The 70,580-nt window shown below is 31.6% G+C and overlaps 1 protein-coding gene across 1 annotated transcript; it reads right to left on the reverse strand.

Moving 5' to 3' along the window:
- Positions 1–388: 388 nt before the first annotated feature.
- Positions 389–45,350, reverse strand: LOC132741943 (dynein axonemal heavy chain 5-like; the record flags this gene model as incomplete). The annotated part of the gene is made up of 17 exons (XM_060730216.1): positions 44,471–45,350; positions 22,889–23,023; positions 22,241–22,337; positions 21,019–21,078; positions 16,570–16,733; positions 15,646–15,853; positions 14,991–15,154; positions 14,192–14,368; positions 13,664–13,777; positions 13,219–13,326; positions 12,564–12,873; positions 12,084–12,220; positions 10,127–10,250; positions 9,677–9,868; positions 8,944–9,048; positions 7,906–8,017; positions 389–395 (listed from the first exon to the last, which is right to left on the reverse strand). Coding segments are annotated over exons 1-17 (2,511 nt in total), but the record flags the coding sequence as incomplete, so codon positions are not given.
- Between the last annotated feature and the right edge of the window lie 25,230 nt (positions 45,351–70,580).

Genomic DNA, 70,580 nt, shown 5'->3' on the forward strand with positions numbered 1-70,580 from the left:
TACAATTCGATATATGTATGGCCCCCCTATCAACGCTTGACAGTATCAAACCTATAAGCCTCAAGATAGTCCCCTGTATTAGCCTAGTAACAGATCTAAATTAAATATGATGTCTTAATCTTATTTCAATCGTAAATAACTATACTCAACAAATTTTGCAATCCAAAAATAAATTTTCCAAAGGAGCGTGGGCCTCAGTGTTAATGTACTTGCCTCTCAACGAAAGATCATGATTAAGCCCTAACTTCGGCGTCATTGACATGTTTTCTTCATATAGACACTTAACATTAGCTGTCCAGGAAGCGACTTTGAGAGAATGCAAAAATTCAGTTTGCAAGAACTCTTTGCAATCAAGACTTAAACAATTTATGTTTAAACCAAAACTTACCTGTTTCCTAAAAATCAAAACAAGTGTTATGAATCAAAACTGAATAAGGAATATCTATCCGTTATTACATGCCCCTAACCTAACATGAATTTTTTGAATGCAGCCAAAACAACACTATGAAAATGCCTTATCAGTCAGAGTATTTCATGTAAACAGATCAAGTACCCAGACGTAACTATCTAATCAAACTCCTTCTTTAATTTCAGTGGTGAGTGCTTTGTGGTTAATTTATCAATCTTTTTCAATAATGTTCATGCAATGGATCTACTAGCTTGGACATCAATGCTTCAATGCACATTGACTTCGTAATACCTTATGGAGACAAAAAGCAAGAAAAGAAGTTTTTTGAACGCATTTTTACCCTCATTTCAAGCATCGGTCATTCTCATTTATATGCTATCCAGTGTATAAATAAGTACTAATTAAAACAATCTGAAAACAGCATTAATTTTTTTAAAATTTAGAACAATTAGGCTAAATGTATTTTTTTATGGTTGAACAACAATATAAAAAATTTCATTAATTATCAAAATTTTCAAACTTGGTACAACTTTTTTAAGACAAAGTCATCATTCTTTTATAAAATTTCAGTAAAACCCCAGAACTTATCCACAGCAAAACATTTTCACACAGTAGAATTGTCCCCCCTGATGTAGTTTTTAGGGTCATACCTACCAAAAAATAAAAAATGCTTGTAAATTAAAAGGGGGGAATTTCCCATCATATCAATGAAAACTGATAAAAACCCTTTTTTAATTTTTAAATTTTATTTTACTAAGTTTACTTTTTTAAAGATATAAAGAAATTTGAAAGTGACATTACAAGTCTGTTTATCCGTTTACTTCATTTCATTATTTAAAAATAACTGCAACTTCAGTCAAGGGAAAAAAACTATCATAAAACCCATAAAAAACTATATATACCTCAATATCCTTTTTTTAAAACTCAAAGCAATGGGTTTGAAAATATTCCCTCAGAGTAAAATTTAAATCATTTTCTAGTCAAAACACATGCCCTTGACCCTCCATCCGGGTTCCAAGCTAGGCTTCATGGCTTTGTTGGTCATCAGTTCAAAAAAAGGGGAACCACTCATTAAAGCGTCAATTTTTTCTTTAATCTTCAAACGGCGGCCAATTCTTTTTCAGACGCTCGTGGAAGGTTTTACGGCATCTATTGAAAATATGTAGCTATTGTTATAATGTATTCTAGTATCCTTATTATGGAAAAAACCCTGCCATTTCAATATTACAATATTGATTTAAAGAAAACAGACAAGAAATGCTCAACACAAGTAAAAATTGAAAAAATATTTCCCAGAAATCTCCTGCCAAAAAATTTCAAATACTGAAAATTTTAGTTTTTCAAGAATGCCCTAAAAGCAGAAAACCCAAATCCCTTCAAATAAACTGCCAATATCCTTTTTTTTTTTTTTCAAAAAAGGTAATTAACTTAAAAATTTCCATAGTAATCAATCTAGAAGAGTTCAGAAAAATAGAGAAATATGCACATAATTTTATGTCACATTTTGAAGAATTTTTGACAAATTTCGTGTCAAATCAAAAACATTTTCTTTCTGCCCCTCAAACAAACATGCTACCATTAAAAAAACTTAACTTACTTATTCTGGAACTCAATGAGGTTCATTGGATTTTTTCAATTTAATTCGCCCAGAGAATGTCATAGAACCATGCACCGTTATCTATACAGCATTGTAACCCATACAACTTCTGTAACAAATTAACTCCTTCTTGAGTCTTGAGCAGTTCCTGGTTAATCTGTGACCGGAAGACCTGAAAAAAAGTTCTTAACCTCCGGTGACGGTGAAAATTTTCTTATAAGGATGTCAAATTATTCTGACAGATGACCAAGTAGGCGGTCAGATGCTTCACGGTGAACCCTGGTACCAGTTGGAGTCCGCCTATTACAATAATGATACAAAATAAATGAATAATAAATGGAAAATCAATGAATTTTAATCAATTTTAATGAAAATAACTGATGACTTAAATATTTGTGGTGAGGGAAAAAAACAAACAATAAAACCCCAAACATATTTAATGGTAATATTACATTGTACTATTAGTAGACAAACTTGCAATAATGCACCGCCTCAAGTCTTAAATTAAAAAACAGGAACAAAGAGCATTAAAATTTTTTTGAAAAAAAAAAGCATTTAATTTATAAATTGTTATCATGTAAAATAGTCATACAGGACTGGGCTTGTCTATATCTTTAGTACAGTATTATAAAGTTGGCTGTGAAATTTTAAATCACTATTTTGAACAATAATAAATATCTTCAAAAGTATATAAAATGAACACTGGACTTCAAAGAAAAAACATGTTTCCATTTATTTCAAAGTAAGCTGATAAAAACATGGGAATCTTACATTTAAATCATCATAGAAGTTGTCACAATCCACAAGAATGTTTTCAAACATTTTAAAATAAGTCCCTTTTGAACTCTGGTTGTACATCATACAGATGTGACTGCACCTCAGCTGCCGTACGTTCAATCGTTTTGTCCCAGGAATAATCGCGAGTGGTCGTATCAGCTACGGTATCAACAATCGCTCAGTCTCTCCTCTTTGGCCACAGGTAAATCATGTTTGATCAACATGGAAATGACTCGCTGTAATGTGAAATGCTATGCAAATGATATAAAAACATCATTCAAGGGTGCAATTACAAATACAAGCAACTTACAGAAAAAGTATACTGTATTTTATTTCTAACATTTTCATTTACATCTTCAAAAAATGCAAACTATACAAAACTGTGAAATAAATTCAAAATTGGCATTAAACACTACAGATCAATTTCAAAACTTTTTAACATAACAATTACCCTTTATATTTAATCATACTTTACAGCTGACCCCCATGATTTGTCTTTTGCTACTGAAATATGGTTGAAATTCTATGAAATAAGTAACTTGCAGGAAGACATAAGAGAAAATATACAAAAAAGTTTACATGTGAGTCATAAGTTCAAGCCTATCTCATCCATCAACTAAAAACTGTTTTTTTTTATACAAACACCAGATTTGATTTCCTATCACTTTAATATAATTGAAGCCCGCGTAAAAACGACAAAACCAACATAATGGGTTTGCGACCAGCAGGATCCAACCAGCCTGCGCATCGCATCAGCGGTTTCAGATCCATTGCTGCTCGCTTACAAACCCTATTTAAAATAGAAAAAACTGATAGCGAACAGCATGGATTCCTGATCAGACTGCGCCAAACCCATTATCGTTGGTTTTGTCATGACCGCCATATATTGCTATCATGTCAATTCAAAAACGTACCTCAATAGGTCCAATGCTCATATCAATTCTGATCTCTTGCTCTCTACTCCTTCAAACCCGGCCATCGGCAATCTGAATATCACCCAATCCTTGATAGGTCTACCCAGACCTGTTGAGCTCTTCAATGAACGTAAATATCTCCTCCATTTCGTACGGGAACTTGGTTTTACATGCCTTCCCATAATGCATTTTTCCATGCTTTGCTCGAACATTAAAGCAAACTTCACTTCTCTGTATAAGAATGAAATGTATGCATGGTTAAAGATTTAAATATATTTATAAATTAATGTAAATATACCTGTATATTGAAATAAAATCTATAAATAACTTTGTAATACAATTTTGCTGAAGAAATAAGGAAAAATGCTCTACAGTGAAGTAAGGTTAAAATTGTAACTGAGAGAAAAATAAGGTATAAACCACAAAATTAAGGTAAAATAAAACATATGACCATACCTGTAAAGAGAGCAATAGGGCCAACATCTAAATTCAGGCTGGCTGTTAATAAGACCTCAAGTTCCTCGTAGTATTTTTCTTAGACTCAACTCGGTCAGTTTTGCGCGATTATCCTTCAAGAAAGCCTCTAGATCTTCTTCCTTTCTTCCCCCAATACAGTGATAATCAGCAAAACTTTCCAAGGGCACTTGTCACCTCCTGATTAAACAAATAATTTTAATTAATTATCAAATATATTATACATCAATTAAAAAAAAAGTACCTAATGTATCATATTTCTAGAAAAAAGTAAAACTGGAATCAATAATTGACATTTTTCTTAAAAATAATGGTTTAGAAACATAAAGTATTAACATCTGTTCCCAAATCTCCGTTAATAAATTTTAAAAAAATAAGTAATCTGAAATTTTCAAATTTCAAATTTGGTGTAAAATTAAAAAAAAGGGCAAATGCATTTTCTCTGCGTGGACGCCAATTTGTTTAACAATTAAAAAAAATGTACATAAAAATAGACTACAAAACTTCTGCCATGTTAAAATGCTAATCAGGTCCCTCGGTTATAAGAAATTTAAACTTTTTGAACCCATGCAAAACAATTTTTTGTACAAAGATTTTGTTTAATACAATTTTGCAGATTCAAAAGATCTTATTTAAAAAGTTACAAGTTAATTAAATACATGTAAATTCCCTCCTTTAAAAAAGCCAGGCTGATTAACTTTCAAAAACTTTCAAGAAAAACTTTTAACTTTATAAAGTTGACCTAAGAGAAGTAATACGCTTTTTGATATTATTGGTTTTTTATACCTTTATATCAAAAAACATTTAAGGGGCCCTAAAACCCCCTAAAAAAATATTGGGCTAAACCTGGCTTTATACTTTTTTAACAATTAAATTAAAAACCTGAAAACTTTAATGGGTTAAATAAAAAAATTAAATTTAGGAATCAAAACCCTTCTTTTGGAGTTAATAGTTTGGTGGGACAGAAGAAAACGACCCCTTGGGCAAAACTTTTTTTTTCTCTAAATACATTTTTAAAGGGTAATTTTTAACCTTGTATTTTAGGGTAAACTGGTTCCTGGGCTTTCCCTAAATTCCCCCGGGGTCTTTTCTTCTCCCCCAGGGGAAAACCCTCAAATCCCTGCAACACAAACCAAAAACATTTCATCCGCCCTATCGGGTGCCCTTTTCACAAAATAAATTTCCGAGTGTGTAGCGCCCCACGTTGCTTTCCCTTTGGGTTCCAACGGGGGAAAAATTTCCCTTTGCTTTTACTACAATGGGGTGGGCGGGCCCTAAAAATTCCCCAAAAAATTAAAAAAACCTTTTTTTTTAATTTTCAAAATTCATTTTTTTGTGGGCTTTACTCTTAAACCAAACCCCACATAAAAAGTTAAAATTATTATAAAAGGGGCCTTTCCCTTTAAATAAACATTTTTCCAAAAAACCCGGGGAAATAAAAAAAAATGAAACTTTTGGAAAAATTTTTAAAACATATACCCTTTAAAATAAAAAAAGGGAAACCCAAAATAAAAAAGGGGCCTTAAATTATGCAAACAACCCCCATTTTTAGTTTTGGGTTTGTTTTTTCTTTTACCCCTTTTCCCAACAGTTTTTCCAAGGTTCAATTTTTTTAGAAGCTCATTCACGACGGGTAGCTTTTCCTAACCATTGTCCCTGCGGAGAGTTTACACCGAATAAACGCCTACTAGACTTACCCTTCCCCCCCGTGCTAAACTACCAAAAGCATCCCCAGGGAAATCGAACCCATGCCAAAGAAGGTAAAACTGGGATTAGAAAGTATAATTTTGAACTCTAAACCTCTTCCACCCAAACGGAGGCTACACCACGCTTAGCCGTACCACCATAATTCGAAGAGTTATCACCAGAAACCCACAATAACTTATTTTATACACAGTTTTAGAAGGTTTTGATTAAATGTTACCAAAGTTAGTGGCCAATTTGTCCAATAGCAACGGATGTTAATTTATTTGAACTATATAAAATTATAGTATATTAATTAAACCTTATGTAACAGCTTGTGTTGTAACTTCATGCAAAAAAAAGACCCAGGATTCAATTGTTATGTTTTGGATTAAAAGCCAATGGGGCGAACGTCTTGAAAAAGAATGGATCGGTTTATCTCTTTTTTGCATCTTCCGCTACCAAAAACCACCTGAAATTCACACTGCAAAAAATTAAAAAAGAAACACCAATTTTTTATTTTTAAATTTTTAGCAGTTGAACTTATTTCATGTATAAAGTTCAATTCATCTTTTCAAATTCTTTTCTGTGATAAGCCTAGTCCAGGACAGATTTTTTTATTTTTGTTATCTTAAATTTACAAAAATACTAAAACCAAAAAAATTGAAATCAATGTTGGGTTCAATAATATTAAAATATTTTTTTAATCCTTTACAAAAAGCTATAATTTTTATTTAAAAAATATTACTAATAACTTAGCAAGGAAAAACACAATTTTCTTTTGAATTCTCCTCATAAACAGGGATAAAAAAACATACCTTTATCAAGACATTTGAAAAAAAAGCCGGTCAAAAAATGACAAAACCAAACCATTAAAGCGGTTGGCAAAACCTGCAAATGGATCCAGACCAAGCCCTCGCCATAAAGACGGCCGCCGCAGGTCTGATCAGAATCCCATGCTGTTTTCGCAATCACCTTTCTATACCTGTTATATTAGAGTTGGTAAGCGAACTCAATGGAAATCCGGGATCAGACTGTGCCGGCATTGGCGCAGGCTGGTTTCTGGATTCCAAATGTGGTCGGCTAAAACGCCGCACTATGTTGGGGTTTGTCGCGTGACAATCGGCCATTTATTTTATTTCTGAATATACTATTTGTGTAACTAAATTAATAGTAGCCCAGTAATGGTTTATTCCTACAAATTCTTTTTTTTTTATCTTTCAATGGATTAACAAGAAAATATTCTAGGTGCCTTAAATAGGCCTAAAAAAAAAGGGGCAAAAATTAAAGCTTAAACTGTACTAAATAGCCAATTCAAACTGGATTCCTATTAAATGATTTATATTATTTCAAAAAAATTTAATGATATTTCAGAAAACTAACCAATATAATTAACCCCATTGAGCGGAAAATGTTGATTTGTTTCGAAGCCTCGGGGGTGTTCATCATTGGACCTTGATTAAAGAGCCTCAAGGTTCGGTGGTTTTGAAAATGACTTCAAATCTTTTGCGGCTTTGCCTCCGTTTTCTTCTTTTGGTTCACGTTTGCGTTTAAAGCAGCCAAGTTTGGCCTTTGAAAGAGACAGGTCCAGTAGGAGCGTTGGCTAAACGGCAACGGCCACCAGAATCCACTTTGGGGTACCTTTCTCCTCTTCCATCATCTTAATTTAAATAGAATAACAAAAAATTAAAAATAAACGAATGCTTACTATGTCTCTAAATTTATTCTTGTCAAAAAAAAATGATAAAGGGTAAGCATTAAAAAAACTAAAAAGTTAAAAAATTCTGAAAAAAATAGAATACAAGATAGAAATATGCTTTATTTACTGGTATCTTTTGTAATAAAATCACTTGGGAAAATATTGAAATAACTTAAAAAAAAAACAACCTTAGCATAAACCCTTTTGAAATCAAAGCCAATAAGAACAAAATACTCGTTAACTGCAAGGCAAAAAAAAAAATAAAAAAAAAATCTTTAAAATGTTATACAAGGTTTCATATAAATTTTTCCCTTTAAGAATTTAATACCTAAGTGGAAAAATAATACATTACCATTCTTTTTTCTCATCATCAACAATTTCCTCTTCATTTACCTCTAGGTGAAGCAAACATGTCGATTCAACACTCAGTTGCAAGGCATCTTGAACAACCCCTGACTCTTTGTCTGAAGGGATCGTTGCACCTTTTGCGCAAAATTTCCTGCGTACGTTCTCAAAAGGAAAAATCTTCTACCGGGCCATGGCTCACTCCTGCGGTAGGCTTGCACAAGAGTCGTTTCCCGGCCATTTCCTGTAAGACTGCATCCCAATAACGGGAAGTTCAGGTCAGCTCATTAAAGCCCTGGATCATGGAGCAGCTCTAGTTCTTCTAGACAGCTGTAAACATCCTGGATTGGACCTTCAATGTTCAGTGGGATTCCAGGATAATTTGGTGAGGCCAGGTTCAATGGTATCATCTACACGGTTGATATGTCTGGTCCCATGAGCTCCTCAAAAGGCAGTTGGAAAAATCTTTTTCCTCCACTCTCTTGTTCTCTTGAAGCATCAAATCTACAAACATTTCAATTTCCCCAAAAATATAAAATAACAGAAGCATGGATTCAAAGGTCTCTTTACATTTAAAGACAATACACCTATTTGCAATAGTGTCTGTTTTAGTAATGGTATTGTACAAAATTGATTTACTTGAAACTTGATAGAAAACAAAAAATGTCAAAAATGTTAATTTACCAGAATATAGTTATTTTAATTTTTAAACCATTAAATAACCTTTGAAAAAAACTACCTTCAAAGTTTGTAAAAAACTTATAAAAAAAAATCTTTTCTACTTAAAACTGTTAACCTCGATAGAAATATTTACATACAGATATACATGTAAACAAGTCCAAAGTTAAAAAGAAATTTAATATTTAGCATTAGCTTTTATAAAACTAGCAAGTATAATTATAACATGTAGCCCATGTTATAAACCTACAGCAAGTTAGGGCATTGTAAAATTGTCCTGTTATATTCTCCTTGTTTAGTCCTCATTAGTTTTGGCAAACTGGTGGAATCTCCCCAAACCAAGTCTAGCCATGCACTCGGTCTCTACCGATCATTGTGAGGATCTGAGGGTCAAAGTTCACAATACAGTTCATTAGTCTCTGGTGCTTTCCACGAGCAGAGATGCCGACAACCCCGACTTTGCTGCTTCCACCTAAAATAATAATAAAACCCCCTTAACCTTCAACCTCATTAATTGTGTAAACAACTAACCTTGCTTTTTAATTTTGAAAACCAGTTTCTTATTATGCTGAAATGCGTTTAATATCAAAATGGGTTAAACAAGAAACACTGCATGTGGTGTTAACGTTCATCCTCGTTAAAATAACCACTTTGACAAAAATTCCAAGTTAAAAAAAATGGGCCATAATGCCAAAAAAAATATTAGCTTTCAGAAAATTGGTGCCCCTAAGTCTTACAACTGCCTTTATGTCATGTGTTTCCACCAATCTCATATTGATACCTTCTAATACTGTTAGAGTAAATGGGCCACAATAAAGTTTTTGCTAGGATGACAATAATGACGAGAAAGCCAGAGCAATGATGATGGCTCAAATTTCTCTTTCAAACAGATAAGTTAAAAAATTTAGAAGTTCAAATGCGCTGTCAGACCAAAACACTGAATAAAACTGTGACTTAAATGTAATGGCTAAGCAGCAAAAAACAACTTTTCATCACCAATAGGTGTTCAGTTTTTTGTGCAGGAACTACCTGTTATTGTATAAATAATTACAAACACAGTTATGAAATACTTATTATAAATAATACGGACCTGCCTCAACCAAGTCCTCTAATAATTAGAGGACCTTCAAACTCGAGGAAGAAACCTTGGCAATTGTTGAAAAAACTTTGATAATTCTTCTTAGACTTCTGGTTGAGTTCTCTAGGAGCGACGGTTGTTTGTTGGAATATTTCCATGGTTTTTTCCTGGATACGTCGGAACAAGGCTGGCGAGAGACCAGGATATCTTAAACCTGTAAAATTCAACCACCAAAAAATTTTTTTTCTTGAAAAAATACTGTTTTTAATAAAAAAAAGTTTTAAAAACTCTCTGGAAACAAATGATCCCTCGGACAGGCTATTAAATCAACAACAAAAATTACCAAGAGAATCGGTTTGGGTTGAGTCTTACATGAGGGATACAGTTTTTCTTCCTTTGAAAGGATTATTTACCCCGGGTTGACTGCCAAAGGGGTAAAATTAGAATTTAATCTTAAGAAGTTTTAAATTACCTGCAATGGGAGGTAAAATCTTCTGGGCTACCTGGAGGCTCGTCTTTGTTCTTTGGTATTTTGGACAATCCCTCTCAATATCTTTACCATACCCTGTGAGCGAAGAATTCTCCTGATATTTCTCCTGTGTATTGGTTTAGGTTAGGGAGCTTCAGGGTTTCTCAAAATTTCAATGCAACAGAAATTTATGGCACGCGTTCCGGATTTCTCAAATTCCTTGTCCCTATAAACTTCACAGTGTTGGTTCCGTGTATGGAAAAAAAAACAAATTCTTTATAGAATAAAAAATCCCAAAACTTTACTGTTTGGGCTGAAAAATGAAAGTAGTTACATTTTAAACCAATTTTTCGAAAAAATAACAAAAATTTTTTCCTTTTACATGAAAACAGACATTAGATTAATATGGGTTTTTCTTCATTAAATAAAACACAATTGAAAAGATGTAAAATTTTGGTTGCAAACATCTCCCCAAATCAAGCCCCTTATTTTCTTTGAAATTTAAAACCACACACTTCTATATTAATGTGTTAAAAATGAAGCAACAAAGAGCGCCGTTAAAGACAGCGCGCTCATGTCGACTTTTTTAGTCTTTCCCCTAATAAACAAAAACACATTGACAAGTTAAGGGGGCAAATAATTCAAAAAAAAAAATCTTTGACAGAATAGCCCCCCTTCTCGCTGACATGTTTGGGAATCAATGATTGTAAAACAAGTATTCCAACTTTCAAATTAATATCTCAAAAACAGTTCAGTCAAAAAGTGGACCCTGGTACTAAAAACTTAACCAAGATTCTAAAGTCGATAAAAGGCCTTTAATTTTTAAAAAAATCCTTGACAGAGTTACCTTTCTCTTGCGTACAGATTGGGGGTAAATGATGTGAAATAGCATTAAAAGTTTCAAAGCAATATCTCAAAGGGTTAAGGCAAATAAGTGGATTTACCCATATTCAATGTATTTTCTAAGTCAAAAAAGGGCATAAATTCTGTCAAAAACCTTGACAGAGTTATGTCCTCTTGTCTGTTGATGAAAGGTCGTGATGGTAAACAAGTATGGTCAGTTTCAAAAGCAATACCTCCAATGGTTTTGAAAATAAAGTGAGGTGGTACAAAAAACTTAACCAAGATTCTAAGTCGATAAAAGGCCTTAATTTTTAAAACAAATCCTTGACAGAGTTACCTTCTCTTGCGTACAGATGGGGGTAATGATGGGAAATAGCATTAAAAGTTTCAAAGCAATATCTCAAAGGGTTAAGGCAATAAGTGGATTTTACCCATAATCAATGTATTTTCTAAGTCAAAAAGGGGCATAATTCTGTCAAAAACCTTGACAGAGTTATGTCCTCTTGTCTGTTGATGAAGGTCGTGATGGTAAACAAGTATGGTCAGTTTCAAAGCAATACCTCCAATGGTTTTGAAATAAAGTGAGGTGGTACAAAAAACTTAACCAAGCTCAATACACTTTCAAAAAAAAAGTCAAAAAGGGCCATAATTCTGTCAAAAACCTTGACAGAGTATGTACTCTTGTCTGTAGATGGAGGTTATGATGGTGAACAAGTATGGTAAGTTTCAAAGCCATACTTGTAATACTTCTGAAATAAAGTGGGGTGGTACGAAAAACTTAACCAAGGTGTGACGCCAACGCTAACGCCGACGCCGACGCCGGGGCGAGTAGGATAGCTCCCCTTTTCATAGAAAAGTCGAGCTAAAAATCAATGCATATCCATGACATATCCTCGGATTTCGTTTAGATCTTCCATATAACTACCTGCATAAACTTTAAAACATTATACATGTAATTTCAATTATATTATGGTTACAATTGTCATTGAATTAAATTTCAGCTCATTACTTATAACTCATTACTTATAACTATAAACATATCACTTCCATGACTTATAACCAGCTTTATCTATTTCTTATTTATTTATTATTTAGCATCAATGTTGACAAAACTTACATGCAGTTCTTTGATCTGTCTCTGGAAATCATCGTAATCCCCAGCAAACTCTTGTTTCCTCTGGTCCAGGAAATCATACGGCTTTTTACGTATTTGTGTCTGAATCACGCTGAACCTGTTGGCCATTACCTCCAAACCTACAAGTACAAGACAATAAACCTTTGATATCTGGATTGTAGACTTTGATTAAGAATATGAAATAATCCATATTGTCTAGAGTTTTACTTGAATTTCAGACAAGAATTGTTGTTGTAACGAAATGGAGGTTTATATGGCCATTTTGTTGATGTTGAAAAGTAAAACAATGTATTAATACTTAGATTTATACCAGATTTGTTTATTCTTACAAAGATGTGTACAGAATTAATTTCAGAATCCAATACATTTTAGGTGAGGCAACTTTTAAAGAAGAAAAAAAGCAAGTCACCAATCTTGTAGCATAAGAGGTATTACAAAACAAGCAAACCACACTGAACATACCTTCAATTTTGGACTCCGACAATGTCGCGTAGACAGAGAACATGTCAAAGATGGCAATGATATTCTTCAGCCTCTTTGTGAAAGTGTCAAACTTTCCGAAAATGTACATCTCGGAAAACTCAAATGGTCTCTCATTGGGCATTTTCTCCAGCTTTTCTTTTGTCTTGTGGAAGCATCGTTGATACTCCTCGTTAAGGCGAATACAGTCATTGAGCTTCTTGATGACCTCGCCCGGAGGTTGAGACCAGACTGTCTCACACCCTCCGTTTGTGATGTAAGCCTTGCTGGCGGTGATCATCTGATTTGTGATCTGTACAAAACAAAGGACATTAAAATTTCTTTACAAATATACAATGGTAGAAAAATAATAAAACTTGTTCTCTCCCTTTAATCAGTGTTTACAATTTTCTTGTTTACTTTTAACTAATTTTCCAGATTGTTATATTCTGAGGTACAAAAGTTTATTTCAAGCACACAGACACAAGCCTTTCAAACATTTTTTTAGAAATATTTGTTGCATCATATTTCCTGTTGCTAAACTTCATCAGATAATGTACAGAAGCACTAAAATTCTGATATCTTTCCTTACTTATACCAAGAGAAATGGTTTTTTTTGTTTTTTTTACTGGTTAAAAACAATAGAATAATAACTAACCTTGACAAAGAGTGAGGTCATTCTCTCAGAGGTATTGTAATACCTGGAGATACTGTGGATCATTCTGATGGCATTGATCAGACCAGGGATACCTTCCAACATTCCAACCTGTAGATAACAACAAACATTGTCATAAAGTTATACACTTCGTTTTCTTATTTCTCTAAACTAAGCTGCATTTTTCTGAAGATGTGAGGAAATTTTCCAAACATTTTATGAGGACAATTTGGCAAAATGGGCATAAATTTAAGTTTACATATAGCTAGTGAACAACTAGTTTCAATTCATTATCAGAAATAAAGCCAGTAAGAAATTATATATAATTTTGGTTCCCTCCCTTGTTCTTCGTATTAATAAACATGCATATACTTAGATATCTTTACTTTTGTCCACAGATTGTTTTATAAACTGATTTTTATAACGTTCTAGATTCAGGATTACTTACAGGATCGCTGTTGTAGAGAGGGTCACAGAATTTCTCCAAGGTGTAGAGAAATTTCACGTTGTCCTTGGCCTCGTTAGCCGTGTCAGTAATACGTCGATCAAGCTCCTGCCATGTCTAAACAACAACAAAAAAAAAAACAAAAAAATCAGAATTTCAATATTTTCGTTTCAAAATTTGTGTATGACATTGTTAAGAAAGTTTATAATTTAAGTAAATTGTTAGGTTTATTTTTATTCATTTATTTTTGCTTGTGTAATGAACATTTATAAGCCTAATCTATACACTGCTGGTAAGATGGCAGTTTTCCTGTTCTTACAATGGAAATATCTAAATAATTCACTTTCTGAAATATTTAACTTGACATTATTGATACAACAATGGCATGTCACTGTATTTCCTGACCAGAATAATAGAATTATATGTTCTTTTAAATGAGTGGGAATTGATATCAAAAGAAATACAAGTATTTGGATCCATCATGTTCTTTTAAATCTGCATTTAAAATACTGTTTCAAAATTTCTCTTCACCTTAATGAGCTTGGACTTGGCAGCATGTAGGACACCAAGGACAGCCTTGACCTCTGACCCTTTGATCTGGTCAAGCAGATAGTTGAACTTTGACATCCTTTTCTTCCAATGGTCAAGTTCTGCTCTTGGTCCAATGTCGTCTGCTTCTTTCCTCATCTGCTCACTCTCGGCCAACACCTGGAAATGGTATTGTTATATATTACACTGTTATTCACTGGACGTTGGATCATGAGGATAAATATTATTGACTTAAATATTAATTCTTATATTACAAGAATTATATTCAATGCATCTAGCCAACCAGTCAAAATGAAACAATATTACACAAAATATTTTCAGTCATATCAGCTTTACCAAGATATTATTGCCATTTCTAGTTCTTTATTTGATATGTACAAAAGAAACTTTTAAACAAAGTCCACAAGAAGAACAATAAGAGTTTATAAAGTGAAAATGGCTAATCTAAGTAAATGTAACATCTTCAGTCAAACAGAAAATTATATTTCTATGCAGTCAAATTTTTTAATGCAAGGAGGGACATTATATAACCTATGAAACTGAAATAAAGCAATGTCAGCCTGAAAATACATGTATAGTTTGACTAGATTATACTGTTGACTGTTCTACTTTCTATATTTGTGTATTTTGTATATTAAAAACATTTGTGTATCTCATATAGAAGCATTTGCATATTTTATATATAAATCAAACATAACAGTGATTATACGATTCCATTTTTAGTCTATATCAAAAGTCTATTCTACAAATTCAGCATGAGAAATGTTAACAAAACACCTACCTGTTCAATCTGTTTGATCCAGACACACATGCACGCCTCAATACCTTCCAGGGCCTCGGAGCTGTTGGCAATGGCCTGGTAGTCTGCTGGGCTTTGAACTTTCGATAGCTCATAGGTCTCACATGGCTTTAGTTCAACCTTCTCATTCAAGCTTTCTTGAGCACCTAAATAATGTTCAATTTAGAGATGTGATAATTCATGCATTACAGGTCTTTTCATTTCAGGTAAATAAAATCAGTTTTTGTCTGTTCATTAGAGTTAAGAATATTGACAATTGCAAATAATAAGACTACAAACATAACTATGTCTGTCCAATACAGTTCAAAATCACCATATACTTGTCCATTTTGGTCTGCAATTAAATTAACAATAACCTTATAATGTGTTTCTGTAAACAATGCACACAATATCAGAGTAAGAGTCAAATAAGTTTTCTGTCTATTTGAAACAATAGCTGTAATGTCTTTCTGATTTAATCATATTTCATTGCTAATATATACATGTATATGTTAATATACACAGAAAAACCAGGTTTTCAAAATAATAGTGAAAGGGTTGGGCCTTCATGTAAGTTCTTTCTGTAATGTCTGTCCTATGTTTGGGCATATGATAATAAACATTTAACAAACAACACAAGATTTGCTACAATACCTACCAACAAGTACAGAGACAAAAGAGTCTAGCATATTGAGGAAGTCAACCCTGGTTTGAGTGGAGCCTTTTGACTCAAGGGCGCCCCATCCTTTGTCAAGGTTCTTCAGGGCAGGGATGAATATGCTGGAGAAGAGATGTTCGACAGCGTGTAGGAGTCCCGCACCATTACGTCCGTGTCCATTGGTATCAAGAATAGTAAAGTTGATATCCTAGAAAATAAATCATAAAATCAATCGAGCATTTACATTTATTCATTTTTCTTTTTTTCAATAAATGACATTGAAAAAAAGACCTATGAACACCCACGCAAATTTTATGACAAGTACTGTATGTTTTAAATCAAGGATAAAGAATAAATTGAATAAATTGCAATCATGTCTAGACATTGTATGGATTTGATAACAAGAGATGTCTGAAGAGCAGCACACTCCACTTTCCAAAGTGCTGGATAGTAAATCGCAAATTTCAAATAAAAAATAATTTTTGATGCAAAAACAAACCACAATATTTGATGCAATGACAGACTCAAAGTTTCTCGGTAAATGACACAGTGACCTTGACTTTTGACCCAAATTGTATTGCATGTAGAACTTATCAAAGTGCATATGCATACACAGTTTCAAGTTTCCAGGTCAATGCACTTTCATTTAATGATCAATTTTATGTTTTGCTATTACAAGTATCAGTGACCTTGATCTTTGACCTTTCATCCTAAAAAAAAAATCAGAGTGACAAATAGAACTCACCAGGGTGCAACTGCATATTTTTTTACGGTGAATAAAATGGCATAGAATGTCAGGTTTATACAAGATTATGATGGAATGCTGATCCAGAACAAAAACCTTAATATATATACATATGTATTGCAAAATACAATTAACTGTCAATAAAAACAAGGAAATAATGATGATCATGTATCACATACCTTCACCATGTTTTGTTCTGTGATCACAGAAGACGGCTCCCCAGTCTTGATGAACAGCAGGCCGGTGCCTTTTAAGGGGACATCATTACCATTGGCTACAAACACTTTGGGCTTGAGCTGACGTGGTGTTTTCTGAGCTGGTGGACCTGTTTTTAGATGTTCCACTGAAAACAAACAAAACAACAAAAATTTAAGGAAAAAATCAACTAATTTTGCACCTGAATCAAGAAAAAGGATATCTCTTCCCTTCCAACCTAAACAAAACAACAATCATACAATCAGAAATAAAACTATATAAATATTACTATATATGTCCATTAACAAAGGATTATGGATACAGAGTACTGTTTTGCCTTTTGGTACCTTGCTTTAACTTAAAATATCATAACATTAGTCATATTTCTGAAACAAACATTTTTTTTAACTCTTTTTTTCTGTCTTCTTTCAAAAAAACCTTTTTTTCCTGGGAGGGAGAAAGGGAAATGCAATTTGACTAATTATAACTGACAAGACAAACTTTTTATACATGTATTCATTGTGAGGCAAGATCAGACACCGATGCCAGTCCATATATTCCTTCAATAGGTCAACTTGATGACTTTTTTTCATTAAAGGAAATGATACAGGTGTTGCTGATTTCAACTTGAATATATTTTAAGTTCATATATTAATAATAAAATATCCAGTAGATTACCAATCTGTGTGACCTTACTAATCCAGGAATTCTTTTAAGATTAACTTCTTGCAAGACATATATAGAAATGACCTGTCAATCTGCGTTCTTGAAAAAAAAAAAACTTAATACCACTGATATAAATAATCATTACCTTAAAATATTAAATCTTTCCTGGATTAATTCAAAATAACACAGATTAATATGTACTTAATATTAAATAAATTACACAGAAAAATATAACAGTATTATGAAACCTTAATGTGACAAAGTCAAAAGTAAGTACTAGTGAGGAATAGTGCCAATAACAGGTCAAGGAAATATTATATCATTATCAGATTACTGGAATAAATTGCAATTATACACACTTCATTCAATGTAATAATACACAAAATAAATAATCAACTGCATTTAGCTGGGTTTTAAGTTGCACAGACAGGACAATACTTTATTTTCTAAAATTTTCTTCAATATCTAGCATTTTTCAAAATGCTTACGCAGATAAATCAACCTGCAATGCATAATTTAACTTTCTTGAAAAAAAACTATACGAACCCTACTCAAATTGCCTGCTATAGGTTACTATTTAAAAAAATTTGTTGCTCAGCTTTTAGGTCCTCTTAAAATTTCAGCTGTAAATGTCAAACAAGATAATCAATGCATTACTTAATATTTGAGCTGTGTCATGACAAAACCAACATAGTGTGTTTGCGACCAGCATGGATCCAGACCAGCCTGCGCATCCGTGCAGTCTGATCAGGATCCATGCTGTTCGCTTACAAACCCTATAACAAGTAGAAAAACTGATAGCGAACAGCATGGATTCTGATCAGACTGCGCGGATGAGCAGGCTTGTTTGGATCCATGCTGGTCGCAAACCCATTATGTTGGTTTTGTCGTGACGCAGCTCATTTATAAAATGGTGTAAGTCAGACCAATGACCCCATACAGGCTTGGCTGGAACCATACACTTTTTCAAGAATGAAACATGCATTAATGAGAGACAAATAGTTGAAAAAAAAGAAAAACAAGACATATTATATGGGAATTATATAATAAATGAAAGCCAGAAAGATCTTGTCATTGGTTACTGACGCAAAACAATCAATACATTTACATTCTGTTTATATTTATTTATTTTTTACACATTCAATGGCTTTTCAAGACATGTTTTTCTGAGTAAACCAGAAAAAAACCCATTCTTTAAGGATCTAATTTAGGTATGTACTACATTCTTTGAAGTAACTTGTTACATAGCATCAGACAACCTATATGACAATACTGAATATGGCAATGCACTTCCTGTTTATCATGTTACCAGCAGCTTAATTAAAGTTTGAAATCTTAAATATCACTCTCTAAAACATCTATAACATCATTGTAAAACACAGCCGTAAAGTCTGAAAATACTTGATGTAAAACTGTGTGAAGCATAAAAAACTTTATTAACAGTTGCACCGTTCAATTTAAGATTGACTTCCTTATAGAAGCAATTTGATATCTTGCTGAAAATGTTTGATTCAAGTAATGTTTAAGGACATACATTACAAAGGGGTTAAAATTCCTTGGTACAATGTAAGTAATACCAATGTAGTACATGTAGTTGGTTGGGATCTCTGTAGGGGATATAGAATATTTATATATTACTATAATCATGAAAATATTTTGCTAACTTAAGCTTGCTTCAGCCATAATTTTATAATGTTTGGATGGGCACAATTGGTTTGGTTCCAACAACAGTAATTCTGGTAAGATGCTGTATGACCAAAGCATTATTTCTGCCATGAACAATCCAAGAAAATTACTAAATAAATCAGCATTTAGAATAACGCTAATTCAAAATACTATTAAAAGACATTCATTTAGAAAATATCATTTTTTGACAATTACAAGAATTATCTCTTATGACCAATGGCAAAATTTAAAACTGTGAGGGTACCTTTTTAATGAATAACTTATCTTAATACAATAAAAAAGACAAAGTTCTCATATTTCTCATTTTCCCTATCAAAACTTGCAAAAGTTCTCTTATTAAAACCAAAAGATATTCATATAAACTAAGAGGAACATGATTGTGATAATAACATACGGTACATATACAGTAAGAAATCTTGTCACCTCAGTAATTCTTGACTACATATATAACATGAACAAAATAAGAAAGAACTGTAAAAGTCTATAATATTATAACTACTATTACAAGACATCAGAAGCCCTAAAGAAAGATCTAAACATAACTATAAACAGTATAACATCACTTTCTAAAGAATCTTTATAAAGTCATTTTCTAAAGAAATCTAACTATTTAAGAAATGAGTACATTTATATGGGTTTTAATGCACAATATAATATCAAAGATGGTTAATATTGCTGAAGCCCTCAACTTTGCTATTAGGTTACTTCTTACTAGTCTATACAACTGTATTTCTTTATTCTTAAACTTTCCAATCTGAATAATTTACAGATTTCCAGTCTGAATACATTAAAGTTATTCCTGATGATATGAATGGACTGGTTCAGACTGATCTTAAAACTACAACTAACCTCATGATATTTTAATTTACCTGAAGATGATAAAATGAACTTAATCATTCTTACAACTTTATCAACTACAAATCTAAATATGCTTACTGAAAATGATTAGAAGTAACACAAAACAATGAGGCCAAAAAAATGTCTGTGCCTATATTTCCAACTTATCCTGAATTTTAGCTTCAACCCTGGACTAAATACATGCAAGTGAATAATTATGCAATCTATTGAAAAAGTATGAACTTTTTGCCTATTTTTTGTCTAAATATCTGTAACTCTGAGCTGCCTGCTGACTGACAGTATCACATTCTACCCATTCAACCAGTGCAGACCAAGATCAGCCAGCATATACATGTAATCTAATCATGGTCTGCACTGGTCACTATTCAGTCAGCACATATTTTGAAATTTTCTGTAGAAATGGTGAATAGTTTTGTCCAGATTGAAAGATGGGCAATTCCAACTAAGAACTTAGCAAGACAAGGGTTGAATTCAATGACCTTACTAAATGGAAAACACCCCTTAGGAAATCTAAAACAGACATTTTTTTCAAGGCAGAGATATTTGATTTGAACTGATACTAGTATACAGACTGATTATATCTGAAATAAATATTGTAGTCAAAGTGCAGATGCTGTAAAATATAAAATGAAATCAGGTTAGTGGGGGATATATACATGCACAATAAAAATGGGGAATGTTTTCAGCATGGTATATTGACATATTGTATTTAAATTCATCTTTTTGATCAGTCACTGCATCTTCTGCTGAAGATACTGTTAGACCATACAAAGGCATACATCAGTCTAATGATAAATGCTTGGCCTGTGACTCTCCCAAGTCTGGGCACTTCTTTGGCATTCTTTACGGAACTTGCCACATACACAATAAAAAATGGCAATATTGCACTAACCGGAGACACATTATAACTATCTTAAATTTCAATCTTTAGATGTAGTAAACGTAAAGAGAAGTTTAAAATTACTGCTAAAGTGTGATTAGTATGAATTTATGGAAGTTAAATATAATGCAGTTGACAAAATTTAATATTGAATATTTTTCAAGGGTTATAACTCAAATATTAGATATTTTTCAAGGGGAATAACTCCAATATCTAGATATTTTTCAAGGGGTATAACTCAAATATTTGATATTTTTCAAGGGGAATAACTCTTATAATCAATATACCATGTTAAAGTATGTTAGTAACAGTGATGTAACAATGATAGACAATGAAAGCATACATGGGTTACTTTTCTTGCGCTCGTCTTTCTCCGAGGGATGGTGTAAACGAAATCCCACTGCTGAAAACATACAATGGGTTACACAAAACACATATATAAACACATATGTTGTCAACATATAATATGAACATATAACACAAACACACAGAAAATAAAAATTTCAAAATCCCAGCCTCCCGTCTATTCTCCAAGTTTTTCAGTAATTCAAAACAATTAGAATTGATTGCAATCATGTCTGTCTTTATGTCTTGTTTCAGCAAACCTAATTCGCTATGATGAAACTATTTATTGTCAGTTAAATGTTTCCAATATTTATGTATGTCTTTGTATGATACATTCTCCTAAATATGGTCAAATTTATATATATTAAAAAAACCTCTTTTGTAAATGAAACTGTTGTTTTCCTTGACAAAAAGAGGGGTCAAGGAGATATAGGGTCTTTAAATAAAGCTTAATGTAGAGTAGGCAGGAGACAAATTATAGCCTTATTAGGCAGGTTGTGTAACCAAGGTCCTCCTTAAGTTGCAGTTTTGTGTGTAGAGCTATTAAATCATACATATATTTATATGGCAAATTGCCTTTCCGTTCTTAACTACTTAACATGAAAAGAGTTTTTCACACAGAATAATATGCCACAAGTTGAAAGGTTTAATATATTCACTTAAAGCATGATGAAACAAAAGTCAGTTTGTTGAAGTTAACTTCACTTAGTTAAAGTTAACGAATATCTGAAAGTTAGTTTTCTTGCGTACTATTCTAGCTAGCTTGGAAGTTTCAAAATAGAGTAAATGGGCAAAAATATCTAAATATTGCTATCAATGGAGAGAAAATAAAAACCAAAACATTTTGGTGTGTGCTCCCACCACCAATGTGCATTTGATCTTTCTAGATCATTACATATCCTTACATCACTAAAATTTTTTAATTTTTTGTCATTTCAACAAAAATACATGGTACATTAAACCTATCTTAAGAACATAGAAAAATAAAAATCACATTTCAAGGAAGCCCTTTACTCCTATCCTTATGATATTAAATCTAATAATGTATCTATATACATGTATTTTCACAAAATATAACAAAAAGTTTCAAAAAAAGTAACACATTTTCTCCACCAACAGACATTGATGTAAAAGCACATGTTCTACTTCTATGTGGTCTGGCACTCCTATTTCATAAAATCAAATATTCTGCAATCTCCATGACAACAAGAGATACATACCATGAGGTTCCTTGTCTTCTGGTTCCTGGTAGTAAAACATAAGCTGGTTGGTTCCTGGTTTACCTTTTGGGTCAAGGAACAAATCCATGGTCTCAATCTGAAATTTAATTATATATTGTGGTTTATTACTAATTACCTTCAGGGCATCATTTACTAACATCAATCCTGTTACCTGGTCTGCTCCAGATCTTGTTTTGGTCTGGCTTTTAGTCACACTGACATTGGCAACTTAACAGCTTTACTGGGAAATGAAGATCTGAGACACAAGCTGGCCCCAGGGTAGCTAGCTGGATAGCTTCCTTACATTAAAGAAAGCAACTTGAGTCCCTCTTGGGATTCAAACCCACAGGGACTGAGGGTTGAGGTCCCACAGGGACTGAGGGATGAGGGACAAGTTAGCAACCTTAACAACTCTTCTAATGACGCCCCTCCTGAATGTGCAGTATAGAAATGGTTCCAAGTAATTTTTACAATGACTTACACTAACTCAACAGATGATTTCTCAAGCCTGTATGACAAAAATGATGCAATTCTTAATTTTTATCAAGTAGAAAATCAACTTAAGTATTTCATTATATATCAATTAGTAAAAAACTTTAATTTACATTATAAATCATGATGCAATATCAATTAAGTCTTTAGTTATACCTGAGTGCCTTCAAGAATACAATCTTCCACCTCAGAGAGTTCCAAGCCGAGACTGTCGGCAACAGTTTGGAGGATGTAAATATGACGTTCATCGAGATGTTGCCGTTTTGCTTCTCTCTCCTCCTTCAACTTTTGCTGTAAAATAAAAATGAAAACTGTTAAAAGCAATGTCAATCAGTGATACCTTTATTATGGCCTCTTCCATTGTCTTCATGTAAGCCACTGTTACAATAAAACAAATTTTCCTATTCTTTTTTTCTCATAAAAATAATTATCATTAAACTTTCATACAGTATTACAATTTACAATTGTGTTATTTTTCCTTCATCTGTAACTCTTTTGAAAGCATTAAAAAAATGCAGCAGGACTTCATATCTAGAACCTGTAATGAAATGGTTGTTTCTAGGGAATTATAATATCTGTCATATTTTGCGGTTCGGATCGGAATATCCGTCCCGAGTTGACCCGCCCATGGGCGGGTGACCGAGGGACGGATATTCCGATCTGAACCGCAAACATATGTCAGATATTTTTTCTTGCATATTCTACCATTTTCCATTATATTTTAAATTCTTTATCTTTATTTTCAATGAAAATTTATATCATTACAACCGTAACTACTTTCATTCAACAGCGTATGAATTACAAAATCATTCATAACGGTAAAATGACGTCATCTTTATCGTGCCATTGTACAGCACGCGACTCATCTGGAACCCCCCATGCCAGATGAAATTTCCGGCATGGGTAAAACTAACGGAAACGCCAGTCTGATATGCAAGAAACCCATTTCCTTCATATTGCTCACAAATTTAGAAATTTATACGGGGATTGGTAGCCATGTGGCTAGTGTCTGCCTCTCTACTCTCAGATAGTGAATTTGAGCCCTGCTGGGGTCAAAGGGCATCTTTCCACTTACGGCACCAGTTTTTGTTAGTTTTTGGGATGCAGATACAAGAGTGGTACAAGCTAAATCTTCACAATCACACTATACAATTTTTTTTTTTAAACTAAAGTAAATGTAAAAATTTCATAAACTGAGTAAGCAGCAGCCCATATCCTGTAAAACATTGTATATGTGTATCAATCAGAGGGTGTATGTATCATATTCTGGAGGTAAAATACTAATCTCAACTTGTTTGCATCCCAAAACAAGCTTCAAATGAACAAGTTGCAAGACTGGACTAGTTTCAGCTTCCTGGGATCACCTGAACATATCAATGACAAGTTCGGACTCAATATCTCTTTCTTGACCATTCAAATATCTAAACACATTCTTGGAATAATAAAACACATTTCACTTGAAACTAATTGTTGCTTAATTATAAGATACAGTTAAAAACAGTTATAATGAACTTCAATTCAACTAAATTGTATGGCAAACTTACAGTAAAATACTCAAATACATCAGATCAATATATATTCTGCCATCAGTATTGTAATAAAACTTTTTTTTTTTCACACATCAGCACAGATCTTTTAAAAAGGTTTGCATGATTGTACTTTGGGTAAGAATAGAAATAAAGAAAGACCATTTTATATTATATTAATGTCATACTCTTGTATTCACATAGCCTTTTCGTCACAGTTGTTACATTGTTACAATCTTATTAATTGTTTGGATGAGAAAATTTGGTTAAGTGTAAACAAACAGTAACTATTTTCACCATATAACTTCATTTTTTTCTGAAATCTTTTATAAAAATATCAAATACAGAAGGGGGAAAAAAGTTGATTATTTCCTTTCATATTGTAAGGGAGAATTGAACAGTTTTAAACAGACAATATTTTGTATACTTTCCATTCATAGGTTCTATCAATATTTATAGGTTAAGTTTGACCAAGGTATTATTTAGTTAAACCTCCCCCTTAGCAACTGTAAATAATGAGAGATCTACAATGTTTGATCAAGAACACAAACTTTGTTTAGTTTCTTTCCCTGTACTTGATAAATCAATTTTCAAATTTCATTGCATTATTGGATAGAATCAATATGGGGAATTTTCTTTCCATAGTCATATCAAAAATTATACTTTTACTATCCTATGGCTTAAGATAAATTTTTAACAATTTTAAAAATGGGTCATTCAAGTACAAATAATCCAAAAATGATAAGATTTCTATTAACTTTGTCACTTACCATTCCGTTCCTTAAATAAATCTTTTGTAGGGGAGCAGGGGTATAAGGTACAGCAGTAATAATTCATATTTTTGCAGGGGGGAAGGTGCAGAGACAAAAAAATCATATCTACTAAAAAGTTACTAAGTTATCTACCATTTAGCTACCAATTTCATTAAAATATGTTGTTTTTCTTTTAAAAACTGAGATCAAATTTAAATTCAAAGCTGCCTTAACAATAATCATTTAAATGACTTGAAATGTGACATTCCTTAACCTTCTATTGTTAGAAAGTAGGAACACTGTATAAATATAGTGTAAATGTATATATATATCAAACTTGAAACTCAATCCAGAATAACTAAAAAAGTATTGAACATGAATAAATCATTGCATTTCTTTCACATTACAAAGGTGTATTGATCGCGCTTTAATGTGTATAGGGTAATTTTCTTTTTGTCATGGATCATGCAAACTCACTCAGTGTTAATGTAAACTGTAGTGATAGAAATCGGATGAAATTTGTCCCAATCGATCATCGGTTCAATCGGTTGGGACATAATCGATAACTTTTCGAATAAAGTCGCGTTAAAAAGAAATAGGGAAGTAACAATCCTTCCCAAGGCACTTGATTATATTCAGTAACTTGAACTTCATTTAGCACTTTTCAACACATTTTTAACCTTATATAGTCATAATTTTACGAAATAGATTTTATTTTCAATAGATGTCAAATAATAACATTCGCATCACATTATATTACTATTGTTTACATCAGGTACTGATCCTGTTCAACTCTAAATTGTCTCTGAGATGATATTTTTGCAATCGGCGAGGTGTTCCTAAAAGAAAATTACCGTCAGAATTAATTCCCTTTGATACTTAAAATATTTTCGACGAAGTCGCTGAACACATTTTTGTGAATCGATTATTGTCGCTTTACATAACAGTAACTGATAATCGGCGACTTGCGACAATCGGAACAACACTAGTAAACTGTAGGCAATATCCAAGGTAGTTAAATGTCACAAAGCACATAAATCTTGAGTAATAATTTGAACAATTAAATAAACAAAAACATATTTTGTTATTTATACAAACAGAAACATATTTTAGACTTTGATTACTACAATTAAATAAACAAAACCTATAGTTGAGCCAATGAATCAGAATTTTAAGATTTCACAATTAATTTAAAAGCAATGCTTTAACACAACTGAAATCATTTATTTCTCTGGGTCATGACTCATTTTCATCCAAAAAATATTTTTAATAACTAGCTATTCAATGATTCAAAAAATAAAATTCCAGCCAAAATATATAGACTCTGACCCATAATTTTCATCTTCTCTTATTCTGATTAATCACAAATTTTCTTTCCAAAAGAATCTTACATAAGCTTTGATATGATACCCAAACCAACATACTTCACTGTTCAATTTAGCAATAAGAAACAATCACCAAACTGTTATAGCTAAAAACCCTTACCTTACTTAATATTCTTGCCTTAACAACTGAAGGATCAACAAATGATGTCTGACTGGCACTACGAAAATCACTCATGTTTTTCTTAGGCCAAAAGAATATACTTCAATCAATCTAATAATAAAATCTCAAACATCTGCATAATTATCGAGATTCAAAGATTATTATCCACCCATGTAACATGAGGTATGAAATTATCTAAGTTCAAAACCCAACACTTAAGTCCAAATAAATTTCCGCTTATTCTTATATTGTAAACTATCAAAATATTTTGTCTAAAACATCCCTCGCACACGGAATGTTTCTGTATACGGAGATTAACAATGCGGGTCGCAGCTTCAGTAATTTTGACCATTTACGACAAATGAACTGGCCAGTAGCGATCACACTAATTTATAGTGCCAACATCATGAATAATAGAACAAAGAACAAATTTACCACTCGTTTCTTAAGACGTTAATAAATAATTCCGGATCAATCGTTCATATTGTAATAATAGTTCTTGTTTAAACATCACCACGCTAAATACATTCAATAGACTTGCTGGACAAAACCATTGGCTAATTCTAAGGGAAAATTTCAAAATAATGAACAGACAGAATAACAAACAGTTCTGAAAAAAAACTTGACACATCAAAATGGGTCATATTAAATCAGCCGCGCCATGACAAAACCAACATAATGTGTTTGCTACCAGCATGGATCCTGATCAGACTGCGCGGATGCTCAGGCTGGTCTGGATCCATGCTGGTCGCGAGCCCATTATGTTGGTTTTGTCATGGCGCGGCTCAAATGTTTTAACAACAAATGATTCAATATCATTTTACATTTATTTTTCTGAAGACTATGAAGAAACTGGTAATCAATTTTAATTTATTGTAGATTAAAAACTGCTTATTTGTATTTTAGTCATAATGCTTAAGTTACATAACAAACTTATGAAGTGAAGAAATCACACAAAGGAAATTGTAATAGTTACATAACTACATAATAATCAAATAATTCTAAAGCTAGTTCATGATCTTACAAAATGCCTAAATATAAATTGCCTTATATAAAAGGAAGACTAATTATCAAGGTAAAAACATAAGTATTGTGTTAAATAATGCCATCTAATAATTGTCACAATTTTTCTATATAATTACTCAATTAAGGACCTGCCTTACTATTCAAATTGTATCAAGAGTTTTATTCACTTAAAAATTTAGATACTTAAAAATTTAGATTTCAAGTCACTAAATCACTGTTTATAACACTCCTATATTTTATTTCTTTCCATATTTATATGTTTTTATTAAATGTTATTATGAAACCTGGAGAAGGGAGAAAATCAACTGCTGAAAAACATTTTTTTTTCTTAAAATAAAAAAAAAATTTAGAAAAATATAACCAATTTAAAAAACGTATTCTTACCATCTGAGCCTCCCGATTTATTTTAACATTAGCTGCAGTTGTCGCTGCCATTATTTTTCTTTACTTCGCAAGAAATAAAATCCACAAAATAAGAAATCTCACAATTAAATTAACAAAAACAAAAAACAAAATTCACGAAGCGAATGTCACAATGACAGTCATTGTTACGTAACGCACAGACTGTATCAAAATCAATTGTATAACTAGATTCAACGATCAAATAAAAATTGATCTAACTTTTTTTTTTAATCAAACGTTCACAGTTGATCAAAAATCACTTCTCTCCTGAACAATGCTTAATTGAAAATCATCGTCATTTAACGAGATATCAAGCAAAAATGTAACGACATTGTCTAGTCTAGAATGGTTACAGGACAATAGATACAACATGTATAATATATATCTAGTACCGTTACATGTAAATATCTATAGGTGAAAACTGCCTATTTAGCGTGCCCAATCATATAAAGTAAATAAAGATTAGCTCCAATGATCAACTTTTTTTCTATAACCCTTCAAATATTGCATTGACAGGCCTGAAAAGTAAAAATATATTACTGAACAATGTTTTTCTATATAAGTTTTCAATTTATTGTGCCTATAAATTTAACAGCTTTCATAAAAAGACCGGTGTGTATGGAGTTTTTTTTCATTGCAAAGTAATAAAAGGGTTGTTGATAAATAATCAGGATAAAGAGAAAAAGAATTATTGCGTTTAAAATGTTGTTTTAATTACCCATAAAATATATAGCTTCGTTCAAACCAACAAACAATTTATTATAATTTAAAAACAGTCACTTCATACATTTATTTGGAATAATTTCACTATGGTCATTTACTTTATAAAATTAAACTTGTTAAATTTTCAAGAATTTATATATGAATTAGTTTCAATCAATTTTCATTCATATATAGAAACTTTAAAACTTTATAAACAAACTTGAAAACAAGTTAACAATAGAGGTTTTAAGAATGTTTAAAAAGCACTAAAAAGGCATAATAAATCTTCTTGTCCATATAATATTACAGTGAAATACAGTCAAATATGTAAAAAAGGCCACCACAAAGTTAATACCACAAAGTGAGAAGTAGTTGTAAGACCTTGTCTAATGAGTTATTTGAAAGTACTGTAAAACCTGTGTAAAATGTCTGCCTCCTAATGAAAAACATATCTTCTTTTATTTCCTTTTTCAAATTCTACAATGCAACAAATTATTTCAATACAACAAAGATTTGCCCTGTAAAACATGCAGTTTGACTGTATTTTTTATTGATAAACAATAATTCTTCACAGAGACTTTTAAAGCGTTACTTTATTAGACTAGAAACTACCCCATCCTAACCCCCTTCCCCCATCCACCCAGTGGATGAAATGTGTCCCATTAAGCTGTCAAAGTTGCATTATATAACATGCAATGAACAGTTCATTAACATATCTTATCAATTAATGAAGCTTCAATAAAGTGTAAGTACATGTCAATAATAATTCCACTTTAAAGAAACAATTAAGGGAGAACATTTGGTAATTACAATTAATTGATTTTGCTGTTTTCATTAATAAAAAACAGTAATTATGTTACTACAATGTCAACCAATCTAAGACCAAATCTTTGTATAGCAAGATAAAAATGGCTGAATTACAATCTGTGGACAAAAAATCTATGTAAACAATCTACAGTTTCACGATAATTGGCCTCTGTATTATCAGTACTATAAACAATGACATCAATATATCAATACAATGCTATCATCCTTACTTCCTTTAATATTACATTGACCTAAATACACCAATTAAAAACACATGTAAACCATTTCCAGGAGTCTTTTATATATATGGGGGTGGTTAGTAAAAATTGCAGATAATATCTTGGAAGGATTTTTTGCAGTTTAAAATGCTGAATTAAAGATAGTATCTCATAAGCAAGCAATACCATATGTCTTTATAATCAGAAAATAGATATCAAAATAACGCTGAGAAAAAACTTAATAAAAATGAAGAATTAATACTTAAAAATAATTTCTAAACTTTTTTAAAGTTACTTTGTCAAATACAGAAGTTAGGAATCCCTAAAGAACGACAAATTACCACAAAATTGAAATAGTTGCAGGTTTGGTCCATGATTTCTTGGGACATCCCTCATATTAAGCATAAAATAGGCATGTCCTTCATTTCTGCCACTTAAAAACCTCAAAGGAATTAACAAATTACATGGTATATTGCATTACATCACAAAGTTTGTTTTTTCTGTTAAATCTAAGATTAACGATTCAATTTGAGCATTCAAATTGTGCACTGAACAATAAACTTCCAATAAACTTCAGATGTCAATCATTAAGTAATTAAATTCATAGTGCACTCTGTGTTGACAAAATAAATAAAAAATCTAAATCTAAATATAAAATTAATTGTAATAGAATCTTAATAACATTGAAAACAGATTAAAATCACAGTCTACATATGCACTGAATTAGTCAAAACATTCGGATAAAAATCTATTTATAAACAATAATAGTAATTGGTTTAAACAATAACTAAGTCTTATAATTAAACAGTCTATGACAACTTCTATTGTTTAAGATAGATACATTTTATTTGGTGCGGTATTTTGGTATTTTTCCCACAGTTTGACTACCGCCGTATTGATAGCTCTTAATTAATTGTAATTTGATATATATAACATTTTTGTCTCAGGAGTCGTAAAAACATGCACTTAAATAGGTCACGGTACTTCTACAAGTAAACAAAGAAATTATCATACATTGTTCGCGTCAATAGCAAGAGCATGAGATCAGTATACCACGAGGGGTCGCTGGTTCGATTCTTACACAACATGAAATTTCTCCATGACAATAATTGATCACGGACATTGAATTTTAACGGTCATTTGTCTCTAATCGCCGATTCAGAAATAATGTGGGATAAGCAGACGGTCACTTGTGATGAATTTAAATAATTACTGGTAAGTTATCCAGAAAAGCCATTTAGCTGGATTGGCCATAGTGATATGACCAAAACATATGAGCCGCGTCACAACAAAACCAATAGTGCGTTTTTGACCAGCATTGATCCAGGCCAGCCTGCGCATCCGCGCAGTCTGATCAGGATCCATGCTGTTCGCTATCGGCTGAGTTTCTCTACTTGTTATAAGGTCCATAAGCGAACAGCATGGATCCTGATCAGACTGCACGGATGCGCAGGCTGGTCTGGATCCATGCTGGTCGCAAACCCATTATGTTGGTTTTGCCGTGACGCGGCTCAATTATAAAAAATGGGGTAAAGCTATAATATCAAACAATCAAAAGTTATAAAACTTTAGAAATCAAATCGTTCTTCATAACTTAAAGCATATAATTTCTTGTATTATGAATCACAAAAATACATACTCAATACAAACATTTACATCTCCTTACCATTAAAGTGAATTTCAACAATCTCACATTTTAAACACCAAACAAAAATTATCAAAGAAATAATTTTTTTAGTTGATTACAATTTTTTTATCAATTTTATCCAATTAAAGTCCAGTATAAAAACATCTTTTTTATAAGATTATTCTATTCCAATGACAATCACCAAATGGCAACTCAGAGTCTAACACAAAAATTTCAAATAAGTAGCTAACTTACAAAATGCTGAACTGCTCTCAGTTTATGCATACCGTAGGTGCGAACATGATATGGCATTAAACTGGTATACCGCGAGACTCTGGCTGGATTATCTTCCATTATATCTTTACGATGCAAGAAAATTCCGAGAGAAAACCGTCTCATATGTCCACTACATGCAACAATCTATTCTATTCATGTCATTCAATTATTTCTTAACATGCAATTTCATTTAAAAAATCCAACTTCAATTACAATTTTTTTTGGTTTCATCAAAGTAAATTTTTTAACAGAGTGAAAAAAGAAAACCACCATTGGTGAATCTTCGATAAAATAAATGAACGATACACAAAAAATTCCACGCAAGGACACAAGATGCTGTATCATTACAATCCTCACGTGGGAAGATTTATTGTTAACATCATAACAATTAAGACAAGTATATTTTTAGCCCTCGAGATTGACAGACTCGTCAGATAAGCAAGATGGGAGGCCTCTTTCACCCTCCTACAGTCACTTAGCCCTCGTAAACATTTATTGCTGAGCAAATTTATTCAATTAAAAATGACATGTTTATAACATTTCTATAAATTGTGACAATTATTTAGTAATAAATTACCCATGTGATCAATTAAAGACAATCGAAGATTGGCCATTTCAATTTTATTGAAAGTTCAACCAAGGCGAGATTACAACAATAATCAAGGCATTGTACATGTACATCTTATTGGTTTCTTCCATATAAACTATAAAAAAACTTCTTCTCATTTATCAATAGTATTCTGTCATGGTCATGCACTGTATCATTGAGACAAATATTTTCCAATTATTGTGATGGAGCAGCAATAACTGTAGCACTTTTTCATTCATTATTGCTTTGCACATTGCATTTTGTTTGTGTTATTACTATACCTAATATTACTAAATTCATCTTTGTCTATTCTGTCAATTTCTGGTATGACATTTTGATGGTCAAAACCTTGGTTTTATTATAAGTTGGGAAGTTCCTAGTCATCATGGGTAATTGTCCCATACAACAAAATATGAAAATACCATAATTATAAATATGGTCTGGAATCTGATGCCTGGGCTGTAGGTAGACCTACAGACTAATGGATATGGAAGGAAAAGTTTCAAACGTATCAAGCTGATGCCTGGGCCTGTAAATACAGACCATAGAATAAACATTATAGTGTCATGAACATGGGAGGAACAAAATGATTATTCAATCTGATAGAATAAACATTATAGTATCATAAACATGGAAGGAGCAAACTAATTATTCAATTTATGATGTTTTTTCAAATGTTGTTTTTTTTGTGAAGAAACTTTGATTTTCATATACAATTCACCATTATAAGGCCTATTCATATGTAACTTCGTCACAGACTAGTGAACTAAAAAAAATTCTCACCAATTTTTTTATTCAGTTTATTAAAATGAGATTCTAAACAATTAACTAATTCAGAAACTACTGCAAGTAACTTTATCATTGCAAGTAAATTTAACATTGCAAGTAACATTAACATTTTTTATTGCTTGATAATTAAATGCGCAAATTTAAGTTCAGCTGATTGTAATCAAACTTTGCCTGTTCACTCACTAAATGAAATTAGTCATGAATTGTGTGCAGACACACCAATAGATAGCAAAATATCATAATTAGCCTACAAGAAGACTATTTTTGGGCATATAAAAGTATTGGTGCTGGAGACATAACACCTTTCCTTTATCATTTGAAGCCTTTCTGTTCTCTTTAAGCTTTGTCCTTCAAATCATATTATTTCATACCATAAGTTCCAGAGAACACGAAATTGTACAGAAGTGCCTTATAGTCAGATAAAGTCAAAAGTATAGTTTAAAAAAATCACATTTACAATCACATATGAATATCGGCGGAATATCAATATATTCAGGTATAAACTGACGAGATGCAATGTAACAAAAAACAACTTACAATCAATGAGAGAACTCCTTGTTGCTTCACCTGTACCCGAACCTTCTTTAAAGCTTTTTTAAACAATAAATTCTTCGACATTTCTGTTTTCTTTAAATAATTTCACAGTAAAATACTTCAAAATTTAAGTCCCATACACAGTTTCCAGGCAACATTTACTATAACAGTTCCATCAAAAGTCAAAACAAACTCTCATTAGAGTGTTTCGTTACCATCACAAATCCAGATACAACTCATTTTCCACCATTAAAGCTATTGTCCCCGGAACAAATTGCCTTAGAATCGTTCAACCCAGCATTTTGTATCAAATGTCATTTTCTATGATGTAAAACTGCATTGTTATCTCTGGTCCGGAAACGTTTCAATGACTTTATTGATCACATTTGCATTTTCTGATTTATTTCCGTTCCTTTTTTACATTTTTCTTTTGATTTTGAAAAAAAAAATCACTTAAGTAACAAAAGATCTAGTGTACTTGTTTATTTACTTCAAAACGAAATATCTTTGGCTTTTTGGCTGTTAATATTTGAATAGTTGTAATAGGGAAGTGGGTTCTTTTAGATCTTGTTGACAAGAATAAAAGAAGAAATGTTGGTAAATAAACCCATCCATTTATAATCTGTATAAAGAATCATTTGTCAGAGAGGATATTTCAATACATTGTCTTGCAGCATGTCAAACTGTAAATCAATGATTAGTATAATAACTTAATTCAAATAAAGAAAGGATTGAAAGTTAATAAAATTAAAATCTGGAATGTGCATGCTAAAAATGTCTCTGATCATAAATCAGCTGCCCACTTGTTTACAGCATGCAGCCAGGCCTGAAGTTACATGCGCGTCCACCAGAGCTAATTTCAGCTTGATTCTAATGTTTCTATATTGAAATCCTCAACAAATATTTACAATTAGTTTATACAAATTTATTTTACTGCGATTGTGTTGGAAGCTATAAGCTTATTGAAACACTCTGGAATCTGTTCCCGGAACTAACTAGTACTTAGCAATTAATGTAAAGTTTCTTTCCCATGGAAACAATGGCTTGCCCCCAACAGGGTTTAAACCCATGCAGTTAGCAATCCTTTAGATTAATAGTATATGTTAATCACTTGGCCACGCTGCCACTGCATAACAATTAATTACATATTCAAAGTAAAGAAAGTAGATTGTACATTTATTGTTAAATAAGAATTATAAAAGCTTAAAGCACAATAAAATCAACAATTCTATGACCCTTCTACAATATGTAAGTAGATTAAACCCCTTTAAGGAGTTTCCACTCTTCATCCTAATATCCTACCTCCCTGATTAACTTTACTACACACATTGTCCCTTTTAAAGAAACATTATTATTTTAATCTATTCCAAACTTAGTAAATAAGTCACAACTTCATTTTATGTTTGTACTTTTTACTGTACTTTTCACTTTTCTAAATTTTTATTTTAGGTTATATTTACACAAAATACAAATATGTATATTTTTTTGTGACAAAATCAATTTATCAAGACAAATTTTTAACATACTGATGTATATTTTTACAGTATATTCACACTGTTTGTCTCCAAATTTACACTTTCACTACAAATTTAAAGCCTCCATAATATCAACCCCTTTCAAATAACTATACAAATTTTCACTGCAAATATTCCTAAAATTGTTTTTCAATTATAAAACTTGCTGGTAATTTAGCTTAAAAAGGCGTAAAATTTCCCTGATTATTGTTATTTATTCATTAGACCAATTATGATTAAAAAAGTGACTGATATTTTATGATATCATATTCAATACATGTGAGAAACATTACCTTTTGGTAACAATATCGAAAGGTGTTTACTATAAATTATTTCTCATCTCTTTGATTTTCTATCAGTGGATCCTGATCAAATTTCATATGATGTATTACATGGACAAACTTCATCTAGAATATCTTTCACTCAATTATTCATAATTCTTGCTAAATCCGTCTGATTTATTTGAAATTTTTAGAAATGGGAAAATAAATTAAACATGTTTTTTCACCGAATGAATGTCAATATTGTATAGATTCTATTCATACTAGTTAAATAATTAAGACAGTTATTTAACTGCAACTGAATGTGAAATATTAAAAAGAATAAAAAAAAAATATTTAGTACAATCCTTCGGATATCTATTTTAAAGTTTATGTTTATAATTTATGAAGCATATTGTTTTATATTTCTGTTGGTACTTGCTCTGTTTGTTTATATTGTTACTAAAGAGCTTCAGTCTCTGCAATTTAGCTGCCATTACTTGTCATCATTTGCAATGGAAGTGTGTAAATCTGCCATTATTGCCATCAATTGCAATGGCAGTGTGTAAATCTGCCATCAATTGCCATCATTTGCAAAAGATGAATGTAAATCTGCCACCAATTGCCATCATTTGCAAATTAAGGCAGAGTGAAAATCTGCCACCAATTGCCATCATTCATCATTTGCATGGCAAACAGTGGAGTATGGGAACACGCTTATATTATTTGAATCGGTGCCTGGCGCGCAAGAACAAGGCATATGGGAGGGTACTTGTACAGATAGTGGAAAACAATGGAGTGGAGTTTAATTCAATAAACCTTGATATAAAGCACAAGAAAATTTGTCAGCCTTGACATTGGTTGATGCTTACCTGTACACCCTCTATAGCCGCTGCAGTTCTGATAACTGGGTTTCTCTTTAACTGCAATTCATGTGCACTAGCTTTCCTCGCAACCTTTTTCCACTTGGCTGACATGATTCAACCTCTTCTACAATCTTTTCATTAAATCTCTCAAAAATAATTCCTTTGTAAAAGTGTCCATAAATCCAGATATAGTTAATTCATGTTTATTTCTAACATAACTTCATAAACCTATCCAAGAGAAAAACAAAAAAAGATTTCTCCACTGTTTCACTTCATCTTTCCATTGTAATATTAAGAACCGCTCTCCCAGTGGCAGGATGAAATATTCATGTCAAAAGCATTGCAAGTACATGTTAGTATCACATATACAGATGTGTCAATAACAAAAAACTTATCGTCTTAACACACAAAACATTGTTATAATGTTATATAAAAAAATCTCAAAATCTTAACTACAATCAAAGGGTTTAATATGGTAAATTAATAATCTCTGGATACTAATAATACAGCAGTACTAATCTTTGGATAATCTCCTACCAGTATTTTGCATGTTAACATACTAAATGTTTTATACATGGGGATTAACCCAGTACCTTACCTTATATAGCCATTAACAATATACAGATATTGTATTTTTGGCAGAGATTGATGGAACTTTTAGCTTATATGAATTTATTTTAATTAATTGTGTTGGAAGCTATAAGCTTTAATTTAAACTCTCCGTTCCCGGGAACCAACCAGTACTGAGCAATGAGCATAAAGCATTGTTATGAGTGAAAAGTTTCTTGCTCACAGAAACAACAACTAGCCCTGATGGGATTTGAACCCCTGCTGCCAATTGTTAACCACTCTGCTACGCCACCACTCATTAAAGTTTTAATTTGTAACATAAAATATCTTTACTTGTACTCAAAGTTCAAGAAATTTTATTTTTAAAAAGCTGACTAATCAAATTTACAAAAAAAGATTTTCTACGTCTCATTTACTTTGATCATTTATCAGTCCCCATCAATTTTTTATTGTGAATTCATCTAAATAATGATATATATATCATACATATAAACATTACAAGTTTACTTATATATATTAACACAAATACTGATAATGATAAAGTAGAAAAAATAAGTTTGGAATTAATTCAAATAAAAATCAGACTAGGCATTGAATTATAACAGTTTATCATACATATTTTGTTACCAAGTCCAGTCCAGTCCATTACTTAACATCAACTTGTTTTCTTGTACAGTATGTTAAATGAAATATAAAAAAACTTTTTCCTTAGTTTCCACAAAAAAATCTTCTTTTTTTTCCAAATATGAATTTTATCTTTTCTGAAAAAAAAACTTTCCTTAGCTAATCCTATACATACTGGTAGGATAACACAAATTTCATTTTTTAAATTTTAGGAAATGATATCACCAAGTACAAAAGGACCAATGTAATGCAAATGAAAACACATATTAACTTCATTCAGTATGTGTACATCCCAATGTTTTCTATACAAATCTGAAAAATGAAATTTGAGACATGTTTAATTAAAACTCCTTTACCTATTGTTTGCTTTTAGTATAATTCTATTCAAAAAATTGGGTGTTTTTTTTAATGTGTTTTAGGTGTCTGTGCGAATCAATAATTTCAATGTACCAATGTGCACGCTTGTTCCCCCAGGATTGACTTTAAGCTTTAAAACTTGCACTTTTATTACATAAACACCATTAATATTCTGTAAGAATAATAAAAGAGGTCTTCCTGATACCTTACAATAATCATATTTCTCAAAAGAAATATTTAAGTTTAATCATCATATTCCTATTTACTCTTTAAAAGGTTTAGGAAGGGAGATAATTTTCAAGAAATTCAAGAGTTATCCTACATGTACCATCAAGGAAACATACATTGTATGACACAGAAGAACAGCAATTGTTAGTGGAATAATTTTCATAAATAAAATTCATATGATGAGTATTTGACAGTGTTCTAAAATTTGAATTAGTGGTTGCCTAGCTTTTTTCTACATATCAGTCAAAATCCAATGAAAATTGCCAGAGTTAAGATCCCAAAGATGTGTGAAATTCCAAGTAAATATCTGAAGAGGTTTCTGAGCTTTCATGAGACAAGCAACACCTTTTAATCAACAGTTAGTTATGACTGAAACAATAACATGGTGCTTTCAGGATAATCCCACAAATCTCCATAAAATAATAGTCTCGCTCAAAGGGAGATAAAATATTCATGTTAGAGTTATGGCACTTGATTCCCTAACTTCAATTCAAGATTGGGAGTTCTTCCATGAATTAGGGAGTTATATCTTAGTAATAAGTTATAATTTAATAGCATTAATACATGTACATGCATTTAAAGTGAATAAAGAAACAGAGCAAAGTTACCAAGAAACATGCAAAAGCCTTTTTGTTCTTTGAATACTATGCATCCTTATAGCTTTAGGAAAAATAATCAGAAATTATACCATCACAGCCCTTTCATATAAAAGTTGCTTTTATTAAGTAAAATTGAATCTAAATTAAAAATGATACATTTTAGTATTAACCAATCCTAATCCTTATAAAAGGAAATGAAGCAAATTATATGATACCAGGTTTTTTTTAAAATAAAAATAATAATAATAATGATAATAATAATAATAATAATAATAATAATAATAAAAAAAAAAAAATAATAATAATAAAAATACAAAAAAAATCAAGATTTTTGTAAAAATTACTAGAATATACCTGCAATGCTTTTGATTTGATTTAACATGAAAAATACAATCAAATTCCTTTGAAAATGAACAAAAACAGAATTTACTTTTTCCAAATGCAAAAAAAGTTGTAAAAACACTTGCTGTGAAGTTTATAATCCTTTACAAAATCTTAACAACAGTCAAATTTTCCCTTAAAAGCCTCTATAAACAGCAGCTTAAGTGAATATTTCTACAGCAGACACTGTTGTTATACTTGGTTAGAAACAAGTAAGTGAAAGAAAGCGATTTAAAAATCACTTTAATGACTATGCTATAATAGTATACAGAATGATAGAGAGAGAGGCCCTTACATCTAATGCATCTTCTTATCTGAATGTATACAAAATTATCAACTCTTTTATTGCCCTCTAGCCTTAACAGCACACAATTCATGTCCCCGAATCGAATTTGCAGCTGTCTATACATGTATATAGTTTAACCATAATTAATTTAAGGATCTTCTAAAATCAAACTACTAAATCAACCCTAATCTGCCACCAGTATAGAGCCAGACCAACCTGTACCTCAGTACAGTCTGAAAAGGCTCATTACTGTTGGTAGCTCAATTTTTGTATTTTGACTGGATATAGCAAACAGTGCAGACCATGATCAGATGGCACAGATGTCATGGCTGATTTTCATCTTGGTCTGCTGTGGCATAGGTAACATATGTTGGCACCAGCAAGGTAGAATTATTATTGCCACAACACCTGTAAATGTCTTTCATCACCCAAAAGAAGTGGACAAATATCACACTTCATGGCATATTTCACAGAGCCAATGTTTGTGAAAACCAAATTACATAAAGACAAGGAGGCAAAAGCTTTCTCGTTCTCTACAAACAGAAATAACTATCTTCTTAAAAGATCACAATCAAAAAGTCAGTAAGATCTTGTGATTCAAACAAATAAGCAGAACCCAAAATAGCATTTATGGCTTATTCTGTGTTTCAAAAAAGCTCTGCTGTAGTTCAATAAATGTCAACAAAGAGCAGGTTATCTAATGTGTAAAAAATAAGAACTAGACTAGAGACTCTTCAAAAACTCTGTAACCCATAAGACCAACACTTAAACCGCCTCCGTGTTCGAGGGGTTATAGTCAATGACTTCTAATCCAGTTACCTCTCTGGCGTGGGTTCGATCTCTGGGAGATGCTTTGGTAGTTTAGTACTGGTGTATCTCTCAAGGAACAATGGTTAGGAAACTACCCGCCTATATGACTGAAATACTGTTGGGAAAATGCGTTAAATGAAACAAACGGACAAACAAAACTAGCACTTAAGCTTGAAGGTGTACAATTAAGTGAATTTAGTATAGCCTGGAAGAACCTCATGGGTAAGTAATTGGTACTACTAAAAACATAAAAAATTAGCATATTCCATTAAGCTGTTTGCATTGCTTTCATTAACATATCATCCCTTTAGACGAAACAGATATCAAGTTCTTAAATGTAAACATAATTATACTTAATACTGCCCTTTACTGTAAGAGCGAATTTGATTTTCATTTACAAGTAATCCTTAAGAATATTGATTTATAAAATTTATCTCTTTGAGAAGTATAAAATATTTGTCTTAACACCATGAAATATTGCTGCAGTATAAATTTTAAACTTGAGCACTCAAGGAAATTAAAAGTATGTAAGAATGATATAGCGTATACAAACTCTTATGTAGCATAGATACACAGTAACTTGAAATATATTATACTTCAAAATAGCTGGGCAATGGTTTTGCTATACGGAAATGTAAAACTTCACACAGACTGATAAGGACATTACAGAACAAACAAGAAATTTTTTATTTTGCAACAACTTATGCCTTTAGATTTGGAAATTTTAGCATGGTTACTGTCAACTGTTTATTATTTAGGAGAGAAGATGAGTATTTAAATAAGTGGCAGGATAGCTCAGTTGGTCGAGCATAGGAACATTATTCCTCAATGGGTCCTGGAATCAAGTCCCGGTCAGGCTGTACATTTTTCTCACCTTCTGACATTATTATAATATTATTATGATAATTTAACAAAACTATTAAAAGCAATTTTTGTAAAGGACTGCCTGATGATCATTGCAGCACTTTTTCATCAAAATCTCCTAAGTGGTTGAGGAAGAGATGTTGCCTAGAAAAAATTTGCTATTTAAAGTACAGGCAGACATCGTGTTTGTGATTGGAACAATTTGATCAAAATTTTTTGAGGACCACCTAGGGACCATTCCTGTATAGTTTCTTTAAAATCTACAAAGTGATTTATTCAGAGGAGATATGGTTTCAAGCTATCTCTGATGACCATCTTGTCCTACAGACTGGAACCTTTTGAGCATTTTTTGTAACTGACCACCTAAGGATCATTCCTGTACAGTTACATCACTATAGATTAAGCAACTGAGGAGAATATGTCATTTAAAGCTTATTTTTACTTTTAGCTCTGGAGGTCATCTTGTTTAACAGACGAGAACAATTTGAGCAACACTATAAAGCGAGACACAGGCAAAATTTTCATTTCTTAGTTTTGATTTTTTCATTCATTATTCTGTAAATGCCCTCAAAATGAATATATTAGACAGTCAAAGGAACAAAACTTTTCACCATATAAAGAATAAAATGGTGGTTTCCTAACTTGATCCGCGTGGGTCAGGTTAGAGCGCTAGGTTTTCACAATAGTTGTCAAAGTGAACTCTGGAAACGTTAAAGAACATGTCAAATGAATGACTTAGACTTGTTTCAATCATACAATATCCACAAAATCTGTTATTATAACTTCAAGGGTTTGTTCAAGTCACGTGACTTGTTTTAAAACTATTTGGTGATTCTATTCGGGTCTAAATTTTGTTCAACCTATATAGATATATTTACGCCTCAAACCCAAAATATATAGAATTTAAACAGAAATCATGCTGAAACTTCAAGAAATGTCATTTTAGCGTGATTGGAGTACATAATATCATTTTAATATTTTTGTCATTATTTTGCCTGAATATCCCTTTAAGAGGAGTTCCTGATTACCTTTGTTGCAAAGTTTCATCAAAATCTACAGAATGTTTGAGCAGAAGATGTTGTTTAAAGGTTTTACTATTATAAGATCTGGCAGCCATTATGTTAGGTACACAGGAACCATTTGGGCAATTTTTATAGAGTACCAACAAATATCATTCCTGTAGGGCCAAGACTTTAGGGAGATGTTGTGTAAGTGAAAATGTTACTGATAGACGACAGACACAGACAATAGCTCACCTTGAGCAGATTGTGCTCTGGTGAGCTAAAAAAAAATGAATCTATTCCTCGGCAACATTCTTTAAAATTAAAAAAAAGTTCACAGTATTTTCATCAGTTCTAACCTGTAAGTTAAATACAGGTAATAGTCAGCGTACCATTGTTTTTTTTGGGGTGAACTTGACACATGGAGCAGTTTAACTACATGTATAATTATACTGACAAGATCTCCTTAGCTCTCCGATAAACTGTGTAATGAAAGTTATATTTGAAAAATAAATACCTTAATTTTTTTTTAAATCAAGATTTTATGTCAGTCAGTAGGATATACATAAATATAGAAAATGAATTAAATTAGTTAAAGAGAAATTGAGAAGTCTGTCATTTAAATAAATTCAATATTATCTAATTGAAAATTGAAATTTAAGACTTTATTCCTTTATTGCTAAGGGTCATAACACAGTACTGATATCAACCAATGTTTAAAAACTTTCTTTAAAGATATACCATGATTTCTCAACCTGAGAATGTTTAAACAAGATTTTGTTTATCACAAACAAATGTCCCAAGTCAAGGTAATAAATGACATACCAGACTTTTTATATAAATTCAAATAGTTGTACTGTCGATAATGTGTATTGAATTTCACCTTTTACTACTTATCTATCTAAAGTTTATGGGTTTTTCAATATTTCAAAGAACAGTCTTGGTTCGATAATAGCTAACAGCAATACACCTGGTTACTATTAGCAACATGTAAATAAACAAAGGAGAAAGTAGAAGAGTACAAAGGGAAAGTAACTCAAATAAATTAAATCAACTTCAATCTTGCTAACAAAAGTGGTCTTTCTTTGTGAATGAGAAAAGTCACTGTCATAGGTTATCATGTGTTACATTATATGTGTTACAGTTTGATTTTAATCTGCATATACAGCAAGGGTGTTAAACATACATCAACATAATTGTTAATATTTTTCTTTGTATTTCAATTGCCCATATCTGCTGTACCTCTGAACTGTTGCTGTAATTTTCAAAGCAATGAATGGAATTGGAGCTGAGTTGCCCTGTTTCCGATGTGACCTCTGCTCATTTACATGACTAATGTAGACCACCAATACATGGAACCTTTTAAGGTTCTTGCCTTAATGTCAATTAGTATTGACAGTAGTGAAGCGTGGTATTGATAGTCATGTGGAAACCCACCTTTCCTTCTTATTATACTTCCACATTCAAAAACTATGAAAACATGTCCAATTATTTTATCTATATTGACAACATTTTTCACATTTATTAATATGTTACCAGAATGATACGTGTCAGATTGTAAAATGTGTACAGTAAGATATCAAACCATGTAACTAGAAATGAGTGAAACGTGTCCATAGAACACAGATGCCCCCATATTTCACTGCTTTCTCAGTCTTCAGACAGACAGCTAGACAGACAGACAGAGCAAATCTATAAGTGGTGGCATAAAAATGTAATAAATAGCAGTAAATCAAAGATGGAAGTGTAATGAATAATCAAAACTATGCCCCGGTTTTTCTTTTCATTACTTTTAAAAACAAAATAATTTATATACAGACATTACTGAAAAGCGGTCTATGCCTATTTTTATGTGGCATTTACATTAAACATTGGAGTGACAATCAAGAAAGTTTTCCACAAACTTCATTGGCTTTCTGCATCTATTAAAGATAGCATTGATTTACTTGTATAACTAAACAACAAGTTCTTCATCATAACATTATCTATTATAAATCTTTTGTACAAGACAATATTTGTAAACAATATAAACTTGCTAAACAATTTCAAAATTCAGTCTCATATGAATTGTTCCTCTATATGGTCTAAGCCAATTATTAGGCATATGAAGTACACTGTACATTGTATATTACAGATACTAAATATGATTGATAAATAATGTTATCTCAAATTAAATTTGCTTGTAAATTGATTGATTTCATTGAAGATACAAAATGTCAGCATGATATACTTGTATATCAGGAAATTAATCAATGACTGCATTCAATAATTTTGTTACAATTAATTTTCTTTCTCCATTGAAATTCATTAATTTGCAATGCATAATATATGTTAGGAAGAAGGAATATAATTCTATACTATCTGCACAAGTTATATTATAGTCTGATCAAAAAAGTTCAAAGTTTTCAATAAAACGTAAATTATAACTTCAGAATAATGATTTACGTAATAACAAAGTAGCCATTGAGATATATAACCTATGTTCAACTGTGTTACCGTATGTACAATACAAAGATATATTTGAATGTGTTTCCACCCAGAGATTTTACACTGGTGTCTTACTACCCAGAATAAGTAACATCATGGAGATGTCAAGGTGAAAGATCACATAAAAAAATATTAAGTTTACAGAGATCAGATCTTACCTTGTCTTTTATCAATTTTTCTGGAGCCGACATAAAACTTGTTTTACGTCCCATTATACTATATGTGCTAACTTTACGATTAGAATCACTGGGCCGTCTTTGAGTTCCGTCACGTTCTCCACTGACACGCCTTAGACCCACCTCTGTACTAACTTTCCGTACTGGACCTTGACCTTCCTGACTCACTCTCCTCATAGGTCCAGACTCACTTATAGTAGCGAGGTGACCACCATGGTCAGAAATGTTTGGCGGCTGCAAGGCAGCGCTTATTTTACGCTTTGGTTTCTCCTGACTCATCTTAAACTATTGTTGTTTTTGCATCTATAACTACTATTTTTTTGGTTCTTGTTTTTTATCCGAAACTATTGTTATATTATTCCTTCACTTTGTCATCTAAACTAATATCACATCATCTCAAATGATTGTGTTTATTTTCTTCTAAGTCTGTTATTGTTATTATCTTTAATTCATATTACACCTTTGATATTCTGTTTTCCCATTTTTAGTTTTTTCAGTTTTTTCAACAAAATCATCCCATGTACTGGTAAATATGGTGTACTTTTAATTCAAGTTAAAGATTTGGACACTGCATATACTTATGTTACCTCACACACAATTCTTATCGCCTGATAATTTTTCTACCTTAATCAAACCTATGTTACATGATTGTATTCCCACCTAAAACTTTTTCCCTATTATTTGTCTGAAACTATTGTTACATAAATCTCATATCATTGTTGTTTAAATCTGAAACATACATTTTATCATTTTTCAAACATTGGTTATTTCCAATATACAACCACTTGCGTCTGTTTAGAATTCATTAAATTAATTTTATTAAATCCTACCAGTACATTCACACTTTAAATTCATTGTGTTACTAACTCACTACCGTAGAAAATCGGGAGAAAAACACCTTTTATGGCACTGACATTAGATAACCCCCTGATAAATTATTCAAATATTAAATGCTCCTGGATTTATTCAGGTCTGATTCTGATTTATAGTCCAAATCTCTTGATCTTAAAGTCTGTGATAAAACAAAATTCTTACAAATGCAGTATTGTAAGTAACAAAACATTCAAAATTGATATAATATGAACTTGTTTAAGATATTTTAAGTTACTTCAAGAACAAGGTACTTGAAAAAGTGAAACCACTCTACTCTACTCTTACCTCCCTTTTTTTTCTAAATTTGATATATATTCAATGCTTTAAAAAATAAATAAAAAACAGAGTCCTCTTATAAAAAGCCCTAAATATTACAAAACATAAAAAAGCCATAAACACCCAAATAACTGTGTAAAGCCATATATTAAATGCTAAAAAAATCTATCAAAGACAATGTATGAGCAAACATCTGCAATATATCCAACCTGTCCTTCCTCCTACTGAATGAATATAAAAATTTAAAACAAACAAAAACAATTCCAACTAATTAAAATTAGTAACAAATTACATATTTTGAAATAAATTAATTGTTTAAATATTTCACAAACTTTATCCAAATATAATAATTTAGCAAAATATACAAAATTACGTTTTTTTTTTGTTTTTTTTTAAAGGCACACAATTTTTAGCAATGTGTCTAACTTATCTTATGTTAGAATCCAAACTGAAGATTGTCAAAAATATGTCACAGAGAAAATTCCAAACTGACACTGATTTTTGCTTAATGTCAAAATACATTCATTGAACCTGTATGCTTTAACTTTGTCTTAAAGATGGAAATATTTCTGTAACTTGGATAGTTTTTAATAACTAAAGACTTTGAAATGACATTAATCTTTAGTTGACAAGACCAAAGAATGGTAACGAATGAAATTTTACATATCTTAGAACACAAGATTTCTCTGATTATTCCATTATACATACATACAAGTCACCTAAAATATTTTCCCCACAAGAAATAATCACAATCAATTATAAAATGCCGAAAAAAAACATCATCGAAACATTTCTCCTTTTTTTTTAACATAAAACGCTTATTTCGTTTAACCGGAATCACATTTACATTAAATGATTTGATAAAAGCTTGCAAATGGCCGAAAAAATCAGATTTTCTAGCTTAAACATGTACTTTTGCAGATGTTTGACCCTGATTGTTAAGTAGGATGCCTTCTTTAAAATAGAAATCCATCAAAGATTAAGAAAAATCGAAATTTCTTATCAGCTAAGAAAAGTTGATCATCAAGGAAAAGTAAATCAGTATACAAAGTGTCAATGGAAATTAGTGAATAGCTTAAAATGATACAGAGATGGCCGGTAAACAAGCCAAGAGATTGTGGCATTTAACTCGGAGATTGTAGCATTTGGCCCGTTATAGTAAACACATTCCAGTTAAACGAAGTCTCTAATCTCAAAACTACGCACAGTTCCATTCACCGTTATTTCTCTTCGAAGACCAAACAATGAATTGTGGATTTAACAGAACAATGCTGTATCTTGGTTGGACTAAAAGAGCTAGATATGACAATTTTGTGTATGAAATGTTCAACAACTTATTTTGATCTTTTAGTTAAAACTAGGTAGAATTTGCTTCCAAAAGGCCTTCACCTTAATGACAACTAAAAATACACATAATTATCCAAACGATGAATGCTTGTAAGATAGAGTTGGCACACTTATATCGCCCAACGGAATCTCTGACGCAAATTGCAGCATTTACTTAATGATGTCACATGCCATGTTGTAATCAGCAAGATATTCACCTAATCTATTGAATAAATCGAAAAATATTGTGTTACCAATATTTTTTTATTCGTAGATCACGTACAGAATTATAATTAGACTCTTCAGACTAATAATTGATAAGATGTATTTTCAATAATTTTTAGTGACCAAATAAAATCATGGTGTGACACTTTTTCTATATTTTTCCTTCACTTTGCGTGGAAATATCAAAATTCCTTATCAAAATGTTCAATTAACAAAGGAGAGTCTTTGTCATTCAGTAACTTTTCTGTAAATAATTTAAAATGACCAATACTTTCACTTTTCTCCTTGAAAATTAAAAAAAAATAATTACCATAAAAAAAGAAAACTTTTAAAATAATAGTTTTACTCCACTATTTTAACGATTAAATTTTTGTTACTTTTTATATCTGACACTATCAAAATATTCCACTATCATCTTTGTATATTCCAAACTGCACAACAATATGTTTTACAGGGATTTTATATTGAAATCTGATTAAAAAAAAAATCATTAAAAATTCATTCACCAGCTGTAAAATCAATGGCATGGAAAATAAAAACTGCATCTTACAAGAGGGATTACACTGTAATTCTTTCATGTTTAAAAAAAGTATTAAACAAATTATCAAAAAGATATATTTTAATCACATTTTAATGCTTTTGTCGTATTTCTTACATTCAGATGCGTCAGCACATATCATCTGTATCATATTGAACCATTTGAGGTGAAAATTTCAAATCTGAGGGAGAAAGCAAGACATTCAAATTTCAAAGAAAGTATTAAAATTTATGTTTAACTCAATGTCATTCAGCATATTTAAAAGCCTTTAAACACTTCCAAATTTTTATCACTTTCTCATCAATCCAGCCAAAAAAATACATGACCAAATCCAAGAAGAATCTGTACATAAAGAAATTTAAAAGTAAAGCTTCTTAGGAAGCAATGACTGTCTAATGTTATTCACACACTAACAACAATGGCTGACTGTTTTTGTATTCAAGTTTAAAGTCAAGATGGCAGACGTTCCGTAATGTTGTTCACATGACCAGTAAGCAGCACAAGGTAAGTTGACATGGAGGTATGACCTACGCCACTGCCAATTTCTCACTATAGCCTAGGACAATAACATAATATTCTTTCTAAAACCTAATGTTTGGGACAGTCATTGAAGAGACTCTTTTTTCTCTTCCACAATGACACCTTCAATGCAGTAACGGGTTATTTGCTTATTTAATTTAACAGGAGTTAACCCGCTACTGCACTAAGGTGAACAATATCTTATTTTCTCCACTAATATTCATTTTAAAGGTAAGGTTTTTTTTAAATTTTTATTACTACTGTAGAGTTTTCAATCATACCCATACCACTCTAGAGGTCCTAATTATAGCAGATATCCAATTTTACAAGTGCCGAAAGTCTTACCGTAAAATTCCTAATAAACACCCCTCTCCTTATAAAGGCCCCCCCAGGCCTTTTGATAAGAAAAACAATCTACTCATCAGTGCTGAACTCATGAGTAAATCTATAATTTCAATCAAATCATTCAGAATCCATTTAATTTTATAGTATGAACTTTAAAATCTTAACACTTTTTAATGTTATTACCAACACTTGCTAACACTAAATGTATTTACAATGATTTTTGGATTTAGGAAAAACTGTGATGTAATAATAGCCCCCGTTTTGGAAAATGTTTAGCCCCCAGGGGCGTTTAATAGGAATTTACGGTAAATTTAGATAAGACAGTATCAACACAATGAATTTTCATAGTAAGCTGGATAGCTTCCATTTCATAGCTTCCAGTCATATGAAATAATAAAATAATACTGAATTCCACCAACAAGTTATAAGAAAACAAGTGACATTAAGTCAGCAACATAAATCACTGAGCCAGCCAACCATCCACTTAGCACTAGAAACTTATGTTAACTTTACAGCTTAAGCCGGTGCTAGGGGATGTGAAGGATGTTGCACTTTTTCATTGTCCCTCATGTACAAACTCAATCAAACTAAGTCAATTATCATGTACATGTAATTTCGTTGTGAATAATGCTTCAGAGGGATCACACTTTCTCCAGATTTAAGCCACCATTGAGACACTGGGACAACAGTAAATGCATTTCAAGTTTAAAGGGTATAATAATATCTTACAAAATGAAATAAATCTATCAACACCAAAATTATATTGTTTCCAAGATCTTATGGTCGATTCTCAGAAGACTTTTCTCTGTTATTTAACACACATGAATATTATATGTAAAAAGTATCAGATGTTCCAGATGCTATTTAACTATTTTTTTTTTGCAGCAGATATATAGCTTTGTAGACTTTAAGTCATTTTTTAGGGCATGTTCACTAATACCCCTTCATACTACAATGTATTGAAAAGTCATTCACTCTACATTTACACCTAGAGCTCAAGGAAATGACAGTACCCTGGGACCTTGTGATCTTGAAGCACATGTCCTGCCACTGGACAAATGCTGTCTGGTAGGTATCATAAAATATCATTTGTCTATCCTATAGTATTAAGACAAGTGTATAATTATAGCTGACAAAATATTAATATTGACATATCAAGAACACTTGATGAACAAGCATCCCTATTGAAACACTTGACTAGTAAACCTCAGGCTAAGAAACTAACAGTCCAATTTCCAAGAATGTATTCTTGGAACTTATTGTAGTGCCATGCATGTATTGCACATTACAGTCTTAGAGCTCAAAACTGTGTAAAATACAATAAAATGCACAAAGAAAGTTGACAATATCCAAAACTGCACTTTTTCATGTATGCTGGCACCAATATGACACACAATCATCTATGAATCAGTAGCCATAACTTTCCTTTTAAAAGGAAAATTTTGTGTTAAAAAAAAAGAATAACAAAACCCCCCACAAAACATGTATACAATTTCATTAAGTTCCACATCTCCAGTACACAATATTTTATGAGATACACAGAAGAAAAAAACTATAAAACAAATTTTCATTGCCACCTATAAAAAAAATCGTAAAATAACATTGAGTAAAAGATTAAAGGTATTTTTTATAGAAACATCTTACCAGTACTCTTTTATCAGGTAAAGCAAAGACGCTTTGTCGTCGCTTATACTGCATTTTCTTGTCTTCCTCAGAAGCCATCTTTATTCACTGATTTCCAATGTCCGAGTTAACAATATTACAGCATTGATTCTTGCCTTTTACACAACTTCATTAATGGACATAATCCAGGCATTAACCACCAGGGGTAACAATTAAAATCAGGTAGTAAAACACCGGAATCTCAGGTAACTAACACTAAAACTCAAATCACTAGTGTTGTTGTGCCAAGCAATAAATCCCCTAGAGATGAAACGTATTTATGCAAATGAGACATCCATGAGGATTTCACAGCCTGCTTGATAAGTATAATGAGAGAACTGAGCTGTCAAAAAAATACTTCATAAATATTCCGTAACGCTGAATTCATATAAAAAAATTCGATCTTTAAAATACGAGAGCTCATTAGCAGGCCATTTTCAGCATTTTCAGAATTAATTTGGTAACAATTATTTTTTTGTGCGACTAAAAAAAATATCTATTGAAAGATAATGAGTAATCGGATGCGGGAATGTTTGAGAAACAGTCGTGGAATATTGAAAGCCGACGGTACTTGATTGATCATCAATAAATGTTCAATGATAAATTTATTCAGTAATGTTTGTATACCGTATATGCTTCTGTCTTTTCAATTCTGACGGGGAAAAAACGCTAACACTGTATTGATGGGAATAACTTTTTTTTTAATTTAAAGCCAAAAATCAATCATTCAATATCACTCTAAAGTGATGTTCAAATCAACCATACCTTCGTGACATTCAATAAATATGTAAATTAGGGTCTTTGAATTGCAAAACCGTATGTGAACAAAATTGCAGTACAAGGTGTATAGGAAACAGTCAGATATAAACCAAACCTCTCCTTACATGTTAAAGGATTTATAATGCAATAAAAAGTAAAATGGTTCAATATGAGAATGGCCAAATACTGACTTTGAAATCAATTTCTGTTTTCTTTGATGTCTTTATCAGAAGCTTTAGCAAAAAAGGGGACTGAAGAATTTGATTGTTTACCTTTGAAGAAACTTAACAGCCTAACTTAAATCCATACACTTCTTCTGTGTGAATTGGAACTAACTTTAGACCTCTCTGAACAAGAATAAACATTTTAATTACTTTTGTTCATTTATTGAGATTTTTATGAAATAAATGTATCACAGAAAAGACAAACTTAAGCATTCTGAGAAGCTGATATTGGACAGATACTGCAATATGTATTGTTCTGACTGCCAATATTCATCAATAATTAAATGCATGTACTCTAAGAATGATTAAAGTAATGCTCAAGGCAAAAAAAATCTATTCCTTTGAAACAATTAAAGAATCATAACTCCATGATATATGTGAAATATCCACACATATGATTAAATATTGAACAATGATGTGAAGTTTTATTCCAATTCAACCTGTTATTACGCAGGTAACAAACATACATGATTGTACCGTAAGACAGATGGACAGACAGATGAACTGACATGATATACACAACATTTTTTTCTAATGAAGACTATCAAACTACAGCTATCTTGATTGTGTTTCTCGTAACATTTCATTAAAATCATTCAATGGTAAATTTTTTTTTCACTGAGGCTGACTTTTTGCTGTTGAGATTGTTTACTTCAAACTCCTGGTTTGTTCATTGTGAATTTAGTTCAAGAACTGATAGTAATTCAAGGATAGCAGTCACATACTCAAATTATCATGGCCCTAAAATGCTGATAACATGTTTACTTTCTAATTAAGGGAAACAACCTCAATTTCATTAATCTAACTATTTTAGTAGTTACTTCCCTTTAAACACTAATGGGAAGAAAGTTTCACTCTTACTCTTATACACTATGTTAAATCATCATCAGTACGTGATTTTTACCAACATTCAATTTTAAACAGTCTTCTAACAATTACTACTGTACACCCTAATTCCTTTTCACATATATTTCTGTAAAAAAACAATTTAAAACTATTTAGCTCATAATTTGCTTGCTCAGGCACACAATATTCAATGTGATTTAGTCTTAAGTTTAAATTACAGTAATACATTAGATGACTCACAATTTTATTTCACACCTGTATTATTTTAAGCTATAGAAGCAACAATGACTTGCCCATTCCACCAGTAAAGTCAGACAAATGACACCTTCAAGTAGCCTGGCTGGACATTATACTATTCAATGTTCATTTTAAGTAACTCTCTTTGTATTACCTTAAAATAACAAACAGGAGTTCTAAATGCAAAGCAGGGCCATTAAACAATTTTTTACAGTTAAAAAATCAAACTGAAGCAATACTAAGGACCTTCAAATCTGTTTATTTTAAGGATTGTGAAAAGAACTTTCAATCTATGGTCTAGGTTAATGACCTTCAATCTATAATATACATAAAGAACCTTCAATATATAGTCAAGGTAAGGGACGTTCAATCTATGGTCTAGGTAAGGACCTTCAATCTATGGTCTAGGTAAGGACCTTCAATCTATGGTCTAGGTTAGCACCTTCAGTCTATGGTCAGGTAAGGACCTTCAGTCTATGGTCAGGCAAGCACCTTCAATCTATGTCAGGTAATGACCTTCAATCTAGGTCAGGTAAGGACCTTCAATCTATAGTCTAGGTTAGCACCCTTCAATCTATGGTCAAGGTAAGCACCATTAATCTATAGTCTAGGTAAGAAGCCTTCAATCTATGGTCTTAGTAAGGAGCTTCAATCTATGGTCTAGGTTAGCACCATTAATCTATAGTCTAGGTTAGCACCTTCAATCTATGGTTAGGTAAGGACCTTTAGTCTATGGTCAGGTAAGGACCTTCAATTAATGGTCTGGTAAGGACCTTCAATCTATGGTCTGGTAAGGACCTTCAATCTGTGTCAGGTAAGGACCTTCAATCTATGTCAGGTAAGGAACTTCAATCTATGGTCAGGTAAGGACCTTCAGTCTATGGTCAGGTAAGGACCTTCAAGCTATGTCAGGTAAGGACCTTCAATCCATAGTCTAGGTTAGCACCTTCAATCTATAGTCAAGGTAAGTAGCATTAATCTATAGTCAAGGTAAAGGACCTTCTATCTATGGTTAGGTAAGGACCTTCAATCTATTGAATCTATTGTCTAGATAAAAACCTTTAAATCTATGGTTTAGATAATGACCATCAATCTATTGTCTGCAAAAAAGGGATTTTTAAAACTTTAGAAAACAAGTTATGACATTTTTTAGATAAAGTCCTCCATGTTAACATATACAACATGTTAAAACCTGTTGCTATTAAAGATAATTTTACTCTTTTTTTTTTCTTTACAGATGTGTTATTATAAAGTTTGTAGTAACATACACTATCTCTGTGTAAAATTGCTGTTTTATAATAGATAAATTTAAAACAAAACAAAGAGAGAAAAAAGGTTCAGTACAAGTTGTTTTTTTCAATTCACATGACCTTGAAAATAATCACAATGTCAACAAATCAAGTGAAACAAACTTTGAAAACAATGGGCCAAATGAGCTTTATTGAATCTTAATTACTACAGAAAGCTTTCATGAAATTTAAAACTTAACTCTGACTTTAATCAACTGACCGAATTATTTGGATCATTTACTTAAAACATTATGAAAAGACACCTCCTTAGTAAAAACAATCTCTTATGACAAGGCCAAATAATAGCTGTAACCCTCAAGATAAAGGGTGAATTCTACAAAAGACAATATGTTCATACAAGGTCATTATAAAACATACAAATACTAATTCCAACCCTTAATTTTGTTATCCATATAACACTCAAAATAAGTTTTGATAGAACAATAGTTAACAGGGGCTAATTAATTAAGCATAAATGGTTTCATTTTGACTCTTTTTATCTATATGTAACTAACTGTTTTTTTCCTACTGTCAAACCATTCTCGTTAAAAAAATATCTCAATATCACTTTGACAAGTCTAATTTATTATTAGTTGGACTTTTGAGAGCCAAAGAAATAGAGCCTTGTGGTGACTGAATTTTATTCAACTTTGTAAAAATAACCTATCAAATAGAAAATGAAAATCTGCACAAAAGTTGCGGTCCTATACTCAAGATTTAAATAAAAAATTTTCTTTAATTGTGAAATCAACTTTTCTATCAATAATTTAAAACTGATTCCATAACTTTTATAATCACAAAAATGCAAATTCTTTATAAAAAAAGACAATTACAAAACAACATTTTGTAAACTATGATATGAAACATAACAATAGCCAGCTTTCTTTTTTAATGTCTTCATGCAATCAATAATCAGATATGTTGTAAAAGTAATCTTTTTCATGCTTTTTTTTCAATCAATATAATACTGAAGTATAACATTAAAATTTTAGAATCATTACATTAAAGTTAAATAGGGTAAAGATGGCTTAAAAGCAATTATAGCTAAAATAAAAAATCACACAAAAACTGGCATTCATTCTGGATGATACTCATAAACATTTCAATTCATTCGTTAAGTCCCTGTGACTTAAACATACACCTTTAAAATCATTTCCCATTCAATTACCTCAAGTTTATTGTGATGATCAATTTCACGGATTTAACCATGTTTTATTAGACAAGTTAAGCATTTAATGGAAAACTGATAAATTTGTTGAAATGAAATGGTTATGAATGGCCATGTTGACTTTGTAAAAGATTAACAAATGGTAATCCAATAATCTAAACCAGATAAAATTATCAGCTTATCCTTGTTATAGTTTGGGCATGCATAAAAGAACCAACATTAGGAAATGAAATATAAAACAAGAGAAGCTGGATTTGAAAAAAAATCGCTATCAGTTTCTTTACTTGTTATAGGGTCTGTAAGCGAACAGCATGGATCCTGATCAGACTGCGCAGATGCTTTTCTATGCTATATAACTAATACTTTGTGTATTCATAGGAGCTTCTATTTTTAGGGGACCCCTGGTCACAGTAGATGTTAAAATGAGTTAAAATTAGTAAAATAAGGTTCAAGTTGATATACATAGGCTCCCAGGAAAGGTGCAGTCAGGTGCTTGTAATACAAGATGACAGTACACATACTGAATTTTTAGGGCTTTGACACTGATTTGGTCTATCCACTGTGCAGGTGCTTCTCATAATGAGCAAGTATCAGAACAAAGTTATACTAATACAAAACCATCAAACTTACATATAATCTAGTAGATTGCGTCTTCAAATTCTTGCAGACATTATGCATAGGCATAACTCACAGTATTTCTGGTAAAGTTATTAAAGTCAACAAACTTTGATTTCCCCTTTACCAACAAAACATACAATATTTTTTAATTAGGTATGCCAAAGAATCAGTGGCATAATTATTGTCTTATGTAATAATTAGGGTGGAATAATTATGTAAAATAGAAAGTTTTTTAAAACTGATTTTGACAAAGTAAGATTTACGATGAGGAAACCTAACACTGTGTGCATGATGAGAATGCACACTAATGAATAATTAACATTTATTTTTATAAATTTCTCATGACATGAAGAATGAATTTTGACATGAAACTCTACATCTATATCAGCATCTTAATTACACAAATTGCTCATTATTGTTATCATTACACTGGAATTGATCAACTGATAAATGATTCAGCATGAATATTTGATTTTTCATTCAACTCTTAAGGAATGATACACAAGAGTTTGTAAAGAAATCTAAGCTTGAATTAAGGAAATCTGCAAATGTATAGTCCTTATTAATGTATAAAAAAATTATCTTTATCAATAAGTATCACAATAAACAAAAAAAAAATTTTTTTAATTTTCTGAAACATGATCCCTTTCAAACATGGAATAAATTTTTTTATAGTTTTTTCTGAGACAGAAGTCATCAAGATAGGATGATTATCAAAAATAAAAGGAATATATTCTAATTTTAACTATTTGTTTTAAAATTAATCTCTGTAATATTTCATTAAAAAAAAACTATCTTTGTTACCAAATGAACCAGTAGTTAAGAAATTTAAAAAAGAAACTTAGTTAAAACTAATTTGGACAAGAAAACCTTATTTTTCTTTGACACATAAATTACATAATTGGAAAGTTTTTAAATAGTAATTATAACAGAGGACTCATAATTATAGCTGTTTTTATCGGTAATTGTATTTTGAGCAGGTATATATGTATATCTATTGAATATAGAAAGCTTAAAGTATAAAAGGTATAACCGTATATATACATTAGCTCTCTTTCCATTGGAATCTATATAATCAGAGCACTTGCTGGCAACAAATTGTTAAACATTTCTACGTTGACTAGGACAGAATGAAGAAGTAAAAGATCATATTTGATCAAGGCATGTTCAATATTTGAACTATAAATAAATGAATTACTGTCTCTGACACTAAATCAATTGATATCCAGCAAACATTTAATGATTACAACCTGGACAACAGGTGATCAATATTGACTGTGCCCATTTCTGGTGTGAAACTTAAGAGGCAAAAAATGATCTGCCTATCATATGGTTTCATATGACTAGTTTAGGGGAAAGGGTTATGCTAATCCTTAAATAATTTGGTAGATCTTAGGTCAATATAAAGTCAATATTTTCATTATAAAAAAGAGAAAGTTTTATTTTAATTCAGAATTTCTAACAATAAAATTTACATTTTGATTTTTTTTTTCTTAAGCTCAAATTAAACTACAGAATGTTTGACCATAAGACAACTTAATTAATATTCTGAATATTTATGTACAGTGAATTGAGGGCCTACTAAAAAATAATGATATTCAAAATATGATGACATTCTAAACTAATATACTACCATTTGTTTAAGCACTCTATACATAATAATCTGAGATATAAATTTGTATAGTAGGCCTATAATATTTGAAAATATAGATACAAGTTGAACTGTAATGTCAATCTCAAATAATACACATTCTGCAATATATATTTACATTTTTATGTGAAACAGCTTTGTTTGAATTAAACAGTTAAATTATTCCCACACAGTTTGACTCATCAAGTGCTTAATCACATTTCAAATTAAACCAGAATTAGATTATAGAGTACATTCTTTAATTAGCCAATTAGTATTAGAGGATCTCATCATTTACCAGCATAGATCTATAAACACAATCAATCATCAATGTATACAGTACATGTCATGGCAAATTCAAGCACACGTTTGGTTTTAATACAATACTGCAACATTAGTACTCTACTGTACATGTATAGATTGTATACTGCATAAATTATTACATCAATATAACACACAATGCTCTAAAAATAATAAATTTCTTATTTGCCAACATAAATACCTACCTGTTTTTCTTTAATGTTTTCACCTGTCGTAATTCCTGCCAAACGTCCCTTGTTTTTTGGCCCATGCCCCAGGGCTGTAGGACCAGGGGTCCCTGGGCCCTGTTTAGCGTTAAGATCCAGTTTGTGTGTGTCGGCCATTTACTGACCGAGCTTAAATATTTCAAATCCGCAAATGTATTATATGCTGTAAAATAAATCAACAAGTCACAATACTTGCTACGATAAACAATCGACTATCAATTAGCAGACGCACGCGCTGTCAGTCGCCATCTTGTTTACAAGTTACCATGAGAACACACGAGATATCCCGCACGTTAGTCAATTACCACAAATTTCAATAATTGACCCTCTTGTTTCGGTTACACTTCTATTGACCCTTTGTCTAAAATTTACAACTATCCAATAGAATAGTCGTGAGATCTTTTTGATAAAGCAAGTTGTTGAAAAAAATGTTCAAACTTCGACTATCACTACAAGTTCGTTTGTAGATAATTGATAGATAATTGTTTCGTGAAGCGCCTTGACAAATTTATTTTAAACAGGCACTGTTTAAAGGAAGTCATAAGTACACTATTTTATTAGCATAACTTCGTGTAGCTAAAGAAATCTTTTGTTGGCATTAATTGTGACGGAGAAATGTGAAAAGAAACGGTAAATAATGCTGCCAAACTTTTGCTATACATTACGGAATTTTTATTTAAAATTGATATTAATGGCTGTAATGGACCGATATAAAATGTTTACTCGCTCTTACACTTTTAAGTACCTGACAACGCACATTTTATAAAGTGATAATCTTTAATATACAATGTACACCACTCTATTTAAAATGATATGCGCGCGAACATTTAACGAACACTAAAGTGAATACTATTTCAAGACAAGTGATGGAAAGACAAAATGCCTGATAACACTACATCTGCTTCTTATAAAACGGTTACATTCATAAAGAAATAAATATAATAAAACTCGCTGTTACTTTTCTACTTATAATAAAACGTTAAAAATGTTGCTAATGTTTAATATCTTCACAAAGCACAAAAAAACCTGATTTCCAATGACATGCAATTTATGATACCTTTTCAATTCTGTAAAAACCTTCAAGGCGCAAAAATGTTACACACAATGATTTCATATATAGTGAACTTTTTAAGTCTCGGCAGATAAACAATGCTATACAATTTATTGTTATAAATTGGTCTGTTTAGATGAGAAGAAATATATACATGCATAAAGTATATCATATTGAATGTTTACTAAGGTAGATTTTGAAAATGCTCCAAACATAGAAAACTATAGTATTATATTGTAAAAGTTTTATTGTGTGCCTTAGATTTTTATGAAGTGTGGTTAGAATGTTTGAAATGTAAACATATTTTTTAAAAGACGCATAATAGAAATATAAAAATGACCAGTTTGTACAAAGTTGGCAGGCAAGGTAGAATCAATTATGTTAATGCATTTTTAGGTTATAGCTACCATAAGTAAATTTTGTCAACCAATAATTAAGCTTAGAGTTTCATCACATAGATGATAAATTATCTTGCGTCCGTCCGTCTGTTAGCAATTTCGTGTCTGGTCAGCATCTTTTGAACCGATGGAAGAAAATTGACTTTTTGGCAGAAATATAACTTGTAATAATACGATGTGCAGAACACAGGTTAGGGCTTCCTGATATCAAAATTGTCCCCGCCCCCAGGGTTACTTGATTTATAAAGGCTTGTAAAGGAAAACAAATTAATGTTTCATTGTATGAAACTACAATGCATATGACTTAGATATTTAGCATTTAACATCAGTTTGTGCGCCACAACATAACTGGTATGGGTCAATAATGTATATTGTCGAGTTCATCCGTGCAATATCGTGAACACTGCATGGTCACTCGGTCTATGTTGTATTTGTCCAATTGTTTGGTTTGTTGTATATGTCTTTATTCTTCCCGCTCGCTCTAAATAGTCACCTCTTTCGAGTCAGACGTTCACTTAAATTTACTTCATTGCTATTTTATTTCGATTTTCCTTGATATACCTATTTCAATTTACATTGAAATAATATTTACTTCTACAGACGCTGTGGTAAGTAATCTTATCAATAATATTAATTTGTATATAATATTCCTTTTTCCGCGTCGATTGTGTATATATTGTTGTTTAATTGTATATTCATTTTATATGTATTGTATTTATAAGATGCATAATTATTTTATTTTTTAGACCATTTTTAATTGGCAGTAATTAAAATATCACCGAACCTACGCCAAGAGTTTGTTTCTGTATATTGTCATGTTATTCATGAACTGAGTATGAAATAAACTTGTAAACTTGTATGTCCTGAGTATCAGAACTATTTGACCCTATATATGTATGTCAGAAAGACTGTTTTTGATTACTCAAACAAATTTACATTCGGGTATTGTTACAGTGTTTAAAACAATATATTTTGAACATGCTAGATGCTTACCGCACAGAGTGATATATAAATTCGTCTAAAAAGTAGCAAAAATTAAACATAGTATTAATATTTTGTCTCCCATACAATTTACGCTGTAATTATAACTTTACTAATGGCCAAAAAGCAAAAGATAATTCTGCTTCATGGCCAGTCAATGAGTTCCGTTTCTGAAATTATAGCAGAACGCAAAGAAAAGTATTTCTTTTACAAAACTTAATAGCATTTTTTAGTAGGAGAATTACTTATCTTTAATTGAAAAGAGAAATTTATAAGTTCAAAATTCAAACTGGACAACTTAATTAAGCCCCGACAAAAATCCGCTATTCAGAAAATTAGAACATATTTTATCTCTTAATCACAATGATATTTCCAGCATAATAGTTGCTTAAACGGTTCAATTAATAGATAAAATGAAAGGTGACACGATTTTGTTAGACATATTTTCAATTAAGTGAAACGTCCATATACCTGTATGTCATTACTATCAAGATTAACATCAAATGATCTCAGTATAAATGAGTCTCCATGGTGGCTGTCCACATTTTTCTAATGGACTGTTACTATGTCGCTAGGGAAACCATCACTTTTAATATCATTGTCATAAATATTTATTCATTTTGTCATAGATACCACCTTATAAAGTATTCCCATTTGCGTTTTTGTTAAATTTTTAACGGCACTGTCCATCATATAATTATAATGTAAGGAAATACGTTGTAATGAACACTTCGACAGGTTACTAGACAAATTAGTAAGCAGTCGTATTCGTACATGGACATTCAACTGTTTCCAAATGCGCTATAGTAATAAAAATAGTTCAATCGAATCTAAGAATAATTGTAACATTTTGATTCATAATAAAAGGAATTGGAGAACTACACCTGGATACAAACATTTTCTTTAGATAGAAAATGTTCTTTCTTCTGTACCAGAGACTGACAATTTATTTACGGTGTGTATCCGTCTGTATGACTGGACCTCTGTTTTCAGTGCATGCAATTTCAGACGCTGGAAGATCTACTACCACTACATTGACACCAAAGACATCTAGTTATTCTGATGACAAATCTACATTTGGACAACTATCACATGTCTCAACAGCAGCATCCCATCAAACAACAACATATAGACAATCAACATTGACATATTCACAGAAAACAGCAATGTCAAAAACTACGTCATATGGACCGCCTACATTTGGGCTGAGTGATAACACCGTATCAAATGGGCCACCTGCAACTGGTTCGCATGATACAACCGCTCCACACGGACCGCCCACAGTTGGACCGTCTACACTTAGTCTTCTTACAAGGGGAAAACAGGGTACAACAACACCATACGGAAATCCTATGTTTAGACCTTCTACAATAGGCCAGCATAATACTGCTGCACCATATGGACCGCCTACATTTGGACCTCCTACATCGCGTCTGAATAATACTGCTGTATCATATGGACCGCCTACATTTGGACCTCCTACATCGGGTCCACGTAATACTGCTGCATCACATGAACCTCCTACATTTGGACCGCCTACATTTGGCCCGCATGATACCTCTGCACCACATGGAACGACGTCTTCATTTGGACGGCATGATACCTCTGCACCAAATGGACCACCTCCATTTGGACCTCCTACATCGGGTCCATATAATACTCCTGCATCACATGGACCACCTCCATTTGGACCTCCTACATCGGGTCCATATAATACTCCTGCATCATATGGACCGCCTACATTTGGACCTCCTACATCGGGTCCATATAATACTCCTGCATCACATGGACCACCCATTTGGACCTCCTACATCGGGTCCATATAATACTCCTGCATCACATGGACCACCTCCATTTGGACCTCCTACATCGGGTCCACATAATACTCCTGCATCATATGGACCGCCTACATTTGGACCGCCTACAGTGGGCCCGTCTGATACTACTACACCTTATGGACCGCCTACATTTGGATCTCCATCAAATGGGGCATATGGGCCATCTTCATTTGGTCCCCCAGCGTCAGGTGGACCGTCATCAGGTAATGTCACCCCTGACGTTAACCACCCATTAGATAATGAATCCGATAATAAAAGAACAACAACCGAGCATACCACAGATAGTTCAAGTCCGTGGATAAGTAATCCAATCCTTTTCACGGAGAACTTCGATCTGATTAGTTACATAAAGACTATTTGTCCTGATACAAAATCATGTCAAGGAAACGAAACTGGTTCTTCGCATCAAGCTCCTAACTGCTGTGTTCAGTGTGATTGTTCGGACGATTGTTTTGCAAAAGGCACATGTTGCTATGATAAAGAAATTCCGGACTATCTGATTGAGGACACACAACTGACAGCATCCTTAAAGGAATCGTGCGTATTTCCTACTTATGGGCTATCGGACGCTCAGTTATTACGGAGCTTTAATAAAAAATCTATGTTAATGATTAACAATTGTGTTATTGACGAAGAAGTGCTTTTAGAAGATCTTGAAACGCAGATATACACATGTAAAAACCTGAGTGTTTTTAATGTCAGCAGCATATTGGACATCGTCCCTGTTTACAGCCCTGAGATGGGCGTAAGTTTTACAAATCATATCTGCGCTAAATGTAATGCTGCTAATCAATCTTTGATTCCATGGCTTCAGTCGACGCTATCATGCCCTAGATTAGAGTCGTTTTCAGATTTGTTTTCGCTTTCTACAGGCATTGATTCTTTCTTACATATTCTAGAAGCATCAGACTGCATTTTAGAATTCCATCCACCACATAACAATAGCGTTGAATGTTTACACGAACAATCAGTTATTTCTGACTGTGACGAAGAGGCTATAGAACACATAAACCCAAAGATACGAGAGTATTGCAAAAATGTTTCTATTCCGTTTGGGACAGTTACTAAGATGTATAAGAATATATTTTGTTTCGGATGTAATGAACATGTATCAAACCAAGATATAAATGATCTTTCATGTTATGGTAATAGTCAAGGATTTGGTTATGACTACGGAAATCCAGAAGCTGAAATAGGTTTGAGCTCTTTGGAAAAATTACTGGTGGAATCATTTAATGAATCGGACGAAATGACTGGGACAATATGTGAAGACGGGTTTATATACCACCAGTATTTGGTAAGTTGTATAGAAACTAATCAAAGTAAAAACTAAATTTACTTGTACACAATGACAGTTTTATTTTGGCAAATTCTTACAGATTCTGTCAAATTCATCACGGTTTTGAACTTAGAATGCATTACTAAGGACAGGTAATGTTATAATTTATTTTTGCTCAGTTATGCCTTCTTTTTTTTTTTAATTTGAATATTTATGTGTACATTCTTGTTAATGTAATATTCTCAAAAAGAAAAAAATAGAGTTCTCGTTCAGTATCAATTGTGAAATGCATTTCTTATGGGGAAACAATCCTGAAATCCATTTTACTTAAATTATTTACACGTTGATTTAGAATATGTGCCATTTTCTCATAAACCATTTAAGGTATTCACTTAAAATTTGTCATATTATTTTTGAATATCAAGGGCAGGTAAGTCTGCTAAGCACCTTTGTGTTGTCTATAAACATCTACAAACGTTTTGATTGTTCATGTACATGCAATACAGAAATAAATATTATTGAATACCAATTTTTCAAGTTTAAAGGAAAACACATTTTCAACCAAATTCTTTTTTCTACACTTTTACATTATTAACATCCGCTCGTGTACTTATATGACGTGTCAGTGAATGCCCAGTCAAAGCTCGGTAAATTGTGCATTTTTTCAAGCGTAATAACTAATTATTGTTATGGGGTTGGTTATATTGTAAATTATTGTCATTTTAGTTGTAATATAGTAATTATGGGTGAAAATTTGGAGACATTTTTTATACCAATTGCCTCTCGGACATCAGGGAAGTTTATTTAAAACATTTTTTACAAAGGTATTGATTTAAGCCCTTTGAGGGGAAACAATATTTGTCGTAGGAATCGTAGGATATACAAACATTTGACACTATGCAATATAATAATAAAAGGTTGTTAAATGGTGTTAAATATTTACTTTGGTGTTTTGTTGAGATGTTTTAATAATCAGTATCCTTATTTTCAGAGTCAATGCATAGCATATACATGCGCTCCCAGCAAAGTGAACATTTCTGGTCAGTGTATACCTGTCCTAAAGAAAATGAAAAACATTGCTTTAGATTACATAGTGAAGTACAGATTTCTCGTAGGCACGGCTGATTCCAACAAATATTCCTATCTAGCTGCAACGACCAATATGGTACATGGTGATTTCTATGTAGAATTATGTCGTCAGGACATCGACGCTACTGCATCACTCAAAGATTTTTATGTGACATTTGATATTTCCGTGTCGCGTACTATAACAGAGATGACAGACATTGAAGAAACGTTTGATTTCTTTAAGCAAAGGTATAATGCTTCAGTTAATGCGTGGGAAAAAGGGGAAATTTCATTAGGTCATGAAGGGTACGAGACAATGAAGTTTGGACAATTTGGATTCGTACAATATGAAGGTTTAGCAGACGAGATGATGTGTCCTGAATCTGTGGCAATGGTAGATCTACAATTCTGTGACGCAGTAGCTGTTCTTATAAATAAGAATCAGACACACAGCGACGGTGACCTCTGGGTGAATTCGATGAAATTCAAGCGATCAGAATACTTGTTGCTGTTAAAAACAACGGATGACTCGGATCTTATGTATGTCCAGATATGCAGGGATTTGTTTGAAAGCAGACTTGAAACATTGATTGAGAAACACAATGGTAACGGTTATAGTAATGAAGTTAATGGCATTGAAGTACATTGTTCAAGTTTACTGTTGACGGGTATCTCCATACTGCTTTGGTTGTATACCTTGTTCAATTAATGTAAAGTGTGCGTTTCCTCAAATAATGTTGATGTAAATGTACATGATCATTTAATCTAAATTTCAATAATTTACTTTAAATAACGATAGAGAAAGATAAATCTTTGAAGCATTGAATGGCAACAAAAAAATAACGTATCCAACGTTGGATTCTACAAGCATGTAGAAGGAAAAACTAATGTTTTTTCAACAAGGTTTTACATTTGCGACAGTTAAAGAGATTACACTGAGGTTTTCTGACATGACGGGATTGAAAATATTTATTTCGAGATTATTGTTCCATTTGATGTAGGCGTAGACCACATTTTCACATCATTCGCTCACTCAAGAATAATAATTCCAATTATGAAAAATGAAAAAAAAAAAATAAAATGAAAAGCGTTGCAACGCTTATCATTCCATGTTTAGGCTAAGAACAGCAAAACTTACGTCGGAGTATATTGATTTTACTAATTATCTTATGCAGATATTTGTTTTAAGCGCCAAAGCTGATATTTATAAGAAATACAAATTTTATGTTTTAGGCCTGTACGTGGGCCTCAGTGGAGTGCCTTTAAAAAGGGTTTCCTTTGATTTCACACATGCACCTGTATTTAATTAATATCTATTGTTCTAAGTCTGCTATTTTGATCTGTACTCTGATATTTATTCCGACAAAGGTGAATAATTTCTTTTTTGGTAGCGTTTAACGTAAAACCAACACTGCAGAAGTCATATAGCAATTTTCCAACTTTACTGGTTGAGATGGACCTCGGTTGCTCATCCGTTTATTATTTCAGTCACGTGCGGGCACCTGAGTATAACCACCGACGCTCTGTGAGTATAACCACCGACGCTCTGTAAGCTAGCTTGATCGCTTCATCACATGAAAAAATCAGAAGTCCTTAGTGGGACTCGAACCCAACGTGGCGAGGGGCAAGTGGTGTTGAGTCAACACCATTTTCCACACGACCACGGATTTCCCTCTAAGGTTTGGTAAATGATATAAAAAATGTAAAGAACGTGAGGCTTATTGGCGTCCGCGCCGAAGCGCGGCGCCCTTTATGGAATGAAATCAGATTTTGTGAAAGGGCGACAGCAACTTCTCGAGCCTTTTAGTCAGCCATGATAAAAGCCGATCATTCCGAGTGGTATGAGGGTGCTTGATTATTAATTAAAAATGAAATGTCCCGATATGTACATTGAATAGCGAACTGGAGAATTTCGCAATGCAAACATTTTCAAATCGTCAATAATTAGCGCTCCGGCGTTTTTTTTATTTATCATTTTGTAGTACACAGTTGGTTATTATGGTATGTTTATTGTTTTACATGTATCCGAAAGCTGTAAATAGAACCTAAACATTCCGAAAATCTATTTATAGAGGGATGTACTCCTATCGGTAATCCCCGGTCTATTTTGACCAGGATTTACTAGTGATCACGTTTATTGTCCGGTCTTTACCGGGTTTGGAGTAGATGTTTGATATTGTTACAGAACAGAACAAATATTTTACAGATAAATAAGTTTTTTTCCAAAATGAATGTTTGTCACTTAGTTTGGTTACAATAATTAATAAACACAAATCAACTCTCAAATTTATTGATTATTATTATACATAAACATACAAATCAAAAAAACAAAACAAAAACCAACAACAACAATTAACAATAACATGGTTCATTTTATCTATATGAGATAAAAACAATAAATACGTACAATAACTGAGAAAAAAGGTACATTTTTATGGTTTTAATATGACACTATCAACTTTCAAACATTTTATTTAATTTGTTATTCGTGTTTAGTAAAGATGCCGAGGAATTATTCAAAGTTACAAATTAGATTTTATGAATTATTCAATTGATTAATAATTTAAAAAATGATAAAGAAAAGTACAAATGTACACGTACATGGTTTAAGAATAAGCAATATTATATATTGAAAGATTAACCATAATTCACTGACTTTTCCAGATAAGTTTTGACTTATAATCGTCGGTCAATATGACAATTGAATTCTTAAAATTTATTTTACAATTTTAATAAAAAAGAGTAGTATTAAAATAGCACGTAACACAAAAAAGAAAAGAAAACAATATTCATAAAATCTTTAATTTTTTTTATTAAAATAGATATTACAATTATTGTATAATAAACAATTATGCTCAATATGATCAACATGGATATATAACCAGTGTTATATGAACAGATATCTTAAGAGGGGTTCTTCTCTAATAATTACACAAGTGTGGTGTTGATCATGGTTACACATATGGATTATAAATGATTGTATACATGTATATCCGTTGCTATTAATATATAATCACGATCATAAAGAAATAACAAGTAATATTCTAAATCTCTAGCATGCCAATCAAAGTTCATAATGAATACAATGTCTTTCTTCCGTTCATTCATAAGTGATAAAAACCAATTAACCATTGAAAAGATTATAAGAATATCTTGTCATCATATGTCTACTAGTTCATCTTCACCTGCTGCATTTCTTGCTTGGACGCCCTTTGATGCTTTGCATCAATGCTTTTCTTGTAATACCTCATGTAATCACAATAGTTTGACTGTCTTAATATTGTGCAAACCTTACACTTCACTTTGGGTCATTTACACAGTTTGACAGAAACAAGCATTGTTGAATAAAAGATGTTTCTTATTCATTTGCATTTTATATGAATATATAGGGAGTTGCTTTATCTTAATCATCTTTTTCTATTCAGTTTAGAAGCAATTTTGATGTCACAATTTTATATACTGATGTTTCTTATTCATTTGCATTTCATATGGATATATAGGGAGTTGCTTTATTTTATCATCTTTTTCTATTCAGTTTAGAAGCAATTTTGAGGTAACAATTTTATATACTGATGTTTCTTATTCATTTGCATTTCATATGAATATATAGGGAGTTGCTTTATTTTTATCATCTTTTTCTATTCAGTTTAGAAGCAATTTTGAGGTAACAATTTTATATACTGATGTTTCTTATTCATTTGCATTTCATATGAATATATAGGGAGTTGCTTTATTTTTATCATCTTTTTCTATTCAGTTTAGAAGCAATTTTGAGGTAACAATTTTATATACTGATGTTTCTTATTCATTTGCATTTCATATGAATATATAGGGAGTTGCTTTATTTTTATCATCTTTTTCTATTCAGTTTAGAAGCAATTTTTAGGTAACAATTTTATATACTGCAGTAGAGGTCTCATAGATTTCAGTGCGTTTGTTATATTTTTTTTTCCAAAGTAAATGAAATGTAGTATACAAGTTCTTGTTGAATAATAATTAGTTACATAAAGACAATTTTAAGAAAACGCCCTTTTCACTCCAATTCCTAACATTTAGATAAATATCATAAATTATTAATTTTAACATATGCAATTTATTATATCTGTGTAGGGAAAGGGAAGCAACTCTATGTCAAATTAAAATCATGATGTCATGGATTATGTGCAGCTATCATTCGTTGTTTAATATTTCAAGGGTACAATTATGCTCATCTATCCATTTTTTTTTGCAGACAGAAGAAAAATATATGATGCAAAAAGGCCACTTTAAAATGTTATTCAATGTCTTCATCATAGGAAGATATGACATAAAACACAGGGGCCCCACACAGTGTTTGGATGGTATATACTGCTTGATAGTGACTTTAAAATGAGATTTTAGTCATAACCTTATAATATGTAGGTTATGACTAAAATCTCATTTTAAGGTCACTATCAAGCAGTATATACCATCCAAACACTGTGTAGGCCCCCTGTGACATAAAATGTTCAGTAGTTTGGTAACATAAGACATCATGTAACAGTGTTGAAGACATGAAGGTAATAATGTCCTATTAAGGGGGATAAATGTAGAAACAATTATGTTAGAGTAATGAAAATTATCACAATGAAAAATATATTTGAAGAATAAAGAAGATAGAGTAAAAAGTAACACAATTTTAATGAAAGTTCTATTTTTCAAAGGGGAGTTAATTCTTGAAATCTTATATTAATTATTCATGAAACCTAGGTTGGACAACATCCTACATATCTAAAATATCTTCCTTGTGGTTTCTGAAAAATATTCATTGTTATAAAACAAAATTGCCATAAGCAAACTCAAAACTTGCATGTTAATCATAATTGTGTTTACTAAAATCTATGGAGAATGATAAGTTACAATAGAAATATAAAGCTTGCTGATTTATTTGTTTTAAATCAGGTTATGTTACATATACAATAATTTCACAAGCAAATCATACCAATTCAAACATTCAGACACTAATTTCAATATCTTATCTCTACATTGTACCATAACATATTGGTATCCACCTCATCCAAAAATCTTGTCTAACCTCTTATTCTATGTTAACAATATATAATGGAACTTTTTTTAAAAAAATGGCCTGCCATGACTTAAATTTGAGGTAATTCAATGCTTTCATGAATACAATAATGCTTAAAATACGCAGGTTGTAACATTGTTTGCTTAAACTATCAAGCTTTGCTCAGCTTACGTGAAGGTAAGCTCTATACTTATGACATATGGTGGTGAAAGCTAGCCTTCCCGTTGTTTAGTAACCATAGTTTGGCTTTCACATTAAATCCTCTGCATCTAATGCATTAATGTCTTACACCTAGTCCATTTCTCACGAACTATCTTGTCAAAGACAAGGCTGTATTCAATGAAAGATCTATTTTGGTTGCATTTACAACACAATTACAACATACTAAAGTCATGTCACAACAGCAAATAAACATGTACTTAAACTACTTAATTTGAGCATATAAGACTTGCTGTGTGTTGTTTAGTGAGGATTTATGAGTCTTTTGACACTTTTAAATATAAAACTGGTGGTTTTGGGCTTACTGTTAGAACAGTATTTTAGTTGTATACCAGCAAACTAACATTCAGTCTATGACTAACACAGAATTGAAACAATCTGCTTAAATATAAATATGTCTATTTCAAAACAAGATATACATTTTTACTCCTAATATAATGTTGTGTTTAAATAATAACTAAAACCTTACTTCTAAATTATCTTCACATTTACTATTTTGTAACCGTATAGTGAAGGGTGTATGGGTTCTGGTTCCCAAGAACATGTAGATATGAAATTTTTTGTTGCATACCACAAAAAACAAAAACAAAACAAAATTTACTTATACATATTCATAAAAGGAGTACTTCATTGAAGTCTGTTCATGAATGTTTCAGTGTTCATCATGAATGTTTCAGTATTCATCATGAATGTTTCAGTATTCATCATGAATGTTTCAGTGTTCATCATGAATGTTTCAGTATTCATCATGAATGTTTCAGTGTTCATCATGATTGTTTCAGTGTTAATGAATGTTTCAGTGCTCATTGAATGATTCAGTGTTCATGAATGTTTCATTGTTTATCATGATTGTTTCAGTGTTCATCATGAAAGTTTCAGTGTTCATGGATGTTTCAGTGTGCATGACTGTTTAAGTGTTCATCATGAATGTTTGTGTTCATGACTGTTTCAGTGTTCATGAATGTTTCAGTGTTCATGAATGTTTCAGTGTTTATCATGAATGTTTCAGTGTTAATGAATGTGTTTCAGTGTTTATCATGAATGTTTCAATGTTCATGAATGTTTCAGTGTTAATAATTATGTTTCAGTGTTCATGCATGATTTTTTAAGTGTTTAATAGCACCTCATTGAAAAAAGGAAAATTAATGTAGA

This window comes from Ruditapes philippinarum, unplaced genomic scaffold (genome assembly GCF_026571515.1).
Source record: "Ruditapes philippinarum isolate M1 unplaced genomic scaffold, ASM2657151v2 ctg960_1_1_1_1, whole genome shotgun sequence".
NCBI classification, from domain to species: Eukaryota; Metazoa; Mollusca; class Bivalvia; order Venerida; family Veneridae; genus Ruditapes; species Ruditapes philippinarum.